The sequence below is a fragment of the Delphinapterus leucas genome, chromosome 20, assembly GCF_059928025.1.
Source record: "Delphinapterus leucas isolate spDelLeu-1000000601 "Yukka" chromosome 20, BTC_Dleu_Yukka2, whole genome shotgun sequence".
NCBI lineage: Eukaryota > Metazoa > Chordata > Mammalia > Artiodactyla > Monodontidae > Delphinapterus > Delphinapterus leucas.
This window is the reverse complement of record NC_143148.1, coordinates 880,887-938,209: the sequence shown is the minus strand read 5'-3', so window position 1 is coordinate 938,209 and position 57,323 is coordinate 880,887. Positions and strand designations below refer to the sequence as shown.

The 57,323-nt window shown below is 48.2% G+C and overlaps 2 protein-coding genes and 1 pseudogene across 2 annotated transcripts; all 3 read left to right on the top strand.

Moving 5' to 3' along the window:
• The first annotated feature begins 13,003 nt into the window (after positions 1 to 13,003).
• ZNF544 (zinc finger protein 544) lies at positions 13,004 to 23,102 on the top strand. The gene is made up of 4 exons (XM_022564821.3): positions 13,004 to 15,697; positions 16,997 to 17,123; positions 17,411 to 17,494; positions 21,162 to 23,102. The coding sequence occupies exons 1-4, from the start codon at positions 15,497 to 15,499 to the stop codon at positions 23,096 to 23,098; spliced, it is 2,349 nt and encodes a 782-aa protein (XP_022420529.3). The 5' UTR covers positions 13,004 to 15,496; the 3' UTR covers positions 23,099 to 23,102.
• A 1,224-nt stretch (positions 23,103 to 24,326) lies between these two features.
• LOC149744526 (large ribosomal subunit protein eL32 pseudogene) lies at positions 24,327 to 28,008 on the top strand (annotated as a pseudogene).
• A 2,947-nt stretch (positions 28,009 to 30,955) lies between these two features.
• Positions 30,956 to 53,885, top strand: ZNF8 (zinc finger protein 8). Its single transcript, XM_022564848.2, has 5 exons — positions 30,956 to 31,119; positions 35,628 to 35,754; positions 36,049 to 36,144; positions 40,571 to 42,014; positions 43,779 to 53,885. Exons 1-4 carry the CDS (start codon positions 31,054 to 31,056, stop codon positions 41,965 to 41,967), a joined length of 1,686 nt encoding a protein of 561 aa, XP_022420556.1. The 5' UTR covers positions 30,956 to 31,053; the 3' UTR covers positions 41,968 to 42,014; positions 43,779 to 53,885.
• The last annotated feature ends 3,438 nt before the right edge of the window (positions 53,886 to 57,323 follow it).

The window sequence follows — 57,323 nt, the reverse complement described above, 5'->3', positions numbered from 1 at the left end:
GTGTGCAGGGCGCATGTGCGGTGCACTGCTCTTGCTCCCAGCACCTTGCTTTGCATTTTGTTGCTCGCGGAGACATTTGTCCAGGTGCCAGCTCCGCGGCAGAGGATCCTAGGTCCCAGGTTTCAGGTCCCGGCCTGTCTCAGGAGGGAAGAGCTTCAACCCATTGCCCATCACCTGAGTCTATCGCACTTGAGTGTCTGACATGAAACCAGAGTGAGATTCATTCCATAAGCTGGCTGTAGTTTTCCTGGGGGTCAGTATTTGCTGCTTTCCCTTAATGGAAGAAATTTTATATTTTAAGGCAGGATGAGAAAAAATTAAACATAAAATTCTCTGTTTGTTTGCACCTCCTCTCTCCCTCCCTAATGTGCAGTGTGCATTTGAATTACGCAGTAACCAGAGCGCCTCAAAGATGGGAATGCCTGCTCAACCATTCTTCTGACACTAGCAATGAAACTTCTTAAGAGAATGGCTTTCATTCCCGGCTTTGTAGGGGGTCTAAAAGATCCTTCCCTACACTAAGCCCATAGAATCTTGTTTTTCACTGAAATCAAGCCCTCAGCAACAAGAAGCCCTCGGCCAGGTTCACTCTGCACCACCCCGAGGTGCATCTTAGGTATTAAGTTGGTGTGAGGCTCTGACTTTCAAATTCTGTTTAAATAAGACATGTAGGGGCTTCCCTGGTGGTCCTGTGGTTATGACTCCGCACTCCCAATGCAGGGGGGCCAGACTCGATCCCTGGTCGGGGAACTAGATTCCGCATGCTGCAACTAACACCCAGCGCAGCCAAATAAATAAATAAATAGAACATCTAGCAGAAGCCTGTAATTCCACCCCAGGCATGGGGCTTGTGGCAACCACCGTCTTCTGGGGCTTTAACAAAGGGAACTCTCGGGATCTTGCAGGTGTCAAATGAAAGTAGCTCTGACCACAAGATCTGCATCTCAAAGGTCAGGCAGAAAAAGGCTTTGCTTTTACAGGGATGCTAGAAGGAAGAGGCATTGGGCAGTTGATCAAGCAATTTTTTAAAAATATTGTTTTGTTTGTCAGCTGATTTTCTGGAGGAGTTGTTAAGGAGGGGATGATCAACATTCTGACGCTGGCCCAGGCTGATGTCAAAGTTCACGGTCCTGTGGGAAGGACAGAAGATTAACTAAAACTTGGTCAACAGAAGTTCTAACTGACCAATGGGACAAACAGCTCAGTTAATCATGTGTGAGACAAAGAATGGAAAAGTATCTGGTCTTATCCTAGGTAAACAAGGGGGTTATCTGCAAGTCTTATCTAAGTCAAGTGTGGAAGGGTGGTTCTTTGCAGTAAGAAGTTTCCAGGAGCACAAGGTAGAGAGGCTTCTTCTACTGCTGCTGTTTCCCTGGAATACAGGGCTGGGTAGCAGGGTCAACGTTCTCAGAAGTATATCATCAGGGCCACATTGGTGATAAGACAATCAATCAGAATTAGAGACTTTACTTAGAGGTTAATGTTTACTCACACAGGGGATAGCAACAGCTCCTATAGTCCAGGTGGCTGACAAGTCTCCTTACCTCTGCAAGGTGATCCCCTGATACAGCAGCGTAGCTGCTGCAGCTCTAGTGGCAGAGAATATCCCTGCTGTCTTCTCACTGAGAACAGCCAAAGGGAGGAATTCCTTTCCTTTCATGACACCAAGAGAAAGAAAAGCTGGTTTGAAAAGCTAAAAGCCCACAAAATGGGAAGGAAAGGGATGTGTGAGCAGTGCGTGGGAGTGGCGCCCCCTGGAGTTTTGTGAGGGGCTGCCCAATGGGGCAATGTTTTGTTCCTGGAACTAGGAGCACACTCAAGCCTGCGGGGGTCCAGCTGATCGAAGGCGAGCTAGTCAGCACTGTTCCATCTGGTCTTGGATGGGGTGCTGGGCTTCTTCCGCCTGTAATATTCCCTCATCCATGTGAGACAGAGTGGTTCCTGCCAGTGGCACCAACACTCAGCTTTTACACCCCAACTTTGAGGGCTCCCCCAGTAACAATGAGGAAATTGATCTTCCAGAGGAGAGGAGACATGGCTTAGACCAAACCAGGAGTGGAGGAAATCTAGGATTTCCAAGTCAGTCTGGTCTAAAACCGGCAGATATTTGAAAACAGACAAACAAACAAACAAAAAACACAAGCTCTGCAGCAAGATGGCCTCGGTTCAAATCTGGGCTTTGTGTCTTACCAGCTGTGCCCTTCGAGTTAGTTACTTAACCTCTCTGTGCCTCAGCTTTCCTATCTGTTCCAAGGGGAAGTTCATATAGAGGCTATCTTATACGGTTGCTAAAAGGAGAACTGAGTCAATACACACGTGTGCTTTACCAGGCTGGTAGTCAGTAAGCCCTTAATCTATTACTGTTGTTATTACTATTATTACTAGCTCCTCTTTCAACACTTGACAATTTATAAGCGCTAAATAATAATAGAGAAAAACCAGAAACACCCTGAAAAACAAAGGCAATGAGGGAAGACCAGCACTACTAGATAGTAAACTGTATTATGAAGCATCTATAATTTTAAAGTTGTAGTATTGGCACATGAGTAGATAGACATATTCAACAGAAAAGAAAATCCAGAAATAGACTCAACATATGGAAAGTTAGTGTATGATAAAAGGAGCACCTCAAACAGTGAGGAAAAAGTAGACATTTTGCTAAACTACTTAGTCTACCTGTGGCAAAATATAAAATGAAATTCATTCCTCACACCTTACACTAGGATGAATTCTGAGTGGATCAAAGATTTAAATGTAAAATATGAAGCTATACAAGTACTAGGAGAAACATGGGTGAATGTCCGCAAAACTTGAGACTATTTCCTACCCATGAATCAAAATCCCGAAGCAATAAAGGAAAATACTGATAAATTTGATGGTGTAAAAATAACCGTTTGCATGAAAAAGAAACAACAACACAATTAGCAACATAAAAAGATTACAAACTGTGGAAAATTGCAATTTGCAAGGTTAATATTGCTAATAAGGAAATTCCAAAGCTAGAGTAAAAGACCAACAAAAAAAAATGGCTAAAATATGAACAGTTCACAGAACAAGAAATGTAATCGTTCTTAAACATATTAAAAGATGCTCATAACTAGAGAAATTCTCACTCATTAGAGAAACACAAATTAGAACTGTATTGGAATACCATTTTTTACCTATCAGATTGGCAAAGATTCAAAAGTTTGGTGCCATAGCCAGCTGATGAGACGGTGGGGAACACGTCCTACCATACATTGTTAGTGGGATGCAAAAGGCATAACCTCAAAGGACAGGAATTGGGCAAAATTAAAAACACATTTATCCTTGACCCAGTAATCCCACTTCTAGAGATCTATTCCAAATATACACTGCCAAAAATGCAAAATGACATAGGCACAGGAGTATCCATGGCAGCACTGTTTGTAATAGTAAAACACTCAGTACAGCTTACATGTCATCAGTAGGGGGCTGGTAGAAGGAACTGTGGTCCTGCAACACAATGGTGCCCTAGCAGCTGGCCGAGAGTGATCGCCGCCAAATCATTAGGTATAAGCCACGAAGTACATCAGAGCACTATGTGTGGTATGGACTATTTTACCCAAGGAAGAGTGTGGGATACACGTGCAGAATGTATTTGCTTAGATACTTTTTTAAATGGAAGGGTAATCCAAAATTAATATAAATGATTACCAGTGGGAGAGGGCAGGGATAGAGGGAGGAGCAGCCAAAGAGGCTAGGCTTCTCTAAGTGTAATTTTGCTTTTGTAGTTTTCATTTTGGAACCATGAGAGTGCTTTGCATAATTAGAAATTACTTAAGTTTTAAGTGATCTCTAAAAATTGAAAGTATTCAGTGAAAAGCTTATCACATGAATAATTATTTCCATTAACTTAAAAACACAGCAATTTCACCGTAGAGATAGATCTTAAGGACAAAAAGAACTGCAAATAACTCTTGAACTGTCAATAATAAGATTGGAGGTAATTTGAAACACAAAGCAACTAAGTAATTCTGCTGATGTAATTGGGAGCCAAGATTTTCAGCTTGAAAAAAAAAAATCAAAGCATAAAATAAATAATTAAAGCCCTGTCACACTAAATTTGATATAGAAATATCAGGATAAATCTAAAATGTCTCTCTTAAATATACACATATATATATATCCCAATTTTTAAATGTCCACTGAAGAGGTTTTTAACGATAACTACCATAGTAGCAATGAGTACTACTAGTACCCAGATTATGGTCTCTAAAACACATTTCGCATTAAACAGAACCAGGGTTCCTCAGCAAAATGGCCAATTCCAAGGCTGGTACTGGAAATTTACAGAATGAGCCTGTAACATCTTCTCAGACAGGAAAGTAAATAAGCTATCAAAGGCTACTGAGGTCATGTCAAAAGGACACAGGAGCCAGACTGAAGGAGCTGATCTTGGCCAAAGTTTGGTTAATTGAAGCATCAAATTGTTCACTGAAATAGGTTAAAACACAGAGAATATGTTTAAAATCCAAGTATATAAAACACACTCACTGGCCACCTTTGAAGGATGCTAACACATCTCAGTTTTTTCAAAGCAAAGGGAAAGAATGAAGCATTTGTCCTCTCTCTCCTATACATCTTATGTGGCACCCGAACAGGGACCTGAAGGTAAGTAATCGCGTGATCGCGGGACCGAAGGGGAATTTGGTCCGCTCAAGAGTAAGCGAAACCTTCGGGATCAGTAGAGTGACTGTAATGGGGAATTCCCATTCAGTAGAATTTCAATACATTAGACTCCTGAAACAGTTATTACGGAGTTCAGGAGTAAAAGTGAAACCAGAATCTTTTGATGAATTGTTTGCGCTGGTTCGTAAACGTTGTTACTGGTTTCAACCTACTGGTCATAACCAGTTGAATTTAAAAGTTTGGAAACAGGTTATACAAGCCTTAAGAACAGCTCATCAGCATGGAGACCCTATATCTGTCCGTGTTTGGTCTCTTTGTAAATTAATTTCCCTTGCCCTGGAACCATTACAATCTAAAACTGAAAATAAAAATGGGGCGCTCCCTCAGCGTCCAAATTCTGCTCCCGATCATTCTGCTGCTTTTCGTACTCTGTTTCGTGAGTCTCCTAGAGAGGACCTTCCTCCGCCTCCTCCTCCCCTTGTGTCTGAGACAGGAGAGGATTTTTCAGGTTCCAGTGATGAAGGGGCTTTTTCTGATGATGATAAAGGTCGGGAGCAAGCTAGCAAACAAAATGAGATGCCACTTCCTCAACAGAATGAGAGAGATTTCTGATATACTTTCAAAGTTAAAAAATTTGATGGTTAAATTGAAAAAAAAATAAAAACAATGAGCCATGTCCTACTATTCCTTCGGCTCCTCCTTTAGAATTAACAGCTTATCCTGTTGGAGCCTCTCGTCAGTTTCGCTTTCCTCTAAAACCTGAATCTAATAAACTTTTATTGGAAGAAGAGATGAATAAGGAAAAAAAGCAATATTCTGAATCATTTTTTGCTTTCCCTGTTGTTAGACAAGCTATGCCTGCTAATGATCAATTTCAGAATGGATATGTAAATGTTGAGTATAACCATCATGATATAAAAATTTTTTTAATGCTAAAAGAAGCCATCAATGCGTATGGGATACATTCTAATTATATTTAAGGACTTTTGTCTGGATATGCTACAGAAAGCATATTAATTCCTCATGATTGGGAAGCGATTGCCAAAACTGTTCTTAAACCTGGACAATATATACAGTTTAAGACTTGGTAAAAAGAGGAAGCTAAAAACATGTCAAGGACTAATGCGGCCAGCAATCCTCCAGGGCCACTTTTAGATGAATTAATAGGAGCAGGCGCATTTGGTAATCTACAAGCTCAAGCTCAATTTGATGATTTACGAACCATTAAAATACGTATGTGTTGTTTACGAACATAGTTACGAATGGAACCCCCTGAAAAACAGCACAATCTTTTACTAAGTTAATACAAGGGCCTGGTGAGCCTTACACTGATTTCTTGTCTAGACTGCGTGCAGCCACTCAAAAAGCTGTAGCACAAATAGACGTACAAGATTTATTATTACAATCTTTGGCCTTTGAGAATGCAAATCCTGAATGCCAGAAGGCATTGCGACCTTTACGGGCTGTAAACGCTCCGCTTGAGGAGTATATAAAAGCTTGCCATGATATTGGATCGCCTACTTATCATGCCAATTTACTTGCAACTGCCATAAAGGCTCAACTAGAGGATAACTGGCAAATTGCCTGTGCTCATTATATAGGCAAAATACATAATCACTATCCTTCTGATAAACGTTTACAATTTTTGAAAAAGACTAATTAAATTTTGACAAAAATAGTTCAATCAAATCCTGTTATAGGACCAACCTTTTTTACTGATGCCAATAAAATGGGAAGAACAGGATATGCTAACAGTCATGATCAAAATGTGTTACAATCTCCATATGTTTCAGTTCAAAAAACAGAACTATTTGCTGTAATACTATTGTTACAAGATTATCCAATTGCTCTTAATATAATTACAGGCTCTCAGCATGTGGAATTTACAGTTAAAAATATTGAGACCGCTTTTATCCCAAATGATGGATCAGAACTGCACTCTTTATTTTTGCAAATACAACATATAATTAGACTACGTACTGCACCACTTTATATTACTCATATTCGTGCTCATACTCATTTACCCGGCCCATTGGTAGATGGAAATGATTTTATTGATACTTTAGTGGGTACCGTACAGTTAGCTACAGCAGAACATCCCAGATATCATACTAATGCCAGAGGATTGAAAAATAAATTTAATCTTACATAAAAACAAGCAAAAACTATTCTCTGTACATGCCCGCAATGTGCTGCCATTAATCAACCTTGTTTGAATATTGAAGTTAACCCTAAAGGCTTATCTGCTAATGCTATCTGGCAAATGGATGTAACTCAATATCCTGGTTTTGAAAAGTTAAAATATATTCATCATTCTGTAGATACCTACTCTCATTTCTCCTGGGCAACTCCATTATCTTCTGGAAAAGCTGATGATGTAATAACTCATTTATTAGAAGCTTTTGCTGTTATGGGAATTCCCGACAGCATAAAAACCGATAACGCTTCTGCATATCACTCTCAAAAATGTCAGACTTTTTTTTACAACACATAATATACAACATATTACAGGTATCCCAAAAACCAGTACGGGACAAGCGGTTATAGAAAGACAAAACCGCACTTTGAAAAAAATACTTATAAAACAAAAAGGGGGAGATGAGGTACAAAGTCCTAGGAAAAGAATACATATTGCTTTATTTACTCTTAATTTTTTGAATCATGGAGAAGATGATTTTAGTGCAGCTGACAGACATTGGACAAAAATAAGTACACAAGAACTTAGCCTGTTTTTATATTAAATGAAAATACTAACACTTGGGAACCTGCCGAGGTTCTTCGTTGGGGCCGGGGATATGCTTTTGTTTCTGCAGGAGCTGAATCCTATTGGGTGCCGGCTAAAAAGATAAAGCTTCGGGATGGCAACTAAGCGTAGCTTTGATGTGACGGGAATGACGAAGGGATTCGCGGAGATGGATTTGAGCAAGAGAGCATTCCGTGTGCCGTTGGATCAAACAAAGAGGGTGTCTCCATTGACCTGGGGGCAAATGAAAAAGTTTGCAGGCACTGCTAAAAATCTTGTCATTTCACAGGGTAAACCCCTCACTAGCACCAATCTTTTTGTGGCTATGTTGGCAGTGTTGTCTGCACAGATAATAAGCATATCAGCCAATGAGATAAATTGTACTAACCATACTTATTGGACTTATATTCCTAACCCTCCTCTTAATATGGGGGTTACCTGGTGGGATGCCCCAATTCTTGTATATGTAAATGAGCCTGGATGGTTGCCTGGTCCTTTTGATGATAGAGGCCCTTTAAAGCCGGAAGAAGAAGGAAGGATAATAGAAAATTACACGGTGGGTGTTAATGGACCTCCTATTTGTATGGGAAAGGGAGATCATTGCCTTAAAATGAATTATCAGGCATGGTTAAATGTTGTCAAAAATGAAAACAGATATCATGGGTTATAGCTTTTGAGTGCTTATAGTTTTAAAAGTTCTAATTCCACTCTTAATGAGAATGTTTCCGCACCTTACTTGCCTCCATGTCAGGTGCCTCTTGTGGATCGATTATCGGATTGGGTCCATTGGACTCGATGCCGAGGAGAAATGGCTCGGGTTCTTGCTAATACTTCTTGGGGAAGCGTCATTGATTGGAGCCCTTTTGGGTCCGCCCGAGGAAAAAGGGGTCTGAAGAGTTTACACTAACATAGAGAGGATAATACTATTTATAGCAATACTATTAATGATACCATAGTATGACATGCAGGAGGGTTTTCTCCTCCTGTCCTCATTTAAATGGATATCGTATCCAAAAGGATTTATGGAAGCTTATGACAGCTTTGAAAAAGATTAATTCCTGGGTAGGACATATGGTTAACAAATCTGGAAATCATAGTTTGACTTTTCATAAAAATGTTACTCGGTATACTCGTAGTTGTGTAAAATTACCTTATATATTGTTAAAGGGACCAGCTGTATGGAATGAGACTCAAGGTATTATAAATATGTAAAAATTGCTCTCTGTATACCTGCATTAACTCTAGTATATCTTTTAACATATCTACTGAAAGTTTGTATATCTTACGAGCTCGGACATGTCTTTGGCTTCCTGTCAATCTTGGAAGGGAATGGCAAGAATCTCTTCCTATGGCTGTTTTGCAATATTTAGCTGATGCATTAAAAAGAAGTAAAAGATTTGTAGAAATGTTGATTGCAGCTGTCATGGGTATTATAGCCATAACAGCTACTGCTGCAGTAGCTGGAGTTGCTTTAGAACAATCTATTCAGACCGTTGATTATATAACGGATTGGCATAAAAACTCTGAAATGCTTTGGTCCTCTCAACGACAAATTGATTCGGAAATACATTCGGAAATAGCAGATTTACAACAAGCTGTGGTTATGTTGGGGGACCAACTTGTAAATTTACAAAGACAAATGAAGCTACGTTGTGACTGGAATCAAAGTGACTTTTGTGTCACTTCGGTTCCATATAATCAGTCTACATTCCCCTGGGCAAAAATAAAAAAGTATTTATTACATCACAAAAATTTGACAGAAGAAATCGTGAATTTACAAGGGAAAATTCAACAAACTTTTCAGAAGAGATTACAACGACTTAATTCACAAGAAGTATGGACTAGAATTATTCAAGGACTTAATAATCTAAATCCCATGTCTAAATTACATGCTTTATTTGGTTCTACTGCAGGATTGCTAATGCTCATTATAATAACAATCATATGTTTAATTGTAGTCCGACGACGAGTGAAAGCTACCCGCCATGCAACATCGCAACAAGCTGCCGTGTTCTCCTTGATGCTGCGCAAGCTGCAAAACAAAAAGGGGGAAATGTAGTAAAATAACTGAGGACATAAAAAGGACACGTGACCCATGAGCCCTCCCCCCCCCCCCCGCCAGCAAACTGGGGGCTGGCGAATAAGCCAGAACTGCAAGCAGTCCTGATTGCTTTGAGCACCACCCCCCACCCGGCAAACCGGGGGCATGCGAATAAGCCAGAACTGTAAACAGTCTTGAATGCCTTGAGCCCCCCCCACCCCGGCAAACCGGGGGCCTGCGAATAAGCATTGAGTGCTTCGGGCACTGATCCATGCGATGTCCTCAGTATAATCAGAATGGTGGGAACACAAGGAAATGTCCTTGTGCTACTTCAGTATAATCAGAATAATGGAAACACAAGGCAATGTCCTTGTGCTGCTTTTGCTCAAGGACGAAGCACGGCATGTTTTCAAGAAAGCCCATTATTACTTGTATAATCAATAAAAACATATGTTGCTGCTTTGGCATGTCTGGAATGTTAAAAAAATAAGTCTTAAAATGTAAACATAGATAATGCTTTAATAAAAGCTACCACAACAAGACAGACGGCGCTGTTCTGCCTGAGCGAACGGCAGCCCTCTACTGCTGTGCTTCGGCACAATTCATCTCGTGTGATGAGCTTGCTTTCGGCCCTGTCATTAGATAACCTACAACATTAGGGAAACCAAAAAAGTTGGTAAGGGAAAATGTTTCCTTATGGAAGAATTCCAGCAAGTAGACACAGAAAGAATGATGTAATTAGAAAACCAGTATTTTGTAACTCCTAATGAAATAATGGGTGTAAGGCAACGATCATCAATGACTGCTAGAACCCATTCTGTGAAAAATGTTGGAGAACTTTGTAATAGACGGATCAGGCTATCAACACCTGAATGACCAAAATAAACATCAAAGAAGCGCGCCAGATATCATGTACCTTCTGATATGATGCAAAAGGAAACGTGCAACGCCTATGAAAGACTGTCAAATATACATACAAATTTGAATCTAATTAAGCCTCTAGATCCAACTACCAGTTTACAGGAAAAACAAGGGAAAGAGAAATGACACCATAAGGATACCATTACCAAAATCCAAAATGTAGTAAAAATTTACCTGGTTTCAACAAATAAATGGAAATGAAAAAGCATTTGTGGAGGAAATCCATAAACTACAAGACTTAAGCACACATTAACCAAATGCAAGGCGTGAACCTTTTTCAGATCTCAATTTGAATAAACAAAAAATTTTTAAGACGACACAATTTGGGGTAAACACTGGATATTTGACATTAAGGAATTATTGCTAATATTTTTAGGTGTGTTAATGATTTTGTAGTTATCTATTTAAACTCATTTTTTCCCATGATATCTTTTTTTTTTCAATCGCTCAGACATCCCAGGAAGTTGTGCCATCATTAGCTCTTTTTTTTATAACATTTTATTTATTTATTAAAAAAATTTTTTTGGAGTATAGTTGATTTACAATGTTGTGTTAGTTTCAGGTGTACTATCTTTTTTCTAATAGATATTGGTAACCTTATGTACTGATTATTAACAGCTTTATTGAGACATCATTCACATAAAATTCACCCACTTAAACTGTACAATTCACCCACTTAAACTGTGTAATTCAATGGTTTTTAATATACTCGAGTTTTACAATTTTAGAACATTTTCATCACCCCCAAAAGACACAGATATCCATTTAGCAGTCACTCACATCGCCTCTAAAACTCCTCCAGCTCTAGGTAACCACTAATTTACTTTCTCTATGGATTTGTCTATTCTGGAAAAAATCATTATCTTTTAGAGATACGTTCTTAGGCATTTATGCCTGAGACTATGTGTCTGGGATTTGCCGCAAAATCATCCAGCGGTGGCTGAGAGCAGGTAGGGATAGATTAAATTTAAAAAGCAGAATGCTGACAGTAAATGCAGCTGACTACTGCATAGAGGAAGCATGGGGTTTCATCATACTATTCTCTTTACTCTTGTATGTTTGTAATTTTCTGTAATAAAAACAAACAAGGTCGTCTATTTTACCATAATGAAAAGCCCCAAGGTAGGCATAGGCAGTATTGATTCAGTGACTCCGGGAGGATCCCAGTACTTATTCTGTTTCTTTCCATCTTTCTGCTCTGCCATTCTCAGCATGTTGACTTTGCCTCTTGGGCTGGTTTCCTCATGGTGCTGGCATGGCGGTACTTTTCTATACATTACATGCAGACAACACTGTCCAGAGGCAATATAAGGGGACACACTAGTGTCTTATGTCCATTTTTAAGAGAGAGGGAAACTGCCCCAGAAGCCCCCAGCAGACTTGTCATTTCTCCTTGGCCAGAATGCCCTTGACTAATTCAATCACAGGGCAAGAGGTATGAGACCACTCCATCAAGACTTTCCTTTGGGAAGTTAGGTTCCAGACATTCTGGAAGAATATACAAATTGCAGAGTCACATGAGCAAGTATGAAGTGTGCAAATAAGAAGCAATGGCCTTGGGTAAAGCAACCAAGAAGGTCAACTCCAGGAGAGTCAAGGCAAGGAGGACTGGTCACAGGAGAAACCCAGACACAAGAGCACAACCCAGGTGCTTAATGATGCCTGAGGTTCAAGTAGAGCCAGAGTGGTTCCCACCAGAAGGCAGGCCTGGGAAGGTTTCCTGTGGTCTCTCCCTCCTTGAAAAGCCAGGGCAGGTTTCCAAGTGTGTGGGTCTTAGCCCCACAAACAATGGCCAGACCACATATAACAGAACTCTCTGACCCACAATCTCTATTTTTTGCCCCTGTCCCACTTACGACCCGCCAGAGAAAGCCAGATAAGCTCCCCCGAGCAATCACATAGGATGACCCACTACTAGTTAGCCGGCCTCCAACTTCCATACTCCACACTCAGGACACACCTGAGGCCATTTCTGTTTGTTGCTGTCAAGCTTTCCCTCTCCTGTGCCGGCCTTTGAGCCTTTGCCAAACGCAAAGACTGTGGTGGACTCCCCTGCTCTAGCGGGCTCTGAAAAAACGTCTTCTGTGGTCCTCATCAGGTGGTCTCCTTTTACTTCCACGGCAGGTCTGGCCGTTGCAAAGGCCCACGAGGAAAGCACGAAACCGTGCACGGTTCAGACACGAACGTCGCGCCCTCGACCTGTGTCGCAGACGCCCATGAGGAGAATCAGAGTCGTCCATGAATTCGGGGCCGAGGGGCAGAGCTAAAGGGAGCAACATTCTCAGCCACAACCCGAGCTGTTGTAAGAGTTAAAAAGTTGGGTCGCCGACGCCCAGACACCAAAGGCCTCGACGCTGCCGCTGCCGCTGCCGCTGCCGCTGCCGCCCGGAGCAACGGCCGCAGCAGCAGCTGGAAAAACTGCCACTGAAGCCAGAAAAACGGCCGCCAGCCCGCGGCCTTCTGGGACTTGTAGTTCGTTGCGCCGAGCGCGCGCACTTCCGCCACCCACCGGAAGTGCCGCCATTACCCCGCGAGCGCAGGTGAGCCTGGCCCGGGAATACGCGTCGGGGGTCAGCTGTACCCACGAGGCCACCCCAGCCGCAGAACGTGGACCCGTTTTCTTCCACTGGTACGTGGACTTTGAATTTAACTTGAAGAGAAAGCGTATGTTGTCCAGATGAACAAAGAATTAGGGGCAGTCCTGGCAGAGCAAATGGCATCGGGCAAACTCCGGACCAGGGTGTTGGCCTGTGTTGGTTGTGTTTGGTGATGCCCCAAGTTAAGGGCTCGGTGTGAGAGGGGGCTGTATTGGTGAGCAGGACTAGTGGTGTGGAGAGCAGGGACACAAATTCCGTTGTGCGTGAGGGCTGGGGTTTGGATTACAGAGCCTCAGTAAGTAGAAGCATCAGGCGGTGGATAACTCAGTGCAAGGGATAGTGCCAAGGGAGTAGAAAGAATGAGGAGGACTCTGACTTTCCATGTCTAGTGAGGAGCCAGGATGGAGGCCGAAGTGCAAGAGATGAGGAACCGTGGTCACTCTCAGCTGTGTTGAGTCCAGGAGTCTTGTCAATGATAGAGTTAATCCATAGTTGATCTAAGAAAGAAACGGAACTTTAAAAAAAAATTATTTGTTTTATTTATTTTTGGCTGCACTGGGTCTTCGTTGCTGTGCACGGGCTTACTCTAGTTGCAGCAAGGGGGGGCCACTCTTCGTTGTGGTGTGTGGGCTTCTCACTGGGATGGCTTTTCTTGTTGCAGAGCACAGGCTCTAGGTGCATGCTTCAGTAGTTGTGGCACGCAGTCTCATTAGTTGTGGTTTGCAGGCTCTAGAGCGCAGGTTCGGTAGTTGTGGAGCACACACGGGCTTAGTTGCTCCACAGCATGTGGGATCTTCCCGGACCAGGGCTCGAACCGGTGTCCCCTGCATTGGCAGGCGGATTCTTAACCACTGTGCCACAGGGAAGCCGAGAAGTGGAACATTTTATTCAAGCGAACCTAAGGATTATAACTCAGGAAATAGTCTTTCAGAAAGCTCTGAGGACTGTTCCACCCTAGAGATCAAAGCACAGTTATATACCTTTTTGAGACAAAGAGTCATATATCAAATGATGAGTTGACAGTTTATGTAATCCAGAGCTGCAGTACAAAACCATTAGTGGGTCACTGTGACCCCTTACAAAGAAGGAACTTTGTCTCCTAAGGAGATAGGGTTAATGCAGATACAGGATACACACTAAATGGGAGGGAAGAGACCCAAACAAACAGAGAAAAAGTTTATGTTTAAATTTTTCTTGTCTTGCCATAAAATATGAATTTTATTTCATCAAGTCTTTAGAGGCATGGCTGGATGTGGAGGAGGGAATGGCAGTGACAGGGAACTTGGGAGGGAGGTCTAGGCTGGACATAAAGCCTGGGGCAGCCCTTGAAACCCCACCCCCTCACAGGCAGGGAAAGAGGAAACTAGAAAAGGAAGGAGAAAGAGAGGCCTCTAGAAAGAGGGACCCCTGCCAGACCAGCCCCCTCCTGGGTCCAGCATGAGGAAAAGAAGGGGAGTTTTATGTCCAGCTATAACCAATATAATTAAATCTGCTGTGACCCTACTGTGTGTCAGCACAATGTTAAGCAATCATAAATGCAGCTCACATAATCATCACAGCAGCGCCACAAGGCAGGGCCTGCTCCTCTCCCGGATGTCTACAGCTGAGGCTCAGAGAGGTTAAGGAGGCCTGTTCAGAGTCCTACAGAGGCACGTGGTGGAACTAGGACTTCGAAAGCAGGCAGTCTGGCTGCGGAGGGGAGGTGTTCCCAGCCCTCACCCTAGGGTGTCTCCAGACTAGGAAGAAGAGGATCAGAGGGTGGAAATGGACACGGGTAGTAGGAGATTGCCCATGGATGGATGGGAATGTCAGAACAAGGTAGCATCATATAGAGTCTTCAGCGGCCTTCTTAGGTGTGGTGAACATCTGTGTGTGTGCATGGCGTGGGTGTGCTTTTGGTACAGGCAGGGTGAGAGGGAGTCAAACATAGGGAAGGGTTTGGGGCAAGATTCGGGAGGATTTTTGCCTGGCTGTCTCAGTGGGACTGTCACGTGACTACAGCCAAGATACTAGATGGGCAGAGTATGGGAAGCAGCGACAGTGTTAAGCAAAGCAGGGGATAATAGGTGTGGCCCACGGGCAGTGGGGCAGCACCCAGCAGCTCCAGAAGGATGATACCCACCTCTCAGAGTGCCCTTAGCTGTCCTCCTGGTGATTTTCATATCCTCCTTGTCCCCATACCCCACCTCCGTTTTTAGAAACCAGCTGATGTTTCATTGGGATATTTTTTAATTGTACGGTTAATTGTTTTGACACTGCCTCCACTTCTCCCTATTTAGTATCTTGAAATAAGAGGAAATACTGGTCCCTCCTTTATTTGAGTGTTGAAGGACTGCTGTGTATCTTTGGGCTCATGGTTCAGACACCGCAGCACGTGCCTCAAGGCATTTACCTTGAGCCTGGGGTAGCCCAGGCCCGGACCCAGGCAGACTGGCCCTCTCCACAACTGGAAAGCTGGCTCGGCCACCTCAGCTGACCTCAGAGCCTTGAACAGGGAGAACACGTGGTCAGAGCCCCGCCTCTCTGCCCCTCACTCCCCAAGGGATGGTCCTCAGCTGGCATTGGCCACCCTCTCCTTTGGGGATGGGAATGGACTCAGGAGCATGGAGATACTTAGGTGGGGCTGAATCCCTAATTGTTCCCCCAACCCCAGCCCTGCCTTCTGAGGACCTCTGCCCTCTTCAGGACAGCTTCTCCAGGTATGAGGAGGAAATGGAGGCATATCCTCAGCAGATCCTGTCTCAGGTGAGTTGGGGACCTTCGCTTTCATTGCCTTAGTCTCCTTGGCTGTAAAATGTGTCCAAGGATAACACCCAACTCCTCAGGCCAGCACACATGAGAGTTCTGTAATGCTGCCCTATGCCTTGGGGTGAAGTCTACAGGCTCCCTGCATGAACAAGCCAGGAACTCCACAAACCTGGTTCCCTGGGCCAGGTCTCTGCCTCAGACTTTTTATTTGTGGTTTTTGCTCAGTGGGCCCTTGAGGGCAGGCAGAACTGAGCCTCCATAAACATGCAGGCACTCTGGGCCCATTGATCCTCACTGAGACCACTCAGGAGGGCAGCTGAGAGTGTCCCCATAAAGAGCCACAGTCACCCTTAGATGGCTCACGGTGCAGCACACGGCGGGTGGGGGCGGGTCCCTGACCTCCTTCAGGGTCCCAGCATCATACACTTGCCTGTGCTTCCTGGGTGCCAGGGGTTAGTTGCACTCATGTCCTGTGAGACTCCCCGGTGCAGGAGGCTGTCTTCATAGTCGCATCAGGGCAGCTCATGCCGAGAAGTTCAGGGACACGTCCAGGTGTCCAGCTAGCAAGTCGTGAAGCAGAGAGGCCAACTTGGTCTACTTGGGCTGCTGTAACACAATACCACCCGCTGGGTGGCTTGGACAACAGCCATTTGTTTTCTCACAGTTCTGGAGGCTGGAAGTCCAAGGTCAGGGTGCTAGCAGGGTTGGTGTCTGGTGAGGACTCTTTCTGGCTTTCAGATGGTGCCTTCTCTATGTCTCCACATAGTAGGGAGAGAGAGAGGCCTCTGGTTTCTCCTCCTCCTCTTGTAAGGACACCAGTCCCATCACATTAGAGCCCTGCCCTATGACCTCCATTAGCATTAATTCCATAAAGGCCCTGTCTCCAGATAAGTCACATTGTGGGGTAGGACTTCAACATGTGGATTCATGGGGAAACAATTCAGCTCATGGCATTAGCCTTCTAAAAACACACCACAGCCCTGATTTGTCCCATGGGCCACTGTGTGCTGACCCCTGATTTAGAGCATCCTCTTTGACTGGCTTCCAATCTGTGATTTTGTAGAGAGGCTGAGGACGGGGATCTCCAAGAGGGGTCCCCGTTGTTTCCCAAAACAGAAAATCGGGATCACTGGTGTGACCAGTGGTAGATGAGATACCCAGGCAGAAATGAAAAAGCCATGGGCCTGAGTCTGGGTCTGATCTGAGCAAGGGGTTCTCCCTCCCCTGTACTGTCCTGTCCCCCCAACCTCCTCATCGAGAAAGCAGGGTCCCATGGTAACACCAGTGATGTTTCAGCCACCTGTGAGCTTCAAGGACGTGGCTGTGACCTTCACATGGGAGGAGTGGGGACAGCTGGACCTGGCCCAGAGGATGCTGTACCGTGAGGTGACTCTGGAGACCTGCAGTCACCTGGTCTCCCTGGGTAAGGCAGGCACTGCCCATAGCAGGACCCAGAGTGTGGCTCATCTCAAGGGTGTGCCCAGGCTGGGCCAAAACGTGCTGGAAGTGGGTCCCTTTGAGATTTGGGTCCTGGTATTGCCGCTCACTCCACCTCCAGAGCAGATCTGTGGCTTGTCGTTCAGGGAGTGGGAAATCTCCTCGGGAGGATGTGGGGGCCCTCCTAGTCCATTCATGTCTGACCCCAGGGGCGAGGGCTGGGCCTGTCACCAAGCAGAAGACCAAGCCCTCTGTTTTTCCTCCGTTGACCAGGGCTTCTGCTTTCAAAACCGGATGTGATCGCCCGACTGGAGCAAGGGGAGGACCCATGGAGGGTGGAGCCGGGACCTCCCCGAGGTGAGAACAGGCCAGCAGCCCAATGGTTAAGGTCCAAGGAGCAGGGAGGCCATTTTCGGGGAGTTTGCTCGGGTGTCCTCTGCTGCCTCCTCATGTCCAACAAGGCAGCTGTGTTCTCATCCACATCAGCCTGTCTCTGTGCCCAGCCCACCCACAGAGAACACTTGTTGCTGTCGTCAGGACATGTCTCACACATGGGTTCATTTCTGTCCCCGTCTTCCTCTGGTCTTCACCCCTCTGCTGCCGCATCCCATTCCCATGTCCTCATGCCCCCTCTTTTTCTCCATCCTCTCATCCTGACTTCTACCCAGGGTGGAAGCTCCTCAGCACTCCCCTTCAGGCTGGTCTTTGCTCTGCCATTTGGGTGATCAGCCCTCCTCCATGTTGGACGTTCCCATGTCTTCAAGATGATTCCAAAGTGTGGTAAAAACTTGTGCGTCCAAGCCTTCCAGAAGGATTCCTACTAAATCTTCCTGGACCTACTTTCCCACCTCCCCTCATCCCATAGGCCCCCCTCCTACCCTGTGTGTCAGCCTAATTGGAATTATCTTTTTTTTTTTCTTTTCTTCTTTTAGAGCTGTATCAAAATACAGTTTACATACCATACAGTTCACCCATTTAAAGTATGCAAAGCCTCTTAGTATATTCGCAGTATGTGTATCCATCACCACAATCTATTTTAGAACATGTTCATCATACTGACTAATTGGGCTGCTTCTGATCTTTTGTTGTTTTGTTTTAATTCATAGACTTTATTTTCTTATTTATTTATTTATTTAGCTGTGCTGGGTCTTAGTGCAGCATGTAGGATCTTTAGTCACGGCATGAGAACTCTTAGTTGTGGCATATGGGATCTAGTTCCCTGACCAGGGATCAAACCCCGGCCCCCTGCATTGGGAGCACGGAGTCTTAGCCACTGGACCACCAGGAAAGTCCCCATTGATAGACTTTATTTTTTAGAGCAGTTTCATGCTTACAGAATGTACAGAGTTCCGTATACCACCCCACCCCACACAGTTTCCCCTATTATTAATGTCTTGCATTCTTTGGCACATTTGTTACAGTCGATGAACTTATATTGATAAATTATTATCAACAGAGATCAACAGTTTACATTAGGTTCACTGTGGTGTTGTACGTTCTGTGGGTTTGGACAAATATATAATGTTATATATGCACCACTATAGTATCGTACAGAGTAGCTCCGCTGCCCTAAAAATCCTCTGTGCTCCACCTATTCACCCTCCCTCCACCCTAACGCCTGGTAACCACTGATTATTTTACTGTCTCTGTAGTTTTACCTTTTCCAGAATATCCTATAGTTGGAATCATACAGTACGTGTTCTTTGCTGAGTGGCTCCTTTCATTTAGCAATAAGCAACATGTTTGTCCTTTATACCACCTTGCCCTAGCCTGGAGGCGTTTAATTTATCTCATGTGTTCCTGCGCCTTTTTACCCTGTTACTCTCTTGCCTGCAGCTTCTGTTATTTCTTACTTCTGAACTCTTACCTACTTTTACTTACCTTTGGTTCTCAAATGACATCATTCTGAATTTAGTTTACCAGCAGTGTCTTTCTTCTCTTCTGTCATAGATGTTACTTTCTTGCTGACCCACACAATCTGTCTGCCTCATTTCAAGATCTTGGTGCAGATGCTACTGTAGAATTTTAACCTCCTTTGCCCAGTTTCCAACAGCCAGGCACATCTTGGACATATCTTAGCCACTCAAAGGTTTCTTTCCTTTCCTCCTCCAAATACCCTTTCACTCCCCTTCATGGGGCTGTTGTTTCATTTGAAAAGTTCTCATCATCAGAGATTCCAAGTCAACACCCCAAAGGAACACAGCAGAGTCTGGGAAGGAGAACAGTGCTGGTCGTGGGAGGGGTTGGGCATAGATAAGGACCTTCTCCATGAGGGAAAGAAGGTCTTTGTTGGGCAGAAGAGAAACGTCCTCCTGGAAGTCAAAGGATAGCCGGAGAGTGTAGGTCATACTTTGCCAAATGGAGGATACTTATCTCCTTGGCAGGCATAGGGAGAGAAGCATGGGACCCTGGGCAAAGGCCTTGATATTACTGGATGTGGGTGGCTACCTGACTGAAAAGGACAGTATGTGGACAAAGTGACAAGTAAAAAGGGAATCCTGGAGGACGCAGGCAAGGATCCTGAGCTGGGAGCCTGTGGCACTCTTTGTTAAAGGCCCAGTATCTTCAACAGGCGGAGGAATCCCCTTTAGAACCATAATAAGGGTGACGACATCAACAGTACCATGTATAGCAGTGCACCGTGTGCCAGACACTGTGTGAGGCTCACATGCTGATTCGTTTATGCCTCGAAGTAACCCTTGTTAGCTAAGCATTCGTATTGCTGGCTTACTGCCAAGGAAATCGAGCCTCAGAAGTCGCCAGCTCGTGGAGTCCACTTGTGGCCCAGTCTGGCCAAGCACCCTGCTTCAGGGACCACAGCACTTTTCTGGGGAGTCCGTGACATCAATTCTGGAGTGGTTAAAGGGACTTTTATTTCTCTGTGGGCAGCCTGAAGTGATGGTGGAAATGGTGCATTAAGAATATTAAATTAGGGCTTCCCTGGTGGCGCAGTGGTTGAGAGTCTGCCTGCCGATGCAGGGGACACGGGTTCGTGCCCCGGTCAGGGAAGATCCCACATGCCGCGGAGCGGCTAGGCCCGTGAGCTGTGGCTGCTGAGCCTGCGCGTCTGGAGCCTGTGCTCCGCAACGGGAGAGGCCACAGTGGTGAGAGGCCCACGTACTGCAAAAAAAAAAAAAAATTAGTGTTGGTATTTGGGATCTCGTTTCAAGATCCAGCACCAGGAAATGGATAGACTAAGATTGTGGATCATAAGGTTGAGGCACGTGTTAAGATCCTGTTTCCTGTGACTGCTATTACAGATTACCAACTTGGTGGCTTAAAACAACACAAATTGATTCTCCCACAGTTCTGGAGGCTACAAGTCCAAAATCAGTATCATTGAGTTAAAATCAAGGTGCAGCAGGGCCATGCTCCCTCCAGAGGCTCCAGTAGGGAATCCATTCCTTGTCTCTTCCAGGCTCTGGTGGCTGTGGGATTCCTTGGTCTGTGCCCACATCACTTTAGTCTTTAAGGCCAACACCTTCAGATCTCTTTGCTCTGTGTTCAGAATGCTTTCTCTGTGTGTATCAAATCTCCTTCTGCCTCCCTCATATAAGGACACTTGTGATAACATTTGGGGCCCATCCAGATAATCTCCCCATCTCAAATCCTTAACACATCTGTAAAGATCCTTTTTCCAAATAAGGTATCATGTTGACAGGTCCCAGCAAAGAGAATGTAGGTATCTGTTGTGGTGATTGAGGGCTTTATACCTTCAGACCCAAATTTTTTGTGTGAATTTCTCCTTTAAGCTTCACCCTTCCCTGCTTATTTTATTCCTCTGCTCCCTCTTTGGGGACCAGTCCTCCTGAGTCATCTCTTCATTACCTTTGCTTGCTTTTTTGTATTTTACCACTGATTTCCTCTTTGCTGAGCCATCCCTTCCTTTCACACCCTACATGAAATTACAGTCCATGGATTAGAAACAAACCCAGAGATACCTCTCATACTTGGTGGTCTCCTTCATCCCACTCTCCCCTCCTAATGCTTCTCCAGTAATTCAGGCAATTTGGATTTCTTTCAGACTGGAAGACTACACTGGAAAAGAAAGAGTCAGCTTCTGAAGAGGGTATTGCTGTGGAAGAGCCATCTCACCACATGGAAATGAAACACTGTGTACAGGAGGAGGGCCCCTGGTTGGTGTCATTAGGAGAAGTGCAGCATTGGAGGGACCAGCTAGGGAAGCACCAGGAGGACTCTCTGAGTCAAACAGTACTTACCTCAGAGAGACTTTTTGCTCAAGGAGGTAGTTATCTGAGTCTAAGCCTTCTACCTCCGACATTACCCACAAGGACACATTTCCATAAGCCCAACTCACAGGTTAAAAGGTTGAAACAGAACTCGGTTTTCATTAATCATCAGAAAAACTGGGCTGATCTGAAGTCCTGTGAAGATCATCAAAGTGCTAGAGCCTTCTGTCAGAGCACTTACTTGAATAAAATTGCAAATGTTGAAATGGGAAATAAAAAACCTTATGATTATACTGTCAGTAGTGACTCTTTCAACTGTGGTACCTCCCTTCATTTTCTTAATAGAATTTTTTCAGCAGAGAATGGCAATGGCAGTAAGGACGATGGAAACAGCATTAATCATAGCATGTCTCTGAATGAACACAAGCCAATGAACTTTGGAGAAAGTCAGTACGAGTGTGATGAATGCCTTGTACAAACCGAAATAAGTGATCCTGGAGAGGCACCATTCAGATGTGAGGAGGACTGTGGTGCCTTCCACGTGGCCTCATCTTTTCCTGACTGTGACATCATTCAGACTGGAAAGAAGTCATATGCATGTAATCAGTGTGCAAAATCTTTCAGCTGTTGCTCTAAGCTTGTTGTACACAAGAGAACACACACGGGAGAAAAGCCATATGAATGTACTCGGTGTGGGAAGTCTTTCAGCCAGAGCTATGACCTGGTTGTACACCAGAGAACTCACACTGGAGAAAAGCCCTATGAATGCAACCAGTGTGGGAAATCCTTCACCCAGAGTTCCAAACTTATTAGGCATCAACGAACTCACACTGGAGAAAAACCATATAAATGTCTTGAATGTGGAAAATCTTTCAGGTGGAACTCTAACCTTACTGTTCATCAAAGAATTCATACGGGAGAGAAACCTTATGAGTGTGCTCACTGTGGAAAGTCCTTCAGTCAAAGCTCTGACTTTGTTGCACATAAAAGGACTCACACTGGAGAGAAACCCTATGAATGTAACCAGTGTGGAAAATCTTTCATTCGAAGCACTCAGCTTATTAGGCATCTGCGAATTCACACTGGAGAGAAGCCATATAAATGCAATCAGTGTGACAAAGCCTTCACTGGGAGCTCTCACCTTATTGAACATCAGAGAACTCATACTGGAGAGAAACCGTTTGAATGTATTCAGTGTGGGAAAGGCTTCACTGGGAGCTCTCACCTTCTTTCACATCAGAGAATTCATTCTGGAGAGAAACCGTATGAGTGTAATGACTGTGGGAAAGCTTTTCGGCAGCGATCTCAGCTTGTTGTGCATCAGCGAACACATACTGGAGAGAAACCTTATGAATGCAGTCATTGTGGAAAAGCTTTCAGCCAGAGGTCTCCCCTCATTGTGCATCAGAGAATACACATTGGAGAGAAACCCTATCAGTGTAACATGTGTGCTAAAGCCTTCAGTCAGAGGTCACGCCTTATTGAACATCAGAGAACACATACTGGAGAAAAGCCCTATGAATGCATTGACTGTGGGAAAGCCTTCAATGATCGATCAACCCTTACAAAACACGAGAGAACACACACTGGGGAAAAACCCTATGAATGTAATCATTGTGAAAAGGCCTTTAGCCAGCGGTGTCAACTTACTAGGCATCAGAGAATCCATACTGGAGAGAAACCCTATGAATGTAATGAGTGTGGAAAAGCTTTCAGTTATAGTACATCCCTTATTCAACATGAGAAAAGCCATGGGAGAGAAACCCTATGAATAATCAAGATGGAAAAGCTGACTGCCAGACTTTCTTTACTAGACATCAGATGACCAAGGTATGATTCTCAGAGTGTAGTCTAATGACCATATACATCAGAACTGCTTGGAGTGTGTGTGTTGAAACTGCATGTTACCAAGCTTATCCTCAGTTTACTATATCAGGATATCTAGCAGTAAAATCCAGGAGCCTGCAGTTTCCAAAAGGAGCGCATGTGATTTGTATATATACTAAAATTTATATACTTCTGCATTTAGGTCATGAATATGACCACTGATGAAAAACATTCAGTCAGAGCTCTTGGCAGAAGTTAGAAAACACAGAATGGAGCTGTACCCACCAGATAGTCTTTTTAGTGCGTACAGCCATGCAAACTCAACCAGACGTTGTCTCCACGTTCATGGAGATGATGGGGAACTGAAAGATACTCTTTACACAGAGCCCCACACACTCAACCTAAGAAGAAACCATTGCATGAGGAAGTTGGTGTTTGGTAATGAAATTTGAAGCCAGCCATGTTCAGTGTAAACCAGCAATTAAAAACACAAATTGGGGGATTTTTTGGTGGTCCAATGGTTAGGACTTGGTCCTTTCACTGCCAGGGCCTGGGTTCTATCAACGGTCAGGGAACTAGGATCCCGCTGCATGGCATGGCAAAAATAAACAAAAAACAAATTGAAGGAAAACTAATGATGGGAAGTCTTCTAAAATGATTTTTATTGGAATTAAAAGTAGACTCAATTTTTCAGGGACTCTGTCATGCTCTAACTTAAGTTTGTTGCTCAGTTAGGTTGACTAATCAAAAGATGTCAAGTGAAGTGAAAACAGGGCTCAAAATGGTATATACACAGAATGTTACAACATATAAAATCATGTGCACAGATGGTTGGTTAAGAAGGTCAACTCGGCAGCATGTTCAAAAAAAGGCTGAAGTGTAAATCAGTGGTGAAGCAAGTGGGAGAGTCCATTATTGCAGGTTTGAGCAAGGTGAAAGCAGGTGAGAGCATCGCCTGGAGATGCAGAGTGGGAAAGGCTGTAGCTAGGAACTTGCAAAGAGGGAGCTGCAGGAGTGGAGGTCACAGCCCCCCTGTCAGAGCTGTAGACTGACAAGTGGGGCAGGAAAGCAGGGTTCATTGAAGGTCTGTCCATGAAACTTCTAATTTGCTGTCCCCTCTCTTGCGTTCAGTATCTGGCCATGGGTAAGCAAAAAATATAGTAGAGAATGAATTATGTGCTATAAGAAAAAGTCTGAGGTCCTCGGCGCTGCCTACGGAGGTGGCTGCCATCTCTTACTCGGCATCGTGGCTGCCCTCAGACCCCTCGTGAAGCCCAAGATCATCAAAAAGAGGACCAAGAAGTTCATCCAGCACCAGTCAGACCAATATGTCAAAATTAAGTGGAACTGGCAGAAACCCAGAGGCATTGACAACAGGGTGCACAGGAGATTCAAGGGCCAGATCTTGATGCCCAACATTGGTTATGGGAGCAACAAGAAAACAAAGCACATGCTGCCCAGTGGCTTCCAGAAGTTCCTGGTCCACAACGTCAAGGAGCTTGAAGTGCTGCTGACTTGTAACAAGTCTTACTGTGCTGACATTGCGCACAGCGCCTCCTCCAGGAACTGCAAAGCCATTGTAGAGAGAGCAGCCCAGCTGGCCATCAGAGTCACCAATCCCAACACCAGGCTGCACAGCGAAGAAAATGAATAGACAGCTCGTGTGCACGTTTTGTTTAATAAAACCGTAAAATGGCCAAAAAAAAAAAATGTCTGAGGGACTAGGGAATCTGGTGTATTATGCTCCAGAACAAGTGCTACCTTATTTTGGCATTTCAAGGACGTTCATCCTAACAGCTGGTTCTTACCCTTTTAATCCTAAAGCAAAGTGTGCCATTAAACCAGCCCCACCCATCTGTGGAGCTTCCCCTCTGCTTTCTGATAGCTTCTTCAATATCATGAGAACTAGGGAGTGAATGATTAAGGAAGCCTCCAACATGAATGAAAAAATATCTGGGGCTTCCCTGGTGATTCTGTGGTTAAGAATCCACCTGCCAATGCAGGGGACACGGGTTTGAGGTCTGGTCCGGGAAGATCCCACATGCTGTAGAGCAGCTAAGCCCGTGTGCCACAACTACTGAGCCTGCACTCTAGAGCCCGTGAGCCACAACTACTGGAGCCCACATGCCTAGAGCCCATGACCCGCAACAAGAGAAGCCACTGCAATGAGGAGCCCCCGCTCGCCACAACTAGAGAAAGCCCAAGCACAGCAACAAAGAACCAACGCAGCCAAAAATTAATTAATTAATTAATAAAATTATTTTTTTAAAAAATCTAAGATAAAACAGAAAAAAAACTGCCAAAGAGAACAGATATTCAGGAGAAATAAATATTTTAAATGTTTTATTCTAGGAGTGAGTCAAGAAATAATTGCAAACGAAAAATAAATCCAAGATGCTCTTTTAAAAAGAATAGACTTCCTGAAATTAAAAGTAAGACTGTTGGGCCAGAAAGCAAAGAAAAGAAAGAAAGAAAAAGGGAAACTTCACCAGAGCTGAAAGATCTTCAGATCATGGATAGATTCACGCAGCATGAGAAATTGAGAACACAATTAAAAAAACATCACAGACTGGGACTTCCCAGATGGCGCAGTGGTTAAGAATCCGCCTGCCAATGCAGGTGACACAGGTTCGAGCCCTGGTCCGGAAAGATCCCTCATGCCATGGAGCAACTAAGCCTGTGCACCACAACTACTGAGCCTGCGCTCTAGAGCCCGGGAGCCACAACTACTGAAGCCCGCGTGCCTAGAGCCTGTGCACCACAACAAGAGAAGCCACCATGAGGAGCCCACGCGCCACAACAAAAAAGTAGCCCCTGCTTGCCACAACTAGAGAAAGCCCGCGCAGCAACAAAGAGCCAAGACAGCCACACACACACACACACACACACAAAAATCACAGAAACTTCTGGAAAGAATTTTGAAAGTAGAAAAGGAATATTTTTTAAGAAAAAGGAATGTTTCTTCTAATTAAAAAAAAGTTAATCAGAGACTTCAAAGTAAGCAAATTGTTCGAGAAAATGTACAGATTGTACAAGACAATTGCAGTCCAAATGTGAAGCAAATTTTTTTTAATATAAATTTATTTATTTACTTTTGGCTGCATTGGGTCTTCAATGCTGCACGTGGGCTTTATCTAGTTGTGGCGAGTGGGGGCTACTCTTCGTTGCGGTGCACGGGCTTCTCATTGCTGTGGCTTCTCTTGTTGGGGAGCACGGGCTCTAGGCTCGCGGGCTTCAGTAGTTCTGCCACTCGGGCTCAGTAGTTGTGGCTCTCAGGCTCTAGAGCTCAGGCTCAGTAGTTGTGGCGCACAAGCTTAGTTGCTCTGTGGCATGTGGGATCTTCCCAGACCAGGGCTTGAACCCGTGTCCCCTGCATTGGCAGGTGGATTCTTAACCACTGCGCAACCAGGAAAGCCCCTGAAGCAAACTTTAGAAAGGAGTATTCATTTGACCCTTGTGTTAATAATTCTTCCTGGAAGAGGCAGAGGACTCAGGAAATCGGAAAAAAAGAGAGGGAAATATAATCGTTGTTTTGATTGGCCCTTCACTGAACAGTGTTTGCATAGCTCTGATATAAAGAGTAGATACTGTTTATTTTTATTTTTCAATTTTAGGAAGAAACCCAGATCTGTGACAGAATAGATTTCATAATGGCAACAGAGTGGCGTGCCATTGTTCCCAGTCCTGTCACCAATAGTAATGGCACAGCCTGTGACTGTTACAAAGTAGAAAGGGGAAGAGAAGTAGAAAGGGGGGAGTGTATCCCCGTATCATCATCTTAGGAAGCGGGCTTTTAAATACAATACTTTAGGTTACTTAGGAGACCAAAACTAGAGCTCAAAACAGTAATATGACAAAAAGTTGGAAGCAAATAGAAGAGCAACGACGTGAGTCAAATCTAAATTCCTTATCAGAGCAGGAAGCCAGTAAGGTCTATAGACTGAAAGAATTGCAGAGGTGGCCTCAGGAAGAACCAGAATAGAAATGGCTAAAAGTGGTTGATGGGATTTGTGACTGTTGGGTAAGGTGGGGCAGGAGACAGCTGCTTTCCATTTTAAAACTTCTGTAGTGTTTTATTCCCTGGTGGTACACTTCTTATTTGGGTAACAAATTATTTCATATGTGTACCTATAGGTGAGCAAAACTACAGTGCATGAAGACATCTGCAGTTGATTTGGGGGTTGTGTACATGTTTCCTTTTGATTCAGTGTCACTGTCAATTGAAGATTGAAAAAGCAAGAGCTTAAAGAAAAGATGTCAGGCTCTTCTGTTTTGCCAATCAGAGTTGATTCCAGTAGAGCAGGCAGGCTCCTTGGCTTCTTAGAATTCCTTGGAGTCCTTTTAAGGCTCTAAGACTTTATTTTCCAGAAGCCTTATCACCAGGAAGTCAGTGGGCCCCAGAGAGGTGCTGGTATCCTGGGACACCTGGGTGGACAAGACAGGTGTGTGAATTTGTATAACCACCAAATACTGAATGCACTCCCCCACATGATTCATATAAGACTCGGAGTTTGAGACAAGGAATGCCTTCCTACAGTGGCCTGCACAGAACAGAGGGGACTTTGCTGCCTGGTTAGGCAGTTGGTCCTGCTGCTGAGACCAACCTTGTGTAGCTTTCAGAAGATGCTGGGGCCTGGGAGGAAGGACTTGTGCAATGGATCTAGCAAAGTGAGTGTTGTTTGACAATTCTTGTTGACCAAACACCCGAGAGACATTTCCATTCAGCAAGTCTTAAAATTAGCCTTGTTCGGTGAAGGCACTATTTAGGGACTCAGTACGGAAGATGCTGTGATGCCGCAGCGCCCTCAAGTCCCTTCTTCCCAAGATGGGGACGCCACACAGGAGCATAGGGGTTATGGGTTCCTGGAGACCACACCCTGTGGGAATCACACAAGAAGGATGCATGTAGGGGGCTGGGGGGAATGGAAGACAGAAGTTGCTGTGTACACAGTGAGTGCTTCAGGCCCTGCTCTGAGAGGGGTTCTACCCTTTCATAAATCGGAAACCGGAGGCTCTTAAGGACCCAAGAAGTGGGCTCATTTGAAATAGGAACCTGAGACCTTTCCGCCCAAACGATTCTCATACCCAGTGTTTCCAAATCAAAACGTGCATAAGACCCACCTGAAAGGAAGTGTTGGAATTACAGCTTATTGGACCCATCTTAACATGTTGTAAAGAGTAATCTCGGGCTTCCCTGGTGGCGCAGTGGTTGAAAGTCTGCCTGCCGATGCAGGGGACACGGGTTCGTGCCCCGGTCCGGGAAGATCCCACATGCCGTGGAGCGGCTAGGCCCGTGAGCCATGGCCGCTGAGCCTGCGCGTCCGGAGCCTGTGCTCCACAATGGGAGAGGCCACAACAGTGAGAGGCCCGCGTACCGCAAAAAAAAAAAAAAAAAAAAAAAGTAATCTCAAAATTGTATATCCATGTATCTATTTCCTCTTTGTTGGTTTCACTTACATTTGTGGCTTAATTTTTAGAAGACCTTAAACAGATACCACACCTGTGTTACATGTGACCCAGGGGCTCCTTTTAACAGAAATCCATTCTCCCTGCCCACCCCCACCCCCACTTTTTAAAACACAGATACCAAAATAATCATCATGTATTTTTGATACAACCAGTAGTGAATCTATTGGTGGCCCACAAGACCACTCCCACATCTAGAGATTTTTCTAGAATTCATGGGGCTCAGCATCCAACTGTACTCACGGCTGAAATGTACGGCAGTGGTGTACTAAGGATACACAGTTGTTGGGACTTCCCTGGTGGTCCAGTGGGTAAGTCTCTGTGCTCCCAGTGCAGGGGGACCAGGTTCGATCCCTGATCGGGGAACTAGATCCCACATGCATGCCGCAACTAAGACTCCATGTGCCACAACTAAGAAGTCTGCATGCCACAACTGGAAAAAAAAAATTCCGTATGCTGCAACTAAAGATCCCGCATACTGCAATGAAGATCCCATGTGCCTCAACTAAGACCCAGTGCAGCCTAAATAAATAAATAAATATTTTTTAAAAAGATACACAGTTGTAGGACTTCCCCAGTGGTCCAGTGGTTAAGACTCCACGCTTCGACTGCAGGGGGCACGGGTTCAATCCCTGGCAGGGGAACTGAGATCCCACATGCCATGTGGCACAGCCAAAAAATTAAGAATAAAAATAAAGGATACGGGGCTTCCCTGGTGGCGCAGTGGTTAAGAATCCGCCTGCCAATGCAGGGGACACGGGTTCAAGCCCTGGTTTGGGAAGATCCCACATGCCACGGAGCAACTCAGCCCGTGCGCCACAACTACTGAGCCTGCAAGCCACAACTACTGAAGCCCGCGCACTCAGAGCCCGTGCTCCTCAACAAGAGAATCCACCGTAAGAAGCCCGCCCACCACAACAAAGAGTAGCCCCCACTCGCCGCTACTGGAGAAAGCCGGCGCGCAGCAACGAAGACCCAACACAGCCAAAAATAAAATAAATAAATTTATATATTAAAAAAGCTTTACTTTAAATAAATAAATAAATAAAAACAAGAGCTGTTCCCAAGGAGAAGATAATAGACTCAACACCCCACCACCACCTCTCTACCCTCTGGGCGGCTGCTGCTAAGGGGAAGGCAATAGATCCTCCTGGGACCTTCTGGGTCCCTCCTGGGACCTTCTCTGCCCACGGAGAAAGGAATACCACCAGGAAATTTTGTTGGGCTCCCAGTAGAAGCCATATTCGGTCTCCTGGAGGCTGCCTGACTCGTGGTTCCCACAGCCACGGTGAGTGGTGAGTGAACACATGCTCCTCCTGGCATCGCAGGCCTGGTGGGGTTGGGTCCTGGGTGTGGTTGCAGGGGAAATGCCCAGCAGATTGCAGAAAGGTGGTTGGACTGAAGCGGAGAGATGCAGGAGCAGCAAAGGGATGACAGGGATGGGAGTGAGTGCGGAAACAGCGTGCCCCTTGGAAGCCGGCTGCCCCATCCCCGCAGTGACCACGGTCGTTCACCCTTTTGTCATGTTTGTGGTTTACTGTCTGTCTCTCCCCACTATACCAACAGCCCCGTGGGGGCGGGCGAGTATCTCTGTTCTCTTCCTTGCTGTGCCTGGTTCCTAGCACACAGTACATGATCAAATAAATATTTGTTCTGGTTCGACTGCATCCTGGTGAACATCTGCTTTTCCTTTCTTCTTTTCTAATAAACTTTTTAATGGACTCTAACAGAACCACAGATATGACCCTTCGCAAAGGGAATACCCCAAATTGAGAAACAGAACATGATCAGCTCTCAGAACCCGCCTGTGCCCACTCTGGGCCACTAGCCCCCTAAACCTATTCCATTAACAAAATCTTTAAACGTTCATGTAATTGTAAAGCATAGAAATATTTTAAGCACAACGGCAGTATACGATCCACAGACAAACAAGGAAAGCCCCAGGCCTCCTCCTGCGCCTTTCCAGCTGAGAAGAGCAGGCCCAGATTTCAACCCGGGCCGTGGCATTCCGGGTTGCAGACTGGCTTTCCGATGCCAGGCCACAGGGCGCAGACTGGCATTTGGAAGCGGGGCCGCAGGGCGCGGACTGGCATTTGGTCTGGGAGAACGATTCCCCCACCATCGGGGCCCGCAACACCATAGCTACTGGCGCTGGACCCCCGCCCGCCTAGGCCCAGAGCGTGGCGGCCTGAGGGGCCCCATTGGCCGAAGGGCAAGCGAGAGGAAGCCCCCATTGGTCGAAGGCTCGATGAACGAAGGCTTTCATTGGCCGGGGCTGCAGCGCGCTGCACAGCCTTCTGGGAGCTGTAGTTGCAGCGTCGCCGGCGCGGCCGCCATTGTCCGGCGGGCGGCGAGTCCTGCGGTCCCTGAAGCGGGTGGGGCTCTCTGGTTCAGGTTCACCTCGGGCGCCTGTCCTCGACCTGTCGGCCCAGGATGGACCCCGAGGAGGAAGCGGCGACACTGGCGATGGCTACGGGGCCGCCGGCGGAACGGCTCCAGGTACGGCGGAACAATAATAGTAACAATAACAACGACGGCCGCGGGCCCCAGGCCGGGCATCTCCCTCAGATATTGACCCTTTACCCCTCGCAGCGCACGATGAGCAGGGTCGGGCGTTATCCCCTGGTCATACGGGGAGACTGAAGCCCAGGTCGGGCGCCCCGACTAGCCCAGCTGGTGAGGGGTGGCGTCGGGAATCGAACCCAGGCCTTCCAGTCCCCGATTGCGCATGCTCCGCAAGTCCTCCTGCCTTTCCGTCCCGGCCTAGAACTTGGAGTCATTCCCGAGGACCGGGCTGGCCCCGCCCCGAAGGCCGACCACCATGAGCATGGGTAATAGTAACTGGAGCAGAGATGCTTCAACATGCGGAGTCAACCGACACCCACCCAGAGCCCCGCTCCCCGAACCCCCTGGCCCGCGGACGGGGACAGCCTCTGGGGTGAGGACAGGTGACCACACACCGCGTTAATGGGGCGGGAGCGACCACCGGGTCTGACCCCTGCGGGGCTGTGGGGGTCTGCAGTACAGGGTAGTCTGCTTGCAAGGCCATCTGGGAAGGCGCCTGATTCAAAGCTCCAGCCTTTCTAGACAAAGTGACCTCTGTTCTCCATGTAGTGCTGACTCCACGTAGCAGGAACCAAAAGAAATTCATAATTCCTGAAGCTCCGGGTCTTTGAAGTTACAGACTTTCTTTTTGTTGTTGTCTGCGGGGGGTTGCATTTATTTCACATTTGGAATGCAGAGTGAGACTCTCAAAAATCCTAGGTGTGCATGTGTTCAGAGACTTGTTGTTGCAGATTGGCAGGACATGCAACCACGCTTTAGTTTGCTTTTGCTGTGGATGGCAGGGAGTGAGCAGTGTCAAAGAATACCAGAGCTGGACAGTAGTTAAAGCAGTAAAAACAGATTTTATTTGGGAACTGTTGCAATAGGGGGAAAGAGACTTCAGTATAGAGCTGGGCTCTATTCCGAATACAACAGGGAAAAGTGGGTATTTATAGTGGGGGGGCGCGGGGTAATTCTTGCTAAACTGACCTAAAACAGGATTATTGCTGAAGCACCCAAATGAGGGGATGTTATCTGGAGGATTGTGGGGGATGAGGACTTTGAAAAGATATCAAGAGTGGTCAGATATAGAGGGTGGGATCCTGGCTAAATCAGTGGATTTTTGGTAAAACTGAGTGATGCAGAAACGGACACAGAAGCCCAGAAGTCAAAGCTTAGTTGGGAAGAGGGTTGTGAGGAACCAGACTAAAGTTTGGTCAAGGAGAGAGTCTTTGTCAGCAGTGAGAGGCTTAAGAGAAAGTGTGTTCATTATTGGTTGCTGTGTAACAAATAATGAAAAATGTAGTGGCCTAAAACAACAATAAATATTATCTCAGTTTCTGATGATAGGAATCCTGGAATGACTTAGCTGGTGGTTTTGGCTTGGGCTCATGGCAGTCAAGGTGTCAGCCTAGACAGCTGTCACCTGAGACTTGACTGGGTCTGGAGGATCCACCTCCAGGATGGCTCATTCGCATGACAGGCAGGAGGCCTGTGTTCCTTCTCATGTGGGCCTCTCTGTGGAGCTGCCTGGGCGGCCTCACAACATGGCACCTAGCTTCCCACAAAGTGAGTGATCCAGGAGGGAGCTATGTGGAAGCCACAATGTCTTATGACCTGGGGTCAAAATTCACACTCTACTATATCCTATTGGTTACATAAGTCAAACTTGCTCGTATAGGAGGGGGCTACAAAGGGCTGGGGATCCTTGGGGGCCATCTTGGAGGCCAGCCACCACAGGAGGCGAGGACCAGAAGTGGAGGGCTTCTGGTATTAGCATCCTCTGGCTGCCATAACATTACTACAAATGTGGTGGCTTAAAATATATACATTTGTTCTTAGAGTTTTGGAGGTTAGAAGTCTGAAGTCACCTTCACTGGGCTGTGATCAACATGTGGGCAGATCTGCCCTTCCTGTCAAGGCTCTAGGGTAGAATCTGTTTCTTTGCCTTTTTCAGCTGTTAGAGCTGTACAGCTTGCATTTTTTGGCTCATAGCCCTTTGTCCATCTTCAAAGCCAGCAGCATAGCATTTGCTTTAGTGGTCACGTTGTCTTCTCCCTTCTGTTGTTAAATCTCCCTCTGCCTTCCCTTCAGAAGAACATTTGTGATTGAATTTAGGGACCTCCTGGATAATCCAGGGTAATCTCCCTATTTTTAAAATCCTTAATCACGTCCACAAAGTCCCTCTTGCCATTTATGGTAACGTTCACATGTTCCAAGAACTAGGACCCAGATACCTTTGGGGGCCGTTTTTCAGCCAACCGTAGCCAGGCTAAAAGAGGTCATCCTGTATCCAAAGATGGAAAGGAGCCATTCAAGTGTTTTAAGCAGGAATGGTATGGGTTTGAGAAAAAACATTCAGACATCTGGGGGGTGGGGGTAGGAGAGACACTGAGAGCTAACTAAGGCACTGGGTGAGGGGGGAGGATGGGGTCTGACAAAGCCCATCCCTCCGGGACTCAACAGTGCAGAGGAGGAGGAGGTTTGCAGGGGTCTGAAGACCCGGTGGCTGGGCTGTCACTGGTACCCCATGCAGATTAGGTGGTGGTGGGTGGGGGCAGGAGGCACAGGGAGCATGTTGTCAGGATTGGAGGACCTTCTGAGTGGGAGGTGAGGATATGAGGACAGGAGCAGAGACCTCCGTTCCCAACCAAAGGGTTCTGCATATTTGCTGCACAATTTTTGTCAGAGCCATATGGCACCTGTACTATATTTCCTTAATATCTTTAATATTTTTAAATCTGACTGTGTTTTTCTTAAAAGAAAATACAATTTTAAAATTGAAGTATTTGGTCTGTGGTTTTGACTTGCATTTCCCTGGTGGTGAATGATGTTGAGCATATTTTCATGTGTTTATTAGCTATTTGTATATTCTTTTATATCTTCTTGAAGAAATACCTGTATAGATCCTATGCTCATTTCAATTGGATTGTCTTTATTATTGAGTTTTAAGAGTTGTTTATATCTTGTGGATACAAGTCATTTATCAGATATATGATTTGCAGTTATCATCACCCATCATATGGGTGTCTTTTCACTTTCTTGATAATGTCCTTTGGAACACAAAAGTTTTTAATTTTGATGAAGTCCGTTTTACTTATTTTTTTATTTTATTGCTGGTGCTTTTGCTGTTATATCTAAGAATCCTTTGCCAAATACAAGGTTATAAAGATTTAGCACTATGTTTTCCTCTAAGAATTTTTTTTTAATATTTATTTATTTATTTTGGCTGCACCGGGTCTTAGTTGCAGCATGTGGGATCTTTGTTGCAGCATGTGGGATCTTTAGTTGCGGCATGTGGGCTTCTTAGTTTAGTTGCAGCATGCATGTGGGATCTAGTTCCTGGACCAGGGATCGGACCTGGGCCCCCCGCATTGGAAGCACAGAGCCTTACCCACTGGACCGCCAGGGAAGTCCCTTCTTCTAAGAATTTAATAGTCTTAGCTCTTACATTTATGTCTTTGATCCATTTTGAGTTCAATTTTACATATGGTGTGAGGTAGGGGACCAACTTTATTCTTTTGCATGTGGCTATCCAGTTGGCCTGTAAGAAGTGTTTACCAGCCACTTAATCCCTATCACAGCTCCCAAGGAGTGATTGTTTGTAGACAAGGAAACGAGGAGGCAAAGGTGGGTACCTGCTCTCTGCCTCTCGAGGAAATGGCAGAGCCAAACCTTTGATCCAGCTTTTAATCATGGCCACAGCCAGCCCACAGAAGGGTTGGGAAACATTTTAAATACATTGCATAAACTTACCAAAATTTAAAGTTTTCACTTCATAAAATGTGACCGAATTTTCAGCTTCTCACCAGAGATTGGGAATTCTGACCACATGGGGCCTGTATTTCCCCACAGTCAACTGATTCTGAGTCCCAGCCACCCCTTCAGACAGGTCACACATATTACTCATCACTTCCCGTGTCACCTCTTATCGGTTAAACCCTCGTAAGCTCTTACATGGGCTCACTTTAGTCACTTGTGAGCCTGCCCAGTCTCTCAAGGCCAGCGAGTTTCTGACCTCAACTGCACATCCCTCTTTCAGGGAGGCTGATAAGCCTTGCTTTGAATCTGAGGATTTCTTAGTGTGTCAGTTAGTTGTTGCTGCACAACAGACTATCCCAAAATTTAGTGGATTAGAACAGTAACCATTTCTTCAGCCCACAAATCTGCAAGTCGGCAGTTGAATCTGGTCTCTGTCAGCACCGGCACCTGTCTGAGATCAGTTGTAGGTCAGCTATGGTTGGCTTTGGTCTTGCCCGGATACTTTCTCATGTCCTCGCCATACAGCCCACCCCCGCATGAGGCAGCCCAGTAGGTACCCAGAGAAACCTGACTTGCATCGCTCAGAACGTGCGCTCTCTGGACACTGGCCTGCTTGTCTTCGCCTTCCCCTCTCCTCCTCCTTCTCCCGAGCGTGTTGATGAGGACAGTCCAGCTGATTGAGAGTGTGTGTGATGTTTCAGGAGCCGGTGACTTTCCGGGACGTAGCTGTGGACTTCACCCAGGAGGAGTGGGGGCAGCTGGGCCCTGCCCAGAGGACCCTGTACCGTGACGTGATGCTGGAGACCTTCGGGCACCTGCTCTCTGTGGGTGAGGCCCACTTCCCAAGCTGACGATCAGATTCCTGTGGTGACTTATTCTTCGTGGGTTATGGGTCGTGGGGCCTCTGGTGTGAGGACTTGACCTGGGCTAGGGATCAGAGACCTTGAATTCTCATTTCCTATGGGACATGCGGGTAGGAGGGTGTCTGCCCTTTTCTGTCCCAATGCAAAAACTTATGAGGCGCCCCCATATCCTGACGGTCAGGAGCCTAGGGCTGGAGCCTGGGCTGGTTCTTTTTCTCCAGAGCAGGCTCCCACCTCCTTTGTCTTTCTCTGTTTCCAGGGCCTGAGCTTCCCAAACCCGAAGTCATCTCCCAGCTGGAGCAAGGGGCTGAGCTATGGGTGGCAGAGAGAGGAATTTCCCAGGGCCGCTGTCCAGGTGAGAACCCGCCAAGTGGGAACCCCTAACAGGAGCAGTTGTGCTGCTTGGAAGGGGTGGCGTGTCGGGATCCCCGAGCAAGGGTGCAGAGGAAGGTCAGCAAAGGGAAGAGGCCAGAGGCCCAGACGCCAGCTTCAGAAGCCCTCCCTGGACGGGCGGTGAGTTGTGACAACAGGGGACAAGTGTTGGCTGCCAGGGAGGCTCACTATAGGCTCTGTGCCAGGGGGTTTATTGGGGGCTGGTCACGTGGGCACCCCCTACCTGGCACAGACCAAGACTCCAGGCTCCCAGGAGAAAGCAGGTGTTCGCCCTAAACCATATTGTTGTCACAGAGTTCGGGCACAGTGAGCCTCTGACCGGTTAGGTTTGTGGCAACCCTCCTCCCCAAATCCAAGTTCCCAGACCCAGCCAAAGACCAGCCTTGAAAGCTGGCGCTCTTAGGATGGCAGCCTTGGGCCGACCCTGTAGCTCTTTTCTGCACGGGCAGTCTGGGCCCTGTCCTCCCGTCCCCTGCCTGGGGCGCTCCCGGTGCTCTGAGGCCTCCTCACCTGTGCTCCCTTTCCTCTGAGCTCAGAGACCTCCCGCCTCTCCTCGAGGGGTCAGAAGGCACCACTTCTTCCCTCTCTCAGCAACCTTCCCAGCGTGCCCTTACCACAGGATCGTTTCTGATGTGTGAACTTGCCCTTCATCTTCTCCGTTGCATTCTTGCACGTCCACATCCTGTAAACCTCTTCCCTACACCCTTCTGTTCTCTCGGGAACAGGATTGTGTTCAGCCGTAGATACCTGACAACTGGGCTAGAGCTCCTCAAAGCAAGAGAGCAGCATTTTTCTCACGAAGCAGGAGCCCAGAGGTGGCCATTGCTGGTGCTGGCTTGGCATTCCAGGAATGCCAGGGCTGATGGTTCTGATTCTCCTGGCCTTTCCTTGGGGCTCAGTGTGGCTGCAGCAGCTTTGGCCGTCACATCTGTGCTCCAGACAGGGGCAGGAGGAGCTGGGAAGAATGGCGCCAATCACATTTGTCCCCTTTTATCAGAATTCCAGATGTTGTCCATTGAGGTCTCCTTGGTCAGGAGGGGGTCAGCCCAGCTGCTGGGGAAGCTGGAAGGAGGGAGTCTAGATTGTCATCACTGGCTTATCCATCCCTTCCCTGGGGCTGGTGCGTTGGTACCCTGACTACTTTCTGAAAGAAGTGGACTCTGGCCACGGGATACGTAACCAGTTGTACCTGCAGCCCAGCCTCCCACCTGAAAGCCTCTGACACCATGTGTAGGGAAGCCCCGGTACCTCCACAATAGGGTGTGGCCCATCACCCGGGGGCAGGACTAACAAGTACCCTGTCTCCTCTGAGGCCACGGAGCCTGTCTGACATCTTCCAGCCCCAAATGCTGGCCTTCACCCCCAGGCCCTGAACTAACTCCCATCAGGCCAGCCTCCTTCCAGCTGCCAGGTCCCAAGCATGCCATAAAATTCATCCGTGTAAGGTGTACGATTCTGTGGTTTTGAGTGTATTCACATGTTGTGCATCCATCAGCAGCGTCTAGTTCCAGAACATTTCTGCTGCCCAGAAGTTGTCCATTAGCAGTACCATGGTTTGTTTTTACCCACAGAACACTCCTGACACCAAACGTGTGGGGTTTCCACATCAACAACCAGTTCTCCACCCCTCCAGACACTAGCCGCGTGTCCCAACGATTCAGTCCAATTCTGACGCTATCTCCGTGGAGCTGGTGCAGACCCCACGGCTTAAGGACTCAGTCCCATACGGCTGCCCCCACTTCAGACACTGGCCACAAGTCAGGGCCTCCCATACTTCTGACCGACTGGCTGTAAATCGGGAGTTCCCACGGCCCCTCAGGTTCAGTAATGTGCTGTAACAGCTCACAGACCTCAGGGAAACACTGTTTACATTTACTGTTTTTTGTAAATGATGATATAAAAGATACAAATGAACAGACAGATGTCAGGGGAGAGGGGCTGAAGCTCCCCTTGAAGCTGTCCAGAGGCCCACCATGAGTCACCTCGTTAGCTTGAACTCATATGGTTGAGGGGGACTTATTACAATTAACAAAAGACACTCCTGACCCCTCTCACTAAGGAAATCCCAAGCCTTTTAGGAGCTGTGTGTCGGGGACCAGAGATGAAGACCAAATACATATTTCTTATTAAATGACAATATCAAAGGCAGTCACTCTATCGCCTCATCCCTCCCAGCCCCCGGCAACCACTAATCCACTTTCTGTCCGTGGATTTGCATATTGCATTTAAATGCAATCTTACAGTATGTGGCCTTTGGTGTCCAGCTTTTTCTTTTTTTCTGTTTGTGTCTGTTTTGTTTTATTTTTTTATTGAAGTATAGTTGATGTATGTATTATATAAGCTATAGGTGTACAATATACTGATTCACAGTTTCTAAAGGCTGTACCCCACTTACAGTTATTATAAAATATTGGCTAAATTCCCTGTGTTGTATCAATACAATATATCCTTGTAGCTTATTTTAATACCTAATAGTTTGTATGTGTCTAGCTTCTTTCAGTGAACATCTTGTTTTCAGGGTTCAGTCATGTTGTAGCGTATGTCAGTACTTCATTCCTTTCCATGGCTGAATCATATCCCATTATGTGGATGGACCACACTTTTGGACATTTGGGTTGTTGCCACTTTTTGGCTCTTGGGAAAAGTGCTGCTGTAAACATTCCTGTAGAGTGTTCTTGTGGACTGGCTGGTGTTTTTGTCCTTGTGGACTGGCTGGTGTTTTTGTTAAGTACCCTCTGGGTGCTGTGCATGGAGTCCAGTTTGGGGACTGGAGGTGAGCGAGACAGGCGCCTGCTGCCTGGTCAGGCTTGGCTCCTACGGCACCTGTCCCCCAGCCAGTGCCTCAGAGCCTCGCATCTGAAGCATGTATTTTTGAGAACCTGCTCCCTGTCAGCTGTAGGAACTGGCTGTGGACATTCTGGTGTGGTGAGATGGACCCTAAGTGAATGAACACATAGAGTGTGCTGTGGACAGGATTGCAGCAGGTGAGAAGGTTGGAGAGGGCTGGGGTGAACAGGGAGCCTGGCCCCCAAGGACGTCCACGTCCTGATGCCCAGCGCCCATCCATTGGATTATTGGGCCAGCCCAGTGCAGTCACAACAGTCCTCTAGTGAGAGGCGGGAAGAGGACAGGTGACGTCAGAGAGGGATTGGCAGGCGCTCCGCTGCTGGCTCTGGAGGCGAGGGCAAGGGCCAAGGAACGTGGGCGCCCCTAGACGCTGGAAACAGCAAGGAAACCCATTCCTGCAGTCTCCAGAAGGGGCACAGCCCTGCCAAATCTGGCTCTAGACTCTGCCTTCCAGAGAGTAGGCATGTGCTGCTGTAGGGGTGAGTGTGCGGTAAGTTGCTCCACCGCCACTCCACGCCCTGCCTGGGTGAGGGGCGATTCTGGAGGATCCGCAGGCCAGATGCTGCTCCTCCAGGGTGTCCGCAGACAAGAGGGCACCTGCACTTGGGGATCTGGCCTGTCACACCTAGGTCTTCTGTACTCAGCTACTCGTTTCCCACCCAAGCCTGCTCCTTCTGCACTTTGTTCAGTGTCTGCCTCCCTAGCTCCAGAGGGTCACTGCGTTGTCCCCAGCATCTAGGGCCAGACCGTAGATATTTTAGGCTTTGCGGGCAACTGTCACCGCTGAGACAGATTGCCACAAACACGGCTTAAGACAACATACATTTATTATCTCCCAGTTCTGTCAGACCTGACTGGTTTATCTGCTCTGGGGCCCACAAGGCCAAAGGCAAGGCGTTGGCGGGCTGGGGGTCGGGGGGCCGACTTACTGGGAGGCACAGGAAGAATCCGCATCTAGACACGGGCAGGATCCAGTTCCATGCGGTCATAGGACTGAAGTTCCTGTTTCCTTGCAGACTCAGCCGAGAGCTTCTCTCACCTTTGAGAGGCCCCCGCATTCCCTGGCTCATGCCCCCTGGCCAGGCAGCCTCTGCCTTCTACCTCCTGCTTTTAAAGCTTGAGGGGGATTGCTTTGGGCCCAGGCAGCTGATCCAGCGTCAGCTCCCTACTTCGAGATTTAAGGCCAGCTGATGAGCAAGCTTAATGTCACCTGAGCGCAGTACCTGGATGACTGCCTGGACAGCCACCGACAGCTTCAGAATTCCGCCCACCCATCACATGTTTTTTCCTACAGCCCTTTAGAACATAAAAAGCATCGGTCGCTTGGGGGCTGTAGTTGGCCAGCTCCTGACCTAGGCCAATATCTGGCCCACGGCAGGTGCTCAAGAAGTTTTTGTGGAAAGGATGAATGAGTGAAGCTGTGTTTACAGACAGGGCACTGGGGTCAATGTGAGAGCAGAATTGGGAGGTGGGGCAGGAGGTTAGGTCACAGGCCCAGGGTGTGTCCACTAGCCCCTCACAGCTCTTGGGTTTTCTTTCAGGCTGGGAGTCTGGACCTGAGGGCCGAGCACCACCCCAGGAGCAGGGCCTTCCTGAGGAGAAGGGGCGGGAAGGCTTCCTGGGGGAGGCTCTGTGTCCCGCTACACCAGGGGAAGACTGGGAATATGAGGGCCGGGTGCAGGGGCCCGAGAAGGACCAGGGTAATTTGAGGCAATTGGAATTCAGCCTCGAGGAAGCACTGGTTCAAGATGGAAGTCACGAAGGTCTCAGACTTGGGGAAAACTGTGTCCTGAGTCCAAACCCAAATCCCCTCCCGGAGACTTCCAGGACAGAGTGTTTGTGTGCTCCCGACTCATGGGTTACAAGCTCGCAGCAGAACCCGAGTGCAGTCGGTGAGCAGATGGGCTCCTCGGGAAGACAGCCGCGTGACAACAGTGACTGCAGCAACTCTTCTGGTCAGGCGGTTCTGGAACCAGAACCCGAGCCTGCGCGCAGCCTAGTGCCGGACAAACCCTACAAGTGCGCGGACTGCGGCAAGTCCTTCAACCACAACGCGCACCTCACGGTGCACCGGAGGATCCACACGGGTGAGCGGCCGTACGCGTGCAAGGAGTGTGGCAAGGCCTTCAGCCAGAACTCCTCGCTGGTGCAGCACGAGCGCATCCACACGGGCCACAAGCCCTACAAGTGCGCGGACTGCGGCAAGTCGTTCTGCCACAGCACGCACCTCACGGTGCACCGGAGGATCCACACCGGGGAGAAGCCCTATGCGTGCCAGGACTGCGGGCGGGCCTTCAACCAGAACTCGTCCCTGGGCCGCCACCGGCGCACGCACACCGGGGAGAAGCCGTTCACGTGCAGCGTGTGTGGCAAGGCCTTCTCGCGCACCACGTGCCTGTTCCTACATCTGAGGACGCACACGGCCGAGAGACCCTACGAGTGCAGCCGCTGTGGCAAGGGCTTCCGGCACAGCTCGTCCCTGGCCCAGCACCAGCGCAAGCACGCCGGCGAGGGCCCCTACGACTGCCGCCAGAGGCTGGCCTTCGAGCCCACGCCGGCATGGCCGGAGCCCCTGACCCCTGGGGAGGGGGCTACCCGCAGCGACAGGCCCTTCAGGTGCGGCCAGTGCGGCAAGTGTTTCACGCAGAGCTCGCACCTCATCCGACACCAGATAACGCACACCAGGGAGGATCCCCGAGGCCGGGGCCGGCGGCGCCCGCAGCCCTGCAGCCGGAGCCCGCACCTCGGGCGGCACCAGCTCGGGCCCACGGGTGAGAGCCCTGGGGCCGGGACAAAGGCAGGGCAGCCGGCAGGCAGGGCACTGGCCCTGTTTGACATCCACGAAATCATGCAAGAGAAAAACCCAGTGCACGTTATTGGGGTGGAAGAGCCTTCTGTGGGCACGTCCGTGTTGTTTGACATCAGAGAATCCACCTAGGGGAGAAACTCTGCGGATGACTTTTGAACCACAGGTACAAAAATGTGGTAAGTCCTACAAGGTGTATTTATGGAAGGGGGGCTGGGGTAGAACTGCTCTCTGATTTCCTAAGGAAATGACGCTTCCCAAACACCTGAGCTCAGTGGTTCTCCAATCTATCAAGCCCAGTACCCTGAAATGAATTGACAGGTAATGTAACCCCCACACGTGTAATGTTGAAAAATCCATACGTGCCCCCATTTTGTAAAGGATAATTAAAGCAAAAGTAATTTACAGTAGGGTAACGTGTGCTGACTTGGTGGTATCTCTCCCTGTGACCTTGTGGCCATTGTGCCCGGAGACCTGGGGCATTGCCTGTTGCCGTCTGGTACACGGGGTGTAGTGTTGACCATGGAAGCATTACGAGAGGCATTCCTGTGTGGGTGTGATTTCCCAAAGCGGTGACTAAGTCTTGGAAAAGGTTTGAACAAAACAAAATGCCAGTGCGTTTCTGGAAGGTTTATGTATAACATTTAAACTTGCAGGAATTAATTGGTTTGTACCTGGAGTCGACCCAGGGTCTCAATTCATACATTACAGACAGGTGGTTGCACACATATGTACACGGTCCCTTGGGGCCAGCTCTGCACTTCAGAGTCATTAGAGCATGCATGGCAGCCACACTCATGCCCAAATCAAATGTCAGAGGAGCCCCCGTGAAATTCCACAGTGTTCCCTGGGGGGTGTCACAGCTCCCGCAGGAAGCCATCGCCTTAGAACAGCAGTGTGGCCTATGATGGAGGGTCTCACTCAGAGTGCTTTTGTTCCCCAGGAGACACTTGATGATGTCTGGACGAATTTTGGTTGTCATGACTGGCGGAAGGGAGGGGTGCCCCTAGCATCCAGTAGGGGAGGCCAGGGATGCTGCTGAACATCCTATAAAGCCCCAGACAGCCCCTCAGCAAAGAATCACATGGCGCTGAGGTGGAGAAACCATGCCCAGCACAAGAGCCGATTTTCCCCGGACTCTGTCAATTGATTGATCAGGGCTGTGTTAACAATCCTATACGTTTGATTTTAACAAGTGACATCATGAGCACGTGCACAACATGGTTTTTAGTAATTTTTTTTCACTGTTTTTTAGCATTCATAGTTGGTATGAAGGAAAAGAATCCACTTATTTTTCTGAGTAATCTAAATTTTAGCATTTTAATTTGGACATTCCATGTAAAACATGGATAATACATTTTCACTGGCACCCCTGCCTGCCACGGGATTATTTTTACATCAGCCTCAGAAATCTTGTCATTTCATCCATTTTTCTGGATATCTCTAAAAAGCATGGACTTTTAAATATGTATATAAAATCATGTTAGCCCACGCTGACAGAAACCGTTTTCATAATCATTCTGAGCCGTCATTTGCCGTTTTCACCAAGTTCAGTGAGTAAAGCTGCCAGAGCCTGAGTGGGAATCAAGGAAGTGGTCCCGAGCTTGTTCATAGTCTTCCTTCCCTGGCACTTCAGTAAAGGAAAAAAAAATGTTGGTTTCATTTAAGAATGTCTGGGATGAAGCAGGAAAAATGATTAATTTCATTAAATCTCAAGTAAAACTATATTACCATTTTCACATCTAAACAGAAATAACAGTAATTCCTCAATATATTGTTAAGTGTCTAGTGTTCAGATGTTCCTGGTTGCCTCATAAATTTTGTTTTGTTCTCTATTTGGTTTGTTCTAATCATGATCTAAACAAAAATCACACGGTGCATTTGCTTAATATTTTTCTTAGGTCTCTTTTAATCTATAGGTCTCCTTTCTTTTTCTTTTTTAGTCTTTTATATGTTGGGGGAAACAAACAACAGGATAACCTAAATTTTGTCCCCATCCCAAGCCTGCCCATCAGACCCTCCTTGGCCTGGTGGAGTGACTTCTGATTTGGCGTCAAGTCACCAGGCTGTGCTGAGGGGCTGTGTGAATGGTGTGACTCACTGTTCTGTTCTCAAAGTTCGTCTGCCCCATCTCAAGCACGGCTCCCCATCTTGCTGGGGTCTCTGCTGGAAGACCTTCGGAAGACTTTCCAGCTGTCAATGCCCAGGAAAGAGAGACGTCTGAGAAAATGGTTTATTTGTATACGATGCAGAACATTCTAACATGACCATTTTCATGTCCACAATTGGAAACTTCGTCTGGATCATCTTTTTGCTTTCCTCCAACTTTACTCCTCAGGAAAGCAAAACCTTGTGACCTTTGTCTATGCTGTTCTTGACATAAAGAAGAACATTGTGTTCGAGATGTGATCCTTGGTATCTCATAGCAGAAAGGATGTAAAAACCAAGGATTTAAACCTGCCTGCTTTCTAACCTACAATGAAAGAGCGAAATGCCCATCCCGCCGGGACACTATGTCGTGTGCTCCGGTTATACAACATGGTTCCTTTTTTTGTTTGTTTGCTGTTCCCACTGCAGCTGAGTTCTAGTGAAGTTAAACACAAACCATAAACATCAAAAATTGGAAGGAAGGAAAATTGGTTATGGCACATCTCAGCTTGTGGAAATTGTTCCTAAAAATAACCACAGAATGTTGGGTTAGCAGAGCGCCAAGTTGAATGGAAGAAGTATCATCGTGGAAGGATACAACGGCAGTTCTAAGACCTCTGTCAGAATGGCTGAGCATCAGAGCTCTCACTGCCGAGACGTGATGGTTGAGTGTCAGAACCCTGTCAGAACTTTCTCGTGTCCATTTCTGTTCTTTGGGTGCTGTGGGTGTCACAGCCAGTGGGGTTTCCATCCCAGCAGAGCTGGCTTCCAGGACGCTCAGAGGCAGCCTCACTGCTCATCTCCAGACGTTCCACAAGAGCTCTCGAAGCCTCGCGTTTGCTTCTCTGCGCTCACCTGTCCTCTGGGCTTGTCCTCATGGACTTCCCTTGTCGGCTCTCACTGTCACAACACCTCTGTCCTCGTGGCTTAGCCCGCACCACCTGCCACTTAATTCTCAGCAAATATCCTTCTCTTTCCATGGCTCAGAAAAGGTGTGTTTTCAGACAGGCAGTGCCTCACAGTTCTGTGAGGTGGTGCCATTTTACATGCAGGAAGATGGGGCACAGGACAAAAGTAGCCATGGCCAGCTCACACAGCTAGGAGCCAGAACTTGAAGTCAGCATCCCGTTAACAATGACTTAAACAGATCAGGCTGTGTCCTCAGGGCCTCAGCTACGTCAGAGGCAGTGTTTTCTCTCCCACCCGGGCCCTCCTCATCGCAGGGAGACTGCTGCAGCAGTTGCGTCCACGATCAGGACTGGAGGACGGGGGAAGGGCAGGCCTATGCTCGTCTCTCCGGTGAGGTTTCAAAGAAAAGCCTTTCCCCGAAGCTTCCAGCCGGTGCTCCTTATGTCTCGCTGGCCAAGCCTGGGTCACAGGGCGCCGTCTAACGACGAGGGCGCTTGGAAAGCTAGTGTTCAGCTTCTCTAACCTCTGTGGCTGAGACCACACCCTTCAGAAGAAGGTCTGGGGAAGCAGGTAATGGATAGGCAGCTGGCAGCACCCTCAGCCCTCCGCCTCCAGTCTCTTGGAGGAGTCGCGAGTGCTCCGCACTTCCTGATCAGATGCCGCCACCGCCTCTCGGCTCGGCCTCTTCATCCCCGGGATAGTTCAGCCTGCCGGCCAGGCCCCCTTCCCTATAATGCTTGGTCCCCTGACATTCTGGAACACCCCACTCTTCCAGATCCCTTCTACCTCTCGAGGGGCTTCTTGCCCTCCCCTCCCTTCCCCTCTTAAATGTTGGGGTCCCTGGGGTGTGGTCCCGGAGGCCCATTGCATGCTCCGCTCACTCCCACATCTTGGTCTCTGAGCTTCAGGCTAGAACAGCAGCTGCATGCTGCTGGGCAGCTCCCCTAGATGTCCTGCAAAGTCCCAAAACACAGCCTACCTGGAGGGAAAGGCCATTTTCCAGGCCAAGCCTGTTCCTCCTCCCCTGGGCCCTTTCACGGGGATGGTTGCTACCCCTCACCCCATCCCTCAAGCCAGAAGATAGATATCCTGTTAGTTTTACCATCTAAACATCTCAGCTGTCTTCATTCCATTCCATTCCCACTGCCACCACTGGTGCAGGATGGCCACGAGAGGGGGAGTGACATGACACCAAGTGGCCTGGCCACCAGAGCCCTCCCCACTTTTGACTTTACCTCCTCACGGCCCCACCAGCGGTGTGGGGTGCAGACTCGGAATGCTCCCACTGCCAGTGTGCTCTGAGGAGGGGAGTCCCCGCGGTAACTTCACAGCTCTGGACAGCTTGGAATCCAGGCCTGCGATTGCCCCGTTCCCTCTGCCTTGGCCCGAGAAATGGCAGCTGCCAAAGGGTCATGTTTCCACAGTTCTCAGAGTGGACACTGGGTGGGCTGAGGCCACAGTGGCCTCACCAGGTAAGCCTGGAACAAGCTTGTCACTGTTGCCATTTGCCGCCCTCTCCCATGCACTGCAGATCTTTGGGAATTTTCCATTTCTCTTTTCGGGTCACATTTTCTAGGCCTCATATTCCTACTAATTTCCTTACAGATGCTTTGAAACCAAGTCAGATAAGAAACTCCTCAGGGGAAATTACTATAAACTAGGGAGAATATATGGTTTTATCAGTTTGTCAAAGTAATGCAAATTCTTTGTAGCAAAACCTGTAAAATGCACAAAAGTAAAATACACATAAGTATGGAGGCTTATTTAAAATTTAATTCCTCACACTTCCACCATCCAGAGATGGTCATTACCTAAGATTTTGTTAATTTTCCTTGTAATTTTTTCTTGAAATATACGTGTGTATACACAGAGTGAACATTAAATCTTATACACACAACAAAAATATTTATGTGTAGTTATCTTGTGTTTAGAAAATTAGAATCCCTTCTGTTTCTCTTGTAACATGTACTTCTTTCTCTATCTTGAACATTTTCCTCTGAAAATGGATTTCATATAGCTTTTTAAATTACCTTTCAGGAGGATTGTAACAATGTGACCTCCACCCAGCATCTTACCAGCCTTGACTTTTATCCAAAAGGGGGAGGAGGGATTCATACACATTTCTGAAGGAGTATGAACTGATACAGCCTCTGTGAAGGGCACTTTGTTGGTTGCTATCTAAATTACAAACACTTTGTCTCAGCAAACCAGTTGCTGATAATGAATCCTACAGATATATTTGTACCTGTGCAAACTGTATGTAGTTTTAACCATGGTATTGATCTCAAAAGTGAAAATTTGGAAACAACCTCAGTGTCCACCACATGGAACTGGCTAAGTGATTTATGGTGGACTGGCTGGCTTTTACACAGCCCTTAAAATGGGGACTGTCTTTATGAACTGTGGAAAAGAGCACCAAGATTGTTAAGTGAAAAGGTATAAAACAGTTTGTATGGTATGTTTCCATTTGTGTAAAGAAGAAGCCATTGCTTATGCACACACACACACACACACACACTATATCTGAAGGGTACAGAGTGAACATACATACTACTATATATACTACTTGCTCTTGGAGAGGAGAAGTGAGGGGAAAAAGATGAATAATTTTCACTCTATATCTTGATATTTTTGGAATTTTGAAACATGTAAAAGTATTACCAGTTCAAAAAATAAATTTAAACAAAACCTTAATTCTTTAAAATTAAACTAAGTTTGTTCGTTTGTTTCATTGTTCATTGTATGTCTCCCCCCAGTTAAATGTCCCCATGACTGTGTGTCTTGGCCACACCTGTTCTGTGTATATGCACACGTGTGTGTTGAGCTAACAGGACCAATTGAGTGTAAAACAGCATAGACTCCATAAAGTTTCCTGCAAGCTAGTTGTAGCACATACATTTCCCATCAATAAACCAATCTATAGTAGGAATAGAAGAAAGTTTTATTTGAGCCAAACTGAGGACTATAGCCTGGAAGACAGCATCTCAGATAACTCTGAGGAACTGCTCCACTGAAGCATGGTTTTCAGTGCAGTTTTGTATCTTCTCAGAACAAAGAGCATCAGACAAGTCAAGGATACCTTCCTTCAAGGTTTCAAAAAACAAAAATAGGGCTTCCCTGGTGGCGCAGTGGTTAAGAATCCACCTGCCAAAAAAAAAAAGAATCCACCTGCCAATGCAGGGGACACGGGTTCGAGCCCTGGTCCGGGAAGATCCCACATACTGTCGAGCAACTAAGCCCATGAGCCACAACTACTGAAGCCCGCGCGCCTAGAGCCCATGCTCCACAACAAGAGAAGTCACCGCAATGAGAAGGCTGCGCACCCCGACGAAGAGTAGCTCCCACTCGCCGCAGCTAGAGAAAGCCCGGGTGCAGCAGCGAAGACCCAACGCAGCCAAAAATAAATAAATAAAACATAAATTTAAACAAACAAACAAAAAACAGTCAGTCAGTATGGCCTTGGCACCTGGGAAGGGAGCCTTATCATTGAAGGAGGATGGGCATTGCTGTCCCAGGAAGGAAGGTAGGCATTTAATCGTTATTTTTAACATGGACATTCTTTACTTCTGGTCAGTGCACTCTTTTCTTTAATGATTAAAGCAGATATACAATGTGTGTGTGATAGGCTGCAAACAGGCTTAAGTTTTAGTTAGCATAAAAGTAAAGTTAAATCGTGTACAAGCCAGAATGACTTCCCCGTACCTCAATACATGAAAATTTCTTCCATTAATACTTATACATGTATATGTGTGAGGAGGAAGAGGACAAAAAGTACATACGTTGCATATCTAAAAGGACACAGGAAACTGTGCCTGTCCTTGTATGTCCAGTCCTCCAACCCCCCCGGGGAAGACGGACTGACACGTCCCCACGCTCTTCTCTTGGCGGTGCACTTGGACTTCATTTCCCAGAAGGGCCTTCACCCTATGCCGGCTGTTTCCAGGCACGGAGCGCGCGGGGCCCGCTGGGAGATGAAGTCCCCAACCACAGGCGCTGGGCGGAAGTGGCCTTAGTGAGCCTGCACAGGGCGGCATGCGCGAGAGTGGGGGCGCTCCCCGACTCTGTGGTGAGTTCGCGGTCCCAGCGGGTTGGCGGTTGCGAGTGTGAGGAACGGGGAGGCCCGTGTGTGCAGGCGGTGGGGCCCAAGGGGCGTGGACCGGGGCGGCCGGGCTGTGGGGGAGGGGAGAGAAGAGGCGGTGATACACGCCAGGGGGTGGGGGTGGGGAGCGACCTGTGCTGGCAGTTGAGACCTCAGGTGTGCATCCGAGTCCGACCCCGCATGTGTGACACCGCCTGTGTATGCAGGTGTGACCTCAGGTGTGTGCCTATATGCCCTGAACCCGTAGCCACCACTCCCCCGTTCACCTCCTCCCCAGCCCCTGGCAACCGTTAATCTACCTTCTGTCTCTGTTCTGGACATTTCATATACATGGGGTCCTACAATATGTGCTTTTGTGTGTGTGCTTTTCTCACTGAAAGTAATGTTTTCCAAGTTCATTCATGTTGTGTCGTGTATCAGTACTTCATTTTTGTAGTTGAATAATAGTCCATCGTATGGAAATAGACCAGTTTGTTTACTCAAGCATCACTGCTGTGAACATTCACACACAGGTTTGTGTGTGGACATATGTTCTCAATTCGGGGGACTGAGGCAGTTGGTCTGTCCCAGGGGAGCACATGTGTATGGCTGTGGCCACACCCACTCCCTGCCCTGTGCTCAGCCAGCAGTACTTCATTTACGAGAATCCCAGCCCTGGACCCCAAGGTTCAAGCCAGAAGCTTGGAGCCCCACTGCTGTGTGAGAAGCAGACTCTGGGGACAGGAATCCATCCCTGCCAGTGTCACCTACAACCTGGCTCCTCAGCCTGAGACTAAGACGACTGTCATGTATCTGGTGAGGCCAAGCAGCCCAGAGACCGAGCAGTTGATGGAGCCCGAGGCACCAGGTGAGGCAGACGGCAGGGTGGTGGTCACAGGGCTGGACATTTTTCAGAAACCAGGTCTCCCTCAAAATATGCCCTTCTCCTTGCCTTCCTCAGCCTAGCCCAGACCACCACCTCCTCACAGGCCTCTGCCACCCTTTGCCCCTTCCACCTCTCTCCACATAAGACTGGAGGGGTCTTTAACCCTGAATGGTGAGGCCACCCCTCCCCTTAAACCCTCTGTCACTGCCCAAGTCATCAGAGCAGGGTCAGCAAACTCTCCCTGTAAAGCACCAGATAGCAAGTATTTTGAGCTTTGCAGTCCAAGAGGCAAAATCAAGGATGTCATATAGGTTCTTATCTAACAAGAGAGAAAGCACACATCCACACTCTTTTCTTTTTTCCTGACGAAATCCACGACTTTGTTGATGGACACTGAAATCTGACTTTCATGTAACATTTGTCTTCTTTTCACCTTTCCCCCCCCCCAGACACTTAAAAATGTAAAAACCATTCTTAGCTCATAGACCATACAAAAACAGGCAATGGGGCCGTGTTTGCTGACCCCTGATTTGAAACAAATTCACACTTCTTTCCATGCCTTCCAGGCCCTGCATGACCTGACTTCTGTTTTCCAGGCCTCCCCTGTGGCTCTCCCTTTGCCCATCATTCTCCTCCTCCACCCCACCGGCCACTCAATAGGGTATAAGCTTAGCCGTTCAGAGGCCTTCCCTGGCCACCCAAACCCACATTGCGCTTTTATCTCTTACCACATTTGAACACTTTACACTTGTTCCCATTCATCACAGACCGTAAATTTCATGATGTGGTGCCCAGTCCGTGGAGTACTTGTTAATGAATGAACAAACAGCCTCCCACAAAAGGTATTATTACCCCATTTTACAGATAGAAAACTGAGGCCCCAGGGGACTTGAGCAGGCCAAGGTCACCCATCAGGGAGTGGTGAAGATGGGTTTGATCCTAGATCTGACATACTCCACTTACCCACCTCCCTCGCTTAGCAATGACACCAGGAGGAAGAGCGCACTGGGCCCCAGGGATCTGCTCACCACTCTCACCCCTGTGGGGAGGGGCAGAAGGCCTCAGTCAGCCGTTCCCTCCTGGGAGTCTCTGTCAGGACCTGAATTCAAGGCAGCTGGGACTATGATTTTCAGCCCTCTTGAGTACTCGCCCACCTGGTAGCTCCACTTCATCCCCAACCGTCCCTGTAACAAGGGATCCTGAAAGGTGCCTTCTGCTGCTGTCGCCCATAAGCCTTAGAGAGCTTGGAGCTGAGACTTCAGACTGTTACACAGCATATCATTCACTTTGTACGAAGTTCAAGAATAGGGACAACTCCTGCGCTGTCAGAAATCCCAGCAGTAACCACCTCCTGGCTGGGGAGGGCATTGCCTGGAAGGGAGCCAGGAGGGGGTCTGTCCATGGTGCTGAAACGCCCCAGGGCTGAACTTTCCAACTGGTATCTTTGAGCCACGTTGTACGTATTGAAATCTGAAATAAATAAACTTAAAAATCACAAATCTAGTTTCTCAGTCACACCATCTGCGTTCCTACTGCTCAGGAGCCACATGGGGCTGATGGCTGCCAAATTCCATCCTCACAGAAGGCTCTAGAGCTTGATCTGGACGATGGTTGCACAGGTGTGTGCATTGCTCAGAACTCATTGAGCTGAGCCCTGATATCTCTTTTTAAAAATTACTGTTTTGAAGGCACAGACTCAAGTCTGACTGCCTTGTTTCAAATCCCCACCTACCCATTATTTGCTTCACAACCTTAGATTTAACCCTTCTGTGCCCCTGTTTCCCCCCACCTGTATAACAGAGGGTAGTGACAGTACCTGATTTTCCCCACATTAGGGAACTGGGCCAGTGTGGCCCAGAGAGCCTTTGAGAAGCTCACGGGCTGGGGGTGGCATGGGACTGCAGCTCAGGGACTCAGCCTAGGCTCAGGGACGGTTTTAGAGGCAGGGTCTGAGGCCCAGCCCCCAAGCATCAAATCAGAGGGCTGCTTTCTATGGATCCCTGAGCCCCATGACCCCTTGCCCAGCCTAGGAGCCAGGCGGGGATGCAGGGTGTAAAGGTAGTGTGGTCTTGGGCAGCAAAGACCCTGTGCGCTGTTCCCGTGTTGTGTTTCATTTCACAAAGACTTTTCACAGCATAATGCTGTCCATCCTCCCGGAGACTGTCCCTGCTGTACCTGAGAGGAAACAGGCCCAGAGCAGGGATATGGGGCCAGAGGTCCAGGACTTCCTGGTCCAAGCATGCATCTTCCCCGGGTCACCCTGGATCCATGGTGGCTGTGCAGACCCCTGCACCAGAGCCGAGGTGGTGTGCCATATCCCCAGACTAATTCCAGGGGCACAGATCACCCCGTCTGTCCATGTGAACGCAGGCATCTTCCCCTCTTGATGCCTCAGTTTCCTTCCTGTCAAATGGGTCAGGTAGTGTTGCCTCACTCGTAGGGGCAGAGTGAGGATCAAGCAAGCTGATGGAAGGTTCCCACAGCACGCCTGGCACGTAGCAAACGTTGGGGGCTGTGGTTCTGTGAGCCCTGGAGGGCGAACAGGAGGGAGCAGGCCGAGGGCAGGCAGCACAGGAGCAAACGCCTGTGGGAGGGTCTGGTCGGGGAGGGCCAGGGTCCCTGGGAAAGGGGCCACTGGCTGGCAGGGCTTCTGGGTGAGGGGACTTTGGGGCTGCGGTCCCTGGGGTCTGAGGGCAGATCTGGCCTACCTCAAGCCCCTCCCCTGCCCTCCCCCAGCTCCTCCCTCTCAGGGGAGGATCAAGGGCCATAAGCCTGAGGCCCAGGACACCACGTTCCCGTCAGATGCTGTCCGCGTGAGTCTCCAAAATGCCTATGTTCTCAGCAGGCACACCCGTTTCCGCTCCTGCTTCTGCGCCACTTCACCTGCGAGCTGAACTGGAGCTGCAGCCCCCAGGGAGGGTGGGTCCTGGGGCAGGGCCAACCTCCTCCTCTCCCTCCCTTCCTCCTCCTCTCTTCACCCCAGGGTGGAGCTCAGTGACTCTGTCACTAATCGAGGGCACCTTGGGAGAAACCCTGACCCTGGGAAGATCTGGGACATGGGGTTCTCTGTGGCCACACTGTTTACCAGCCAACACCCAGGCTCATGACCACATCTAAAACTAATCACCCCCAGCGGCCCCACCTCCAAATACCTTCACTTTGGGGGTTAAGGCTTTAACATAGGACTTTGGGAGAGACACATATTCAACTGGAATCACAGCACCCGGTATCAAGGTGATAACAGCGCCAACTCTTGGCTTGGGCCGCTCAGCGTGAGTCCCCCCACTGCCTCCCCTATGACAACAGGGTGTTCACATCCTGCTGTTTCCCATGGGACTGACCCCTGTCAGACATAGCCCCTGGCTGAGCCAATGTGTGTGGGATGTTTCAGAGCCAGTGACATTCAAGGACGTGGCCATGGACTTCACAAGGGAGGAATGGGGGTTGCTGGGCCCAACGCAGAGGATGCTCTGTGTGAGTGTGTGTGTGTGTGTGTGTGTGTGTATGTGTTCATCCCCTGCCTCATGCCTGGTCACTCACACCCAGATGTGTCCTTGCTCTGTGTCCCCAGCTGGGTCCCCTTTGTACAGACTGGATACCTCTCCCTGAATCACCAGGGAGAGGGCTTTCCCATGCCTCAGGGCACACACTGCACTACTGTTGAGCCTCTTGGGGCCTGACTGACTTGTAGCAACCCCTCCTCCTTTGTCACCATGGACAGGACTTCCTGATTCCAAACCAGACGTGATCTCCAAGCTGGAGCAGTGGGAAGACCCGTGGACTGTGGAGAGAGACGTCCCAAGAGGTCCAGGTAAGTGAAGGAAGGTCTCTATCTAATCATTTTTTAAATTAAATTTCGTTTTTTCTCTCCCAGCTTTACTGAGGTGTAATTGACAAATGAAGGTTATATATATTTAAGGTGTACAAGGTTGTATTTTGACATACGTATACATTGTGAAATGATTACGACAATCAAGCTATTGATTCAGAGTTACCGTGGTTTTTTTAATAAATTTATTTATTTTTTTATTTATGGCTGCGTTGGGTCTTCGTTGCTGTGCACAGGTTCTCATTGAGGTGGCTTCTGTTGTTGCGGAGCACGGGCTCTAGGCGCGCGGGCTTCAGTAGCTGTGGCTCGAAGGCTCTAGGGCACAGGCTCAATAGTTGTGGCGCACGGGCTTAGTTGCTCCGCGGCATGTGGGATCTCCCCAGACCAGAGCTCGAACCCGTTTCTCCTGCATCGGCAGGCAGATTCTTAACCACTGCGCCACCAGGGAAGCCCAGAGTTACCATTTTTCACCATAGTGAGAACACCTAAGATATGTCTTAGGACATTTCAAGTATACGATGCAGTATTATAACTATAGTCACCATGTTTCAGATGAGTTTATTTCTCCTCCTGGGGCAAGGAGGTGGCGTGTACACCCAACAGAAAAGAGCCAAACCCCTTACTCATTAAGCAGTCGGTCCCCCCAGCCCCTGACAGCCACTAATCAGCTTTGTGCCTCTGTGGAATTTTTGTATCTGGCTTCGTTCGCTTAGCATAATGCTTTCAAAGTTCATCAACATCGTAGCACATTATCAGCCCTTTATTTTTTGTGGCTGAATAATACTCCATCGCATGGATAGACCACATTTTATTCATACAGTCTTCAGTTGACAGAGAGTTGGGCTGTTTCCACGTTTTGGCTGTTGGGAACATTCACATACATACAAGTTTTTGTTTGAGTGCCTGTTCTCCACTCTGCTGGCCAGGCCCTGGTCCGCTGAGGGCGTGGCTGTGCCCCTCATGGCATCTGACCAAGGAGATGGCTCTCGGTGGCCTTGGCCCGTGCCTTTCTCTGTTCCCTTCTACCGTTTTCCTTCCTCGCTGTGCAGAGAAAGGTTAACACAGCAGGTCTGAGGCTGCTGTCCTTGGAAGGGCCTGATGCAAGGCTGGCCTTTGGCTGGTGTCTGAACTTGGATTTCGGGAGCGTGGGGTTCTCACCACTCCCTAAATGGTAACAGCGGCTCACTGCGCCTGAACCGTGGGTACCAACAACATGGTTTATACTGAGCACCTGCATTCCTCCTGGGAGTCTGGAATTTTGGTACGTGCTCTGCGGTGGGTGCCCTTCCTCAGATGCAGGAGCCTCTGCTCGAGGCCGCAGGTCCGGGCCAGCAGCTCATTCTGTTGTCCAAGTCAGGCCGCTGGGGCTCTGTCCCCGCGCAGATTGGCAGTGCACGTTCAGGTCGCGGCATGAGCACGTTTCTTGCTTACATTTCAGAATCAGAGCCTGGGTCCCGAGCTCCCGACAAAGGGCAGGCTCCAGGGCAGGTGATGCTCTGGTTCCAGGGCAGGTGACGCGGGGGCTGCCAGGGCACACACCATCGTGAAGTCACAGAGCACAGAGGCCAGGCGGCAGCGGGGACGCGCAGCCGGCGGGAGCAGAGCCCCGAGCGGAGCCTCGCAGGAGGTTTTCCCTGGCTGCCCTTCCTCACCGAGCATCAGGACACGCCGGCACGGGCGCAAGCTCCCGCGAACCATGTTCGCCAAGAGGGCGTCACGTGCATTTCAGCCCTGGATCCGGGAGAGGGCGTGTGCGTGGAAGCCTTCGGCTCTTTTCCAGACCACAGTCTCCCTCGAGGAGTCGAAGCTGGGGAGGACGCGCCGGCGCGCGGTGGGTGGGGAGGTGCGTTTGGCGAGAACGCGTGCCTCGTGGGCTGTCCGCCGAGTCCCGGCAGACGGAAGCCCCACGCGTGCAAAGAGCGTGGGAAGGTCCAGAGGACCCACGCGGGTGAGAAGCTGTTCCCGTGCCTGGAGTGCGGGCGCGCCTTCAGCGAGAGCTCGTCCCGGGCCCAGCACCGGCGCATCCACAGGGGTGAGTGGCCCTTTGCCTGCACCGAGTGCACGCAAAGCTGGACCCTAGCCAAGCACCTGAGGGCGCACATGGACGAGCGGCCCTACGCGTGCGGGGAGTGCGGAGGGGCCTTCCGCCAGAGCAGGTCCCTTGTGGGGGGGGGGTCAGGGGGAGACCACGCGAACGCAGCGGGTGTCAGAAAACCCTCCGTGATCGTTTGGGTCTCATGCATCAGTGAACTGCGGACGTGCCAGATGCGGCGGAGACCTGTCCGTCCTGGGTGTGTTGTCCCCCGAGCCTGCGAGGGCCCTGGGAGCGTCAGGAACTTGGGGCAGGTACAGAGCCGCCACTGTTGCACTTCATGCACTTCTCCACACAGGGTCACCTGGTCGGATGAGAAAGCTGGGTATGGGCCTGGGACCTGTCCTCTGGAGATGCTTCTCCGTGAACTTCAAGGGGAGTCACGGCCACCCCGAATCCTCCCCCATGTGCAGGTTCCCGCGGGTGCCCACTCTCTGGTAGGAAAGATCCACAGGTGTGAATGGTCTTCCACTCAGCAGGCCTGGAAGAGCTCATTTCAAAGTTTTCGCCAAGGGAAAAGTGTAATTAAAAAAACAAACAAGAAAAAAAACTATTTTTAAAAAAGGTATTTTTTTTTTTTAAGTCCTTTGTGCCTTGCATTAACTCGGGCCATGTGGTTTTCTGTTTCCCACCCCCCCCCCCAAAAAAGGAAGCTCTGTGTACTGAAACGTGGTGTCACCAAGTTCAGCTCTTTAAAAACTGTGTCGCTCCTCAGCTTCAGCATGAAGACTTTGTTGAAATGAGCTGCGACGGTGATGCCGGTGTAAGGCTTCCACACTATGTGAGCACTTTGCAAGTGTTGTCCCATCTCATCCTGTCAGCGGCCCTGGGATGCAGGCACTTCTATCCCCACTTAGAGCTGAGATTCTGAGAGGTTAAACTGCTTGCCCAAGGCCAGCTGGAAGCCATTCACTGTTCAGGATGGAAATATTAGATGTAGCAGATAAGGACAGCGTGGTGGAAGTCCATCCATCCCTTTCAGCGGGCACCAAGACGTGTGGAATATAAAGCCCCCTTGAGTATTGGGAGACAACAGGAGGATTGGGTCCCATCTGAAGAAGCAACTCGAGGCAAAGGCAGCGTGGGAACTGGGCAGCCCTTGCTCAATCCAGACGTCGTTGGGGAAATGCCTGCTGGGAGCCACGAGCTTGTTCCCGTCACAGGCGGGGGCCTTTCACTTCCTGTACAAGTTTGCTCAGGGCTTCCCTGTGGCCACCAAGGTAAGAACCAACCTCAAGCCCAGCCTCGAAGCCCCTGCACTTCCCCACAATGGCCCACCTTTCCAGGCTCATTTCTCGTCATCCCCCAGGCAGCTTGCAGTGACCAAACCTACCTCCTTCCGGTTCCTTAGACAGCCCAGCTTGTTCTCGTTTCCTGTCCTCAGCATCAGCTCCAGGGTGACTCCCTGAGCAAGTCAGAGGCCCGTGGCCCCCTCGGCCCCTCCAACCCTGGCAGCACATCCCTTGTGTGGCTTTTGCCTGTGTCTTTGTTCAGAGCCCACCCCCTCCACCCCCCCCCCCCGGGCCAGGAGCCCCATTAGCACATG

What these genes read in the sequence shown, in the direction of transcription:
- ZNF544 (XM_022564821.3), top strand. Translation starts at nt 15,497, where the DNA reads ATGGTCCTCAGCTGGCATTGGCCACCCTCTCCTTTGGGGATGGGAATG. An exon ending in CAGTCACCTGGTCTCCCTGG is followed by an intron (nt 17,124 to 17,410) that starts GTAAGGCAGGCA and finishes TCCGTTGACCAG; the next exon opens with GGCTTCTGCTTTCAAAACCG. An exon ending in GGAGCCGGGACCTCCCCGAG is followed by an intron (nt 17,495 to 21,161) that starts GTGAGAACAGGC and finishes GATTTCTTTCAG; the next exon opens with ACTGGAAGACTACACTGGAA.
- ZNF8 (XM_022564848.2), top strand. Translation starts at nt 31,054, where the DNA reads ATGGACCCCGAGGAGGAAGCGGCGACACTGGCGATGGCTACGGGGCCG. An exon ending in CGCCGGCGGAACGGCTCCAG is followed by an intron (nt 31,120 to 35,627) that starts GTACGGCGGAAC and finishes GTGATGTTTCAG; the next exon opens with GAGCCGGTGACTTTCCGGGA. An exon ending in CGGGCACCTGCTCTCTGTGG is followed by an intron (nt 35,755 to 36,048) that starts GTGAGGCCCACT and finishes CTCTGTTTCCAG; the next exon opens with GGCCTGAGCTTCCCAAACCC.